At 40.8% G+C, this 72,089-nt stretch overlaps 2 protein-coding genes across 2 annotated transcripts; both read left to right on the forward strand.

The window, feature by feature from the left end:
- The first annotated feature begins 25,988 nt into the window (after positions 1-25,988).
- LOC138899054 (uncharacterized) lies at positions 25,989-26,716 on the forward strand. The gene is made up of 2 exons (XM_070185167.1): positions 25,989-26,186; positions 26,381-26,716. Exons 1-2 carry the CDS (start codon positions 25,989-25,991, stop codon positions 26,714-26,716), a joined length of 534 nt encoding a protein of 177 aa, XP_070041268.1.
- An 8,630-nt stretch (positions 26,717-35,346) lies between these two features.
- LOC138899055 (uncharacterized) lies at positions 35,347-40,718 on the forward strand. Its single transcript, XM_070185168.1, has 2 exons — positions 35,347-35,706; positions 40,644-40,718. The coding sequence occupies exons 1-2, from the start codon at positions 35,347-35,349 to the stop codon at positions 40,716-40,718; spliced, it is 435 nt and encodes a 144-aa protein (XP_070041269.1).
- The last annotated feature ends 31,371 nt before the right edge of the window (positions 40,719-72,089 follow it).

Below are 72,089 nucleotides of genomic sequence, written 5' to 3' on the forward strand. Positions count from 1 at the left end.
TACATCTGCTCGTGCCCGCAGATCCTCGGAGTCCCCTTCTATCCCTCTATGTTAATTTTTCCTTCTTTTTGTAGAAATGATGTATAGAATGGTTAATACTTCTTAGTAGCTTGTGACTTACGGTATTACGGGTTTTGGGAATTGTTTTGTACATTTTCAGAGTTGATAATTGTATATTCCGAGTGGCATTCAGTTGTTTATTAGATATTTGTTACTGTTAGTAGTTAATGTTAGTGTTTTATTTCATCACGACGGTTCACGGAGGAAGAAATTTGGCCGTGACAAGTTGGTTTCAAAGATCTAGGTTTATAGGAGTCGTGAGTCACAAGCCGGTTTATTAGAAACTCGCAAATCTGTACGGAGAAATATGTACTTATCTTTGGGAGGCTATGGAACTGTTAGGAACAAACATACTTCTTTGATTTCCTTGTCGTGCGAGTTATTGGCATCAAATTCTAAAAATTCTCTATTCTATTCTTTCTCACAGATGGTGAGGACCCGTACCGAAGGATCTGATGACCAGGCACCCGCGCCCCCTGTTAGAGCCGCTAGAGGCCAGGGTAGAGTATGGCCACGCGATGCAGCCAGAGCACCCACGCGAGCTGCGACAGAGGAGCCCCCAGCAATTCCAGCTGGAGGGCAGGCAACAGAGGTTCCTATTGCTGCACTAGCCCCCCAGGAGACTCTATCCCAGTTCAGAAGCATGTTCAGCACCTTAGCTTAGGCTGGATTGATTGCGTTAGCTCCCACCACATCTCAGGCTGGGGGAGGGGCACAAATTCCCATAACCCACATTCCTGAGCAGATGGTCCAGGTTGATCAGGCCCCAGAGTTCATTCCTATGCCACCGGTAGCCCCGGTTGGGCATGAGACTAGGACAACCGCTTCTGAGGTGTAGAAGCTCAGACTTGAGAGGTACCAAAAGTACCACCCACCTACCTTCAGCGGCTTGGCTACAGATGATGCTCAGGGTTTTCTGGAGGAGTGTCATCGTATTCTCCGTACTATGGGCATAGTGGAGATGAGCGGGTTTTCTTTTACCACTTTCCAGCTTAGAGGAGTAGCCTATCAGTGGTGGCATGCTTGTGAGTTGAGTATTCCGGATGAGGCAGCTTCACTTACATGGACTCAGTTCTCAGACATGTTTATGAGAGAGTACGTCCCTTAGAGCCTCAGGGACTCATGGCGCATGCAGTTTGAGCAGTTGCGCCAGGGCGCTATGACTGTGCCAGAGTATGCAGTCCGCTTTAGTGATTTGGTCCGACATGCACCGACCTTGGTTGCCACAGTTCGAGAGAGGGTTTGACGATTTATTGAGGGACTTCACCCCAGTATCAGGATTAGTATGGTCAGGGAGGTGGAGATGGATATTCCTTACCAGCAGGTAGTGAGTATTGCTAGGAGATTAGAGGGCATGCTTGCCCGGGACCGAGAGGATAGAGAGGCCAAGAGGTCTCGAGAGACTGGTTCTTATTCTGGAGCTCGTGCCCCAGCAGCTCGCCATGGTAGGGGTTATATGGTTCGCCCTGTTCATTCAGCTCTTCCAGCTGCCAGTGGTGTTCCAGCCCCTTTTAGGCCCCAGGAGCCTTATTATGCACCGCCAGTATCTAGTGTGCCTCCTGCTCGAGGTACTTTTAGCGGCCAGTCCAGCAGATCTGGCCCGAGTCAGTCACAGCATCCACGCTCTCTGAGGGGTTGTTTTTAGTATGGAGACACCCGCCATATGGTTAGGGATTTCCCAAACTTAGGAGGGTTACACCTCCACAGACTTCTTAACCACCACGTTCTCCACTGGGTCCTCAGGCCATGATTCCAGCACCAGCTACCGCCCCACCTGCTCAACCAGCTCGAGATTGAGGTCGGGGAGGTCGAGGTCGCCATAGAGTGGGAGGTCAGGCCAAGTATTATGCTCTTCCGGCTCGTATAGAGGGAGTTTCTTCCGACTCTGTCATTACATGTATTGTTCTTGTATGTCATAGAGATGTGTCGGTATTATTTGACACAGGCTCTATGAATTCATATGTGTCCTCTTATTTTGCCCCATATTTGGGCGTATCTCGGGATTCTTTGAGTTCCCTTATTTATGTGTCTATTCCCATGGGAGATTCTCTTATTGTGGACCGCGTGTATCAGTCGTGTTTGATTGCTCTTAGTGGTTTTGAGACCAGAGCCGACTTATTATTACTCAGCATGGTAGATTTTGATGTTATATTGGGCATGGACTGGTTGTCCCCCCATTATGTTATTCTTGATTGTCATGCTAAAACCGTGATGCTGGCTATACCAGGCTTACCGCGATTAGAGTGGAGAGGTACCTTAGAGTATACTCCCAGCCGAGTTATCTTATTTCTTAAAATTCAACGAATGGTTGAGAAGGGGTGTGACGTGTATCTAGCTTATGTGAGAGATGTCAGTGTTGATACCCCTATAGTTGAGTCGGTTCCAGTAGTGAGGGACTATCCAGATGTGTTCCTAGCTGATCTTCCAGGCATGCCGCCCGACAGAGATATTGATTTCGGCATTGATTTGTTGCCGGGCACTCAGCCCATCTCTATTCCTCCATACTATATGGCTCCTCCTGAGTTGAAGGAGTTAAAAGAGCAGTTGAAGGAGTTTCTTGATAAGGGCTTCATTCGGCCTAGTGTGTCACCTTGGGGTGCTCCTGTCTTGGTTGTGAAGCAAAAGGATGGTTCTATGCGTATGTGTATTGATTATCGCCAGTTGAACAAAGTCACAGTGAAGAACATGTATCCTTTGCCTCGTATTGATGACCTATTCAATCAGCTACAGTGTGCCAAAGTATTTTCCAAGATTTATTTGCGTTCAGGTTATCATCAGTTGAAGATTCGGGAGCCAGATATTCGGAAGACTGCTTTCAGGACTCGGTATGACCACTACGAGTTCCTTGTGATGTTATTTGGGCTGACCAATGCCCAGCATCCTTTATGCACTTGATGCACAGTGTGTTCCGGCCCTATAATGATTCTTTCGTCATCGTATTCATTGATGACATTCTAGTGTATTCCCGGACTCGGAAGGATCATGAGCAGCACCTGAGGATAGTGCTTTAGAGATTAAGAGAAAAGAAGTTGTATGCAAAATTCTCAAAATGTGAGTTCTGGTTAGATTCTTTGGCATTCATGGGTCATATTGTGTTGAGTGAGGGGATCAAGGTGGATCCGAATAAGGTGGAAGCAGTGCAGAGTTGGCCCAGACCTTCCTTAGCTACAGAGATACAGAGTTTTCTTAGGTTGGCGGGGTATTACCATCGGTTTGTTGAGGGATTTTATTCTATTGTAGCACCTATGACCAGACTGACCCAGAAGGGTGCTCCATTCAGGTGGACAGAGGAGTGTGAGGAGAGCTTTAAAAAGCTCAAGACAGCTTTGACTACAACCCAGTATTTGTATTGCCTTCAGGTTCGGGGTCTTATACAGTTTATTGTGATGTGTTGCGAGTTGGCCTCTGTGCGGTGTTGATGCAGGGCCGTAAGGTGATTGCCTACGTGTCCAGACAGTTGAAGGTGCATGAAAAGAACTATCTTGTCCACGACCATGAGCTAGCAGCTATTGTTCATGCCTTGAAGATTTGGAGGAATTATTTATATGGTGTTCCTTGTGAGATTTACATTGATCACCAGAGTTTGCAGTATATGTTCAAGTAGAAAGACCTTAATTTGTGTCAGAGGATGTAGTTAGAGCTGCTTAAGGATTATGACATTATCATTTTGTACCATTCTAGGAAGGCCAATGTGGTGGCCGATGATTTGAGTCGTCGGGCCGAGAGTTTGGGGAGTTTAGCTTATCTACCAGCAGCAGAGAGGCCTATGGCATTTGATGTTCAGGCCTTAGCCAACCAGTTTGTGAGATTGGATATTTCTGAGTCGAGTCGAGTATTGGCTCGTGTGGTCTCTCGGTCTTCTCTTTATAATCGTATCAGAGAGCGTCAGTATGATGACCCTCATCTGCTTGTCCTTAAGGACACGGTCAAGCACGGTGATGCTAAGGGGGTCACTGTAGGGGAGGATGGTGCATTGAGGATCCAAGATAGGTTATGTGTGCCTAATATGGACGGGTTGCGTGAGTTGACTCTCCAGGAGGCTCATAGCTCGTGGTACTCCATTCATCCGGGTGCCGCGAAGATGTATCAGGACCCGAGGCAGCATTATTGGTGGAGGAGGATGAAGAATGACATAGTAGAGTATGTGGCTAGATGTCTAAATTGCCAGGAGGTGAAGTATGAGCATCAGCGACCGGGTGGGTTGCTTCAGAAGATATAGATTTCGGAGTGGAAATGGGAGCGGATCACTATGGATTTCGCTGTTAGACTCCCACGGACTCAGCTAAAGTTTGATGCCGTTTGGGTGATTATGGACCGGCTGACCAAGTCAGCTCATTTCATTCTTGTGATGACTACCTATTCTTTCGAGCAGCTGGCTCGAATTTACATTCGTGAGATTGTCAGACTTCATGGCGTACCGGTATCTATCATCTCTGACCGGGGCATGCAGTTTACATCGCGTTTGTGGAGAACCGTACAGCAGGAGTTGGGTACTCGGGTGGAGCTGAGCACAGCTTTTCACCCTCAAACGGATGGGCAGTCCGAGCGCACCATTCAGATTCCTGAGGATATGCTCCATGCGTGTGTGGAGTTTGGAGGTTTTTGGGATCAGTTCTTGCCACTTGCACAATTTTCCTGCAATAACAGTTATCAGTCCAGCATTCAGATGGCACCATACGAGGCACTGTATGGTAGGCGGTACCGGTCCCCAGTGGGTTGGTTCGAGCTAGGCGAGGCTAGATTAATGGGTACGTACTTGGTTCGGGATGCCTTGGCGAAGGTGAAGGTGATTCAGGACAGACTTTACACCGCCCAGTCCAGACAGAAGAGCTATACGGACCGGAAAGTTTGTGATTTTGCATTCATGGTTAGAGAGCGAGTCCTACATCGGGTTTTTCCTATGAAGGGCGTTATGAGGTTCGGAAAGAGGGGCAAGCTGAGCCCAAGGTTTATTGGCCCCTTTGAGGTGTTGTGGCGAGTTGGGGAGGTTGTTTGTGAGCTTGCCTTACCTCCCAGCCTAGAAGAAGTTCATCCGGTATTTCATGTTTCGATGCTCCGGAGGTATCACGACGATCCGTCTCATGTGTTGGATTTCAGCTCAGTCCAGTGGGACAGGAATCTATCCTATGTTGAGGAGCCAGTGGCTATTTTGGACAGGCAGGTTCGGAAGCTGAGGTCAAAGAACATTGCATCAGTAAAGGTTCATTGGCGGGGCCAGCCGGTCAAGGAGGCGACTTGGGAGACCGAGCAGGATATACGCAGTCGTTATCCTCATTTTTTCACTACTTTAGGTATGTCATTATGCTCGTTCGAGGATGAGCAATTATTTTAAGAGGGGGAGGATGTAATGACCCAACCAGTTGTTTTGAGAGTAATAGCCCTGATCCCCTATTTACTGCTTCTCCCATGTCTATTTCTGCTATTTTGACTTGCTGGGAGGTTTCGTTTTGGTTCTTGGAGTCTTTTGGGACACCTAGTCCCTAAATGGAGGTTTAAGCCTTAGGATTTGGACCGTAGTTGTAACTATGTGAAGACGACTCTGTAATGGAAATATTTCGGTTCTGTTAGCACCGTTAGGTGATTTTGGACTTAGGGGCGTGTCCGAATTGTGTTTTGGAGGTCCGTAGCTCATTTAGGCTTGAAATGGCGAAAGTCGAATTTATAGAGTTTTGGGCTGGTAGTGTAATTTTTGATATCTGGGTCGGATTCCGATTCCGGAAGTGGGAGTAGGTCCATAGTGTTTAATATCACTTGTGTGCAAAATTTGAGGTCAATCGGACGTGGTTTGGTTGGTTTCGGCATCGGTTGTCGAATTTTGAAGTTTTAAGTTTCTTTAAATTTGTATTGGAGGGTGATTCGTGATTTTAGCGTTGTTGGATGTGATTTGAGGGCTCGAATAAGTTCATATGGTGTTTTCGGATTGTTTGGTATGTTTGGTTGAGGGCCCGGGGTCCTCAGGTGTGTTTCGAATGCTCAACGGGTTGAAATTTGAACTTATGCAATTGCTAAAGATTTTTGGTTGCTAGTGTTTTCGCATCTGTGGTTGGTGAACCGCAGGTGCGGAATCGCACTTGCGGAGGATCAGGGGCACATGCGGTTTGGAAGGAAGAGGTCAGGGATCGTAGGTGCAAGGTAATATTCCTCATCTGCAATGTCCGCAGATGCGACCCTGGAGCGCATGTGCGAAGAGACACCGCAGAAGCGGACCAGTTTCCACAGGTACGCACGCGCAGGTGCGGCCACTTTCTCGCAGAAGCGGTCCCAAGTCCCTTACGTCATTTTCGCACCTGCGATGGAATTTCCGCAGGAGCGATGAATAGGTCATAGGAGCGAATTTGCTGGGCAGAAAAGGGAAAACAATTCGAGGGTTTGATTCATTTCTCCATTGTTGGACTTGGGAGCTCGGAAATTGGCGATTTCTTTGAGGGATTATCAGAGGGAGTCATTGGGTAATGATTACTAACACTTTTATTATTATAACCCACTAATCTCTCATTTAATTTCAGATTTGGGGTGAAAACAATTGGGAAAATTTGAGAAAAGTTCTTACACCAAATTTTGGGGTTTTGATCAAGATTTGGTATCGGATTTGAGTGAATTTGGTATGGTTAGACTCGTGAGTGAATGGGTGTTCGTATTTTGCGACTTTTACCCGATTTCGAGATGTGGGCCCGGGGAGGCTTTTTGGGCGTTTTTCTAATTTCTTGCCTTAGCTATGATTTCGTTAGATAGATTAGTTTCTTGTAGCTATATTTATGTTATATAATTGGTTTTGGCTAGATTTGAGCCATTTAGAGTTGGATATTCATGGAAAGAGCATTGTGACGGATTGATTTGAGCTTGGTTCGAGGTAAGTAGCTTGCCTAACCTTGTGTGGGGAACTCCCCTTAGAATTTGGGACTATTGGATATGTGGGCGCCGTGTACATGAGGTGACGAGTACGTACACGGGATATTTGTTGTGAAACTCTATTTTTCACTAAGTCATAACTTGTTTTTCTCATTATTTGAAATACACTGGCATATGTAACTATCTTTTTTAGACTAGAATAGCATGCCTACATTGTTTAACTGCCTATTTGAACTATGTGCAGCATGTTTAGTGAAATTTCCTGCTTTCCTTGACTTGAACTTAGTCTAAACTGTAGAATTTCTTGCTGTGATTGTTACTTCGGTTGGTTGCACTGCATATTTACTTTGGGACTATAGAACGGTATTCTGGGAGATCCCCCTGTATAGCATATTTATTTGGGACTACGGAACGGTATTCAGGGAGATCCCCCTGTTTTGCATATTTATTTTGAGACTACGGAATGGTATTCCGGGAGATCCCCCTGCACATTTACGTCTGGAACTACGAGACAGTATCTCGGGAGATCCCCTGTTGTTATCATTGTGTTCTGAGCTGTTGTCTTTCATTGATTCTATTCATGTTTAGATTTCCATATTTATTTTACTACGATATTTCATTCTGTCTTATTAGATTATATTTATACCAGTAGGGCCCTGATCTGATCTCGTCACTACTCGACCGAGGTTAGGCTTGGCACTTATTGGATACCGTTGTGGTATACTCACGCCCTTTCCTGCACATGTTTTTCGTGTGCAGATCCAGGTTGATCTTATCAGCCTCATCACTAGTTGCAGTCGCTGCTGCTTATTAGAGATTTCAAGGTACATCTTCTCATGCCCGCAAATCCTCAGAGTCCCCCACTATCCCTCTATGTTCATTTTTCCTTCTTTTTGTAGAAATGATGTATAAAACGGTTAAGACTTCTTAGTAGCTTGTGACTTACGGTATTCCGGGTTTTGGGAATTGTTTTGTACATTTTCAGAGATGATAATTGTATATGCCAAGTGGCATTCAGTTGTTTATTAGATATTTGTTACTGTTAGTAGTTAATGTTCGTGTTTTTGTTTCATTTCCGCAAAGTGTTAGGTTTACCTAGTCGTAGAGACTAGGTGCTGTCACGACGGTTCACGGTGGGAGAAATTGGGTCGTGACAACAAGAATCACAAAAATACAATGAAACGGAAGAACGAGCTCACAATGAAATACATATCAAGTAATAGTGGCTTCAAATAAGAATATATCAACAATGGAAGAGATAACATGTAATAAAGGGTAGAACATGAACCAATCACCTTCAAATAAGGCGTGTAAGGGTAAATTTAGCAATGAAGGATATAACATGATAAGGTAACTTCAGTTTAATGTGAATGAGAAACCTAAGAGTCTAAAACCGCCAAATTTCATATATAAGACGTGTACACACTCGTCACCTGTAGTACACGTCTTCCACATAGTTCAAATAGCGCAAACAAATCAATCCTTACGGGGTAGTTCCCCCACACAAAGTTAGACAAGATACTTAGCTCAAAAGCCCTCAATCAATACTCTGAAATAACTTTTCCTTTAAAATTTACCTCTGCTCGGCTCAAATCTAATCAAAATTGACTTAATAACATCAAATAATGCGAGAGAAGTTAATTTCGATAAATAAAACTATGATCTTTGCAAAATTCCTCAAAAGTCAATAAAAAAGGTCAAACCCTGGGTCCAAGGATACATTTCGACTACCCATTACCCACGAGTCTATGTTTTGTTTCAAAATCCGAGTCCACATCGAATCTCAAAACTCAAATTCTCATTTTTCAAAACATAGATAAAGTTTCTTAAAATTTCATGTTGATTCTTATAATTTGATGTTAAAATTCACATATAATCATGTAAAATAGTTGAAAATTGATCAAAATCGCTTACCCAATAATTGTAGATAAAAATCCCTCTTTTAATTCGCATCTTAGCGAGTCAAGGGTTAATAAATATGAAAATGAGACCAAACTTCCATCCCTCAAATTCTATGTACAGTCACAACTGTTGCAATTACGACATGGGATTCGCAAATGCGAGGAAACAATCGCAAAAGCGAAGCCCTCACACTGCTTTAGTCATCGCAAATGCAATGAGCAGTTCACAATTGTGAACAGTGGATCATCGCAAAAGCGATCAGGATGATCGCAAATACGATCACTGGTAAGCCCCGACCCCCTTTGCAAATGCGAACACAGGGTTCGTAAGTGAGAACCGATCAGACTCAAGCCATTCTCATAAATGTGACCCCATACCTTGTAAATGCGAGTGCCGCAGATGCGAACAAACTATCGCATTTGCGAGACCTGTAGCAACTGATCAAAACCAGCGAACTCAAACTCTTTCAAATATTCCGAAACGCATCAAGAACTCACCCGAGCCCTTAGGGCCCCAAACCAAATATCCACACAAGTCTAACAACATAACACGAACTCGCTCGCGTGTTCAAATCATCAAAATAACATCCGAAATCATGAATCAGACCTCCAAAATACATAAATCAATATGAAACTAAAGAACTTCTAAATACACAAGCGCGCCCGATTCTTATCAAATCAACTCGGAATGACGCCACAATTTTCGGACAAGTTCCAAGTGAAAAAACGGACCTATTGCAAGTCTCGAAATAAAATCTAAACACGATAGCTATGAAGTCAAACTACGATCAAACTTATCAAAATTGTAAGCCTTTAAATCGCCAACTTTTAGCATAACAACACAAATCAAACTACGGACCTCCGAATTCGATTTTGGGCATACGCCTAAGTCCAAAATCACGATACAAACCTATCAAAGCCATCAAAATACCGTTACGGGGTCATTTCCACAAAAGTCAAATCTCGGTCAATATTTCTAACTTAAGCTTCTAAAGTGAAAACCACTCATCCAAATTCATCCTGAAGCATCGAAAAATAAATTCTGACCACGTACGCAAGCCAAAATATACAATATGAAGTCATTCAAGACCCTGAACCATTGAGCGGATCGCTAAAGCTCAAAACGACAGGTCCAGTCGTTACTTTTTTTAATGTTGAGAACAACTAATTAAGTCGTTGAATTAAATAATTATCTAACAAATCCAATTCAATTATTTAAAAACTTTATCATATAAGAAAAATTATTTGTTAAATTGACAAAACAATTAAAGTACATAAATTTATTTTTGTATGAAGAGTGTCGACGATGAAAGAAATAATAAAATATACAATTATAGTATAAAATTAAAATTAAAATCGGTAAAAATACAAATTTGAAGCAATAAGGCAAAATTTTAGAAGACAACTAGATTATAAATGAATTGTCATTTGTTTGATTCTTGCATTCAGTCCAACAAATGAAAATATCTCGCTATAATTTTTATTCTAAGGTTTTTCTTGTATAATTAGTTCAATATTAGCCATTCATTAAATATTACATTGTCACTGTTCAATTTTTAGAAGGTATAACGCCAACTTTTTAAGCGCAAATTTTTAAAAGACTAAAAGAATTGATTTCTAATTTGTGTTATTTGACAATTCTTTAAAGAATTGTGATAAACAATATTTTTATATTTTATTTTTAGTATTAGGTCACATAAATAATAGCAATTTTCAAAAGTTTCGACATTAAGTCCAGATAAATCATAATAAGTCTTCTAAATAAAATTCCTTCGTTTGTTAAGATAACTAAATGGGAATAATATTTATTATTTAAAAAAATCTTAAATCTTAATCTATAACTCAAAACAATTATCTAAGAATATGTACATAATTTTTAATTTTTTTTAATTCATTGATATAGTTATATGCGTAAAGTGAAGACTCTAAAACTAGTAATTCATAAAGGCTAATCTATCACCAGGTAGTCTGCAATGGTGACTTACAGAAGAAACAAGTCGAAAAAAGAAAAACAATGTTAATAGGCAGAATGGTCTGGGAGGCCCCTGTACTTATCCAGCTTTGTCATGCTGGTGTTCGTACTTACGAATATGCCAACCAAACCACTCTACTGGGCAGTTTAAACTCCGCTTCAGCCTGCTCATGGTGCGTGTTGTTTAAACGCCTCCACGTCGGCTGCCACATCAACAAATAACAATGTGTAGATGCCATGTCACATGGCAGATTAAAAATAATTAAAATTAAAAATTAAAAAATAAAAATAAAATTTAAACATTAATCCCCTAGTCCTCCCTCATTGATTTCTCTCTTTCCCCTCACGTTCATCCTCCTGCCCATCTCGTTTCTCTCTCTTCATGTTCTTCCTCCTCTCCTCTTCCAATTCATCCCTTTTTATATTGTAGAAATAAAATTAAAAGGAATAAAGAAAAGAAATCGAGGTAAAATTGGAGTAATTATTTTTCCAGATCGAAAAGTGGGAGAAGAAGTTCGGTTGTCCATTTGTATAGCTGAAGGCGTTAGGTGGCAGAGAAGAACTTCGGTGGTCCATTTTATGTCTAGCTCGAAAATGGGGGAACAATTCATTATTTTTCTTCTTCTTCTTTTACTGATAGGAAAAAAGTCTTGCCTTGTTTGATTTGTGAAATTTTGGGGTTAAAATTTCTCAAAAAGCTCAAATCTTTTTAATGTATTAATTGGTAAAAGATGTATAATTTTTGCTTCAAAATCCTTTATGGGTTAATTTTGAAGTGTTGTGATTTTTGAGAATTTTTCAGTTGACCTTTCTTTTGTTTGTTTGTATTTTTAGTAGTTTGATGGGTTTTCCTTCTATAAAAAGGGCATATAATTGAATTTAAAAATAGATCTGAATTATTGGCTAGAGGATTCTAAATTCAAGACAAAGTTTCAAATTCGAGGGAAGAAACAAACAAAGAAGATAGGGGAGGGGAGAAGGAATTGGACAGAAAATGTTGAAGAGAGAGAGAAAAGAAAAGAAGAAAAGTTTACTTTTGTTCAACAATGGAGGTTGAACAATCGGGAAGAAGATGACAACCAAAAATGGTTGTTGGTGCTTTTTTAATAGGCCTCACTCCTTAAGCAACTGTATCACATGCACTTCAATAAAAAAATGCCACATAGGATAAACGGGGTTTTAAATGATCAATTTTTAAGGGTAGAGGGGTTTGGTCGGCAAACTTGTAAGTACAAACACCGGCATGCCAAAACTGGACAAGTATCCGCCATGTTAATATTTTACTTTGTTCAGTTTTTTTTTCCTGTTATGCCTGAATTTTTGGTTACCACCGCCACTAACATACGCAACAACTCATCTCGAGTAATGGGTTGGTACAACTACTTTTATTAATTATTCAGCAGCAGAAGAATGTATGAACAAACTTACAATACCTCTATCACTACCTTTCATCGGGAAGAATAGCTTTTCAAAAAGATTCCTCTATCACTACTAAGGCGCCACCAATCAACCAAATTGTTTTCAATTTTCGGTAAAAAGAAACTACATAAAAAAATATAAAAGCACTAGTCAGTAGAATTTAATTCATGTTCTTGTATATAACAAGGCACATACCAAAATAAAAAAAATTCCATTCAGTCTTGTGTACTTTAAATATATTTAAACTGACAACTCTTGAATATAGAACTGTAGTCACCTCTGTATTCGGTCTAAGTCAAGCTCGATTACAACTTGGTAGATTTGGCTTAGAACCTGACGATCACATACTGGAAGTTGACCTCGAGTCTCACCGAGCTAGAACTTGAGGTCGGAAGACATGCCTTCGAGGAACGTTGAGTCCGGTGTCGACCTTAGCCTCGAGTGAGCTCGGAGATAACAAACGAAAGACCTAAATATCCGCGATCGGCCGGATAGTACGACAGGAATATCAGCGCATATTCGCAAGGAACAAGCAATTAGAAAATCTAGAGATTTTTACCTTTTATGGAAATGTACCTAGAGTAGGACTCTTCTACTATATAAAGGGGGTCTGATAATAATTGGACATATTGTAACACACATCCCAAAGCAATATATTGTTATTACTAGTTCTTATTATCTCATCATTCTAGTCCGATATCGATTAAGGCATTTTGACTCGAGGGTGACCAACCTTCAAGACCAAGATTGTTCAACTTGCGTGGTTTGCATTTACTTTTCTATCATTAATTTTAATATTAATCTTATTTTCTCAATTTGTATCAAATTAGATCACGTATCCTTAAAACCGCGTATAAATTCTATTTTTGTTTGATTTTGAGGGTAAACAGTTTGGCGCCCAACGTGGGGCTAAGGATAATAGTGGTTATTTGATACAAATTTCCATAACACACACTATTTTACACTTGTTCTTTGGAGATTCTTTGATTCCAGGATAAAAATGTCAAACTCTCAATCAGCACCCCTACACGTTGGCAATGATTTCTGCAACCACGGTGAAAACTATAACATAGCACCCAGGAACGACGTGCCCCCGGTAAATCCTGATGGAGTCCAGACTGCAAATCCAATCGACGTCAGCTCACATTTGGCCATGAAGGCAAATTTGCCCACCGATCCCGAGGACAACATCCGTAGGGATGTTTGATCGGCCGCTCAAAGAACACATGGCCGCGAAGATGGTGGAATCAACTTGCGGGTGATCTTCGAAATGTTATAGGCTCAACAACCGGTGATAGCCCAACTCTAGAACCATAGTCGCCCACCGAGTAGGATTGAGCCCGAGCTATCCCAAGAAGTTGTTCACAGAGTTAAATCGGCCTCAAGAAGATCCAATGAGGAGGAATCGAGGACCAATCCGGTAATCATGAAGATGCTCGAGGAATTGACATAATGAATTGAGTCGGGAGAGAAGAATATCAAGGAAAATGATAAGAAGGTGGAAACCTACAATTCTAGGCTTGATCAAATCCCAGGAGCGACGCCGATATTGAAAGGCCTGGGCTCCAAAAGGTTCATGCAGAAACCTTTGCCCCCGAGCGCGGCTCCCAAGCTAATCCTTAAGAAGTTCCGCATGCCCGAGATTCCTAACTACAATGGAACGAGCGACCCGAATGAGCACGTTACCTCTTACACATGTTCCATCAAAGGGAATGATTTTGAGGATGACGAGATTGAATCTGTCTTGCTGAAGAAATTCGGAGAGACCATGTCGAAGGGAGCTATGATATGGTATCACAATGTTCCACCAAATTCTATTGACTCATTTTCTCTGCATGCAGACTCTTTCGTGAAGGCACGCGCCGTGGCTATCAAGGTTGAGACCAGGAAGTCAGACCTTTTCAAAGTAAGGTAGAAGGACAATGAAATACTCAGAGAGTTCGTGTCTCGATTCCAAATGGAACGGATGGACCTACCGTCGGTCGCTGATGATTGGGCCATTCAAGCCTTCACCTAATTATTCAATGTTCGAAGCTCGGTGGCTTCACAATAGTTAAAGTAGAATCTGATACAGTAACCAGCTGTTACTTAAGCTGATGTGCATAACCGGTATCAATCAAATATTAGGGTCAAAGACGATCAACTTGGGGCTCCTTCCGGGTACGTTTATCCTGAGACCCATCGACAAAACCAAGAGAGATATTCACCGAGAATCGAGGTCAATTAGAGATCGGTACCAGCTATATAATGGAGATCGTAGAAGCAGTGGGTCTGGGATAAGTTCTATGCCAAGTGAAAGGAGAAGTGATCGAGGTTAGAGCTCTCGGAGACTGATGAGCAACAACGGCTTCGACAGGCCTGTCGTACCTAAAGAAGCACCATGATTATCGGAATCTAATATTAATGTTGATGCAGGTGTCATCGTATCAGCTATCAGACGCATCAAAGATACCAAATGGCCTCGACCTATACAATCTGATCCAGCCCAAAGAGATCCCAACAAGATGTGCAAATATCATGGCACTCATTGCCACAGAACGGAGGATTGCCGACAGTTTAGAGAGGAAGTAGCCCGGTTATTCAATAACGAGCACCTTCGAGAATTTCTGAGCAAACAAACGAAGAATCAATTCAGAAACATGGATTCTAACAAATAGACCGAATAGTAAGAAATTCAACACAATATCAATATGATCATCAGTGGAGTCGATGTCCCTCAAGGACCGATGCTGAAATGCACCAAGTATCCATCACAAGGGAAAAATGGACTCGTGAATACATACCAAAAGGAACCTTGTCTTTCAGCGACGAGGACACAGAGAGGATCGTACAACCTCTCAACGATGCTCTGTCAAAATGAGTACTCATAAATAAAGCTCGAGTTAAGGTGTGTTAATTGATCCAGGTACCTCGTCCAACATCATCCGGTCGAGAGTCGTAGAACAGCTCAGTCTACAAGATGAAATTGTGCCCACAATCTGAGTTCTGAACGGATTCAACATGGAACGTGAAACCACTAAGGGGGAAATAACACTACTAGTCAATGCCGCCAGGACCATCCAGGAGGCCATGTTTTATGTGATCGAAGGTGACCTGAGGTACACTGCCCTGTTTAGGAGGTCATGGATCCACAACATGAGGGTAGTGCCCTCGACTCTTCACCAAGTGTTAAAATTACCTATGCCGAGAGCGATTAAGACGATCTCGGGAGAACAACCAGCCACAAAAGAGATGTTTGCAGTCGATGAAGTGATTCCGATATCAACCCTCGCAACGTCGAAGGAACCATGTTATAGAGCAGAGCGAAAGGCCAAATAGCAATCAACGATACCAGCCACGACCCAACCAGGCAAGCAGGGGACTGACGAAGACTATGATTACGGGGTTCCTCGATCCTTTATAGACCTCGATGACTCCGACGCTACTAAATCAACAGTTGAGGATCTGGAACAGGCCATATTAATTGAACATCTATCCGATCGGAAGGTATACCTGCTCACGGGTTTAACTCATGAGCTTAGGAAAAAACACATTCAATTTCTTATAGCTAACATGGATTGTTTCCCCTGGTCCCATCATGACATGACAGGGATCCCACAGGAGATAACCACCCACAAGCTAAGCCTGTACCCAAAATTCCATACGGTCAAGCAGAAAAGTAGGCCTCAGTCCGAGGTCAAGCATGCTTTCATCAAGGACGAGGTATCTAAACTCCTTAAAATAAGGTCCATTCGAGAGATTAAATACCCGGATTGGTTAGCAAACATAGTGGTAGTCCATAAAAGGGGAACAAACTAAGAAAGTGTGTAGACTATAAGGATTTGAACAAAGCATGTCTGAAGGACTCCTTCCCTCTGCCCAACATAGATCGTATGATCAATGCCACGGCCGGCCACGAGATCCTCAAATTTCTCGATGCCTATTCCAGGTACAACCAAATACGGATGGACCCGGATGACCAGGAGAAAACCTCCTTCATTACTAAGTACGGCAAAGTACTGCTATAACGTGATTCCATTCAAACTAAAAAATGCCGGTGCCACTTATCAACGCCTAGTAAACCGATTGTTTGAGGAACAAATAGGTAAATAGATGGAGGTTTATATTGATAACATGTTGGTTAAGTCCTTACGAGCAATGGACCATTTAAAACATTTGCAGGAAACTTTAAGCATTTTGAAGAAGTACAATATGAAGCAGAAGCCGGAGAAGTGTGCGTTCGGAGTCAGATCAGGTAAATTCCTCGGGTTCATGGTATCTAACTGAGGAATCGAGATCAACCCCGAAAAAATCAAAGCTTTCAAAGATAGATTAACCAGGCGCATATCCACCCTAGGACGATTCATCTCGAGGTCCTCGGATAAGAGTCACCGATTCTTCTCGCCAATCAAAAAGAAGAACTACTTTTGTGGACCCCGGAGTGTCAACGGGCCATGGAGGAACTCAAAAAATATTTATCAAGCCCACCACTGCTTCATACACCGAAATAAGATGAACAACTGTACTTGTACTTGGCAGTATCGAAAATAGTGGTAAGTGGAGTCCTGGTCCGAGAAGAACAAGGTACGAAATGTCCAATTTACTATGTTAGCAGGACCCTAGGTGAGGCCAAGACTAGGTACCCTCGCCTAGAAAAACTGGCGCTCGCTTTGCTAAGCGCCTCTAGGAAACTAAAACCTTATTTTCAGTGCCACCTCATATGTGTTGTGATAACTTACCCGTTGCAGAATATTATGCAAAAACCCAAGCTCTCGGGGTGATTGGCCAAATGGGCCGTGGAAATCAGTTCCCGGACATATATCAAATCTCAAATTTTGGAAGATTTTGTTGCCGACTTTATGCCGGCCTTAATACCCGAGGTAGAACGACAGTTGTTGGTAAACCCGAGAACGTCCACGGGAATATGGACCCTCTTTTACGGATGGTGACTCGAACTCAGCATTGTGTTGAAGCCACCAATAGGAAATATAGTTAGAAAATCTATTAGGACTATACAATTGACTAACAACGAGGCTGAATATGAGGCCATGATTGCAAGTCTCGAACTAGCCAAAAGCTTGGGGGCGGAGGTGATTGAACCTAAGTGGGATGCCCTCCTCATGGTGAACCAAGTTAATGGAACATTCAAGGATAGTGAAGAGCGAATGTGAAGATACCTGGATAAGTTGTAGGTAGCATTACATCAGTTCAAGGAGTGGACCTTACAACACGTACCCCGGGACCAAAACAGTGAGGCTGACGCCCTTGCTATCTTAGGGTCATCGGTCGAAGACAATGAGCTTAATTCGGGGGAAGTAGTGAAACTAATGAGATCGGTGGTGGAGGAAGGTCATGCCGAGTTAAACTCTACAATCCTAAATTGGGATTGGAGAAACAAATACGTAAAATATCTGAAGAATGGAAAACTACCCTCGGATCCAAAAGAATTGAGGGCCCTGCGTACAAAAGCAACCCAGTTTTGTTTGTCCGAGGATGGAACCTTGTTCAGGAGAATGTTAGATGACCCACTAGAAATATGTCTAGGACCAGGAGACACCGAGTACGTTTTGAGGGAAATTCACTAGGGCACCTATGGAAATCATTCGGGTGCCGAGTCACTGGTTCGAAAGGTGATTAGAGTAGGCTATTACTGGATCGAAATGGAAAAGGATGCGAAGGAGTTCGTACAAAATGGTGATAGGTGCCAACGACATGCTCCGATGATACACCTACCAGAGGAGCTATTACAATCAGTTTTATCACCATGGTCGTGCATGAAGTGGGGAATGGACATCGTCGGCCCCCTTCCATGGGCATCCGGTAAGGCCCAATTTATTTTGTTTATGACTGACTATTTTTTTAAGTAGGTAGAAGCCCAGGTGTACGAGAAAGTCAGGGAAAAGGAGGTCATCGATTTCATTTGGGACAACATCATATGTCGAGATTGTGTGCCACAACGGAAAGTAGTCCATCAGTAGCAAAGTAACCAAATTTCTCGAAGATCGCAAGATCAAAAGGATCCTATAAACGCCTTACCACCCTAGCGGGAACGGAGAAGCCGAATCGACCAACAAAACCATACTCCAGAACCTTAAAAAGAGGTTGACCAACGCCAAAGGAAAATTGAAGGAAATCCTACCCGAAGTCCTTTGGGCATATCGTATGACCTCAAAGTCCAGTACCGGGGCCACACCATTCTCATTGGTTTACAGCGTTGAAGCTCTAATGCCGGTCGAAGTCGGAGAACCAAGTATCAGATTTGGATATGCAACAAAGAAATCAAATGACGAGGCCATGAATACGATCCTAGAGCTATTAGATGAAAGGCGTGAAGCAGCCCTTGTTCGGCTGGCGGCCTAGAAGCAAAAAATCGAGAGATATTACAACAGAAGGGCCAAGCTTTGATACTTCAATGTCGAGGACTTAGTACTAAGGAAGGCCACGTTGAACACCCGAAACCTGAACGAGGGAAAGTTGAGGCCCAACTGGGAGGGGCCGTATCATATCATCGAAATCACCAGAAAAGGATCCTACAAGCTTGGAACGATGAACAACGAACAACTACCGAGCAATTGGAATGTAACTCACCTAAAACGATATTACCGCTAAGCTATGGTCCCATTCATTTCCTTTTACTTATATTTCAGACTAACACTTGCTGGTAACCGGCAAGGAGCAGTACAAAGTTTTAAGGTTTGAAAGCACGCGTTGCACTCTTTTTCCCTTGAACCAGTTTTTTCCCTTGAATCGAAGACCGGTGAACAATCGGTGTCGAAGATCACATTAACTGTATCCGAGACTTCTCTACAATCAACCTCGAATACTGGGGGACATTACCCTTGGATATCGACGTTAACAAGGGAAGAAACTTCATAACCGAAGGGTCTCGATCGATAAGATTTATTATAAGGGACAAACAATCAAATGAACCATGCCCACATAGATTGATCGAGCCCCGACACAATGCTTTTACACATATGTAATTATGACACACAAGAATGAAAAGTAGTCTCTTCCTTGCGGATAAGTATCATTGTCTTTTTATGTATTTTGAATTTCCTAAGAAATTCCCTACTTCCGATCTCCTAAAGGTATCGAGTCCAAGGTCCACCTTAGTCCGAGTTCATGCGATCACTCCCACTCGGGGACTGCTATCTGAAACCAAACTCGGACGGTTCGATTTATCAGAGCTCGGGGGCATAAGTCCAATTAGGCTAAGCCCGAATTTTAAACGCTAAGACAACCCCTACACGGGGACAGTTACCTTAGGCAAGCCCGAATAACTTGTGAAAGCAAGCCCACTGAGCGACACCCGAATTAAAGGCTACAACCATATTAACACGGCTCGGAGACGTCCGAGACCCATAACAAAAACAAGGCCTAAAAAAAGAAAATATTTCATAATCGGCTATAAAGGCTACCCTCGACAAACTATAATATAAATTACTCACTTTGAGAGAGAGTTTCCGGTAACACCAAACTCCCAAGCTGCCTTCAAACCAAAAAATTTGAAGGCAAGGTTTGTTTGAACTTTCGAACATAACCTTATTATTTCATGCTAAGGCATTTTGATCTTTGTGAATACAAATAATAAAGCAAAGGGAAAATTTTGAAAGTTGTGAAAGGAAAAGAAAGCCTTATATATTTATTCAAAATTCTTTTTATAAGGGGCAAATGGCCCGATACAAAATTCTACAATGGCCAAAATGGCTTCAAAAAACAAATGACAAAAATGTCTAACTTATGCTGGACCACCATCTCATCAGCCTCGGCCTTGACCAGAACAATCTCCGACTTGGCTGCCTCAAGTTCCTTGGCCAGAAACTGCTGAGCTCAGCTGAGACTGGATCTCTTCAATCTTTTTGGCATTTACCAAGGCTCTTTCCTTTGCAGCCCGGAGCTGGACCTCAGTCAAAGACACTTGTGCCCGGGCAGTCTTCTTTTACGAGGACAAGAAGTCCATGCTCCCTTCCATTCTTCGGCCTCAGCTATCATCGTATCCACCGCCTCTTGCAGCTGCTTGATCTGGTCAAGTTTGTTTTTAACTTGCGTGTTCGGGTCGCTTGCCACTATGTCTAAATGATCGTCATTAACTTCAAATACTCATCTTACCTGCTCGACCAGTTCAGCATGCTCCTTTCGAGCAGCTTCTAGCTCAGCCTGGAGTTTCTCACTAAGAAGCTTGTAAACGTCCCTCTTCTTAGTAAGCTCATGAGTCTTGGCCTTGTGTTGGTTTAACTTTTCCTGATATCAGAGAAAAGTTTGGTGATGAAGCACCGAGGCTTGAAAACACGAAGAGAAAGGTTACGATTGTTTGCAACTTAAATCTAAGTACATAATAAAGAGGCATTCGAAGTTACTTGATTTAACCCATGTTGAGCTTCGTTGAACAGGTAGGGCGCTTACACCTCGTCTATCTTGGCCTAGTCCACTTCGGTCACCAAGCATCGAAGATAGCGGGCAACCCCCACTGGGCGAAGAGAACCCGGGCATACTCTGGGATACACATAATGATTGGCCGCCTCAGATCAGGATCTGTACTTGGAGCTAGGAACCGGTCCACTAATCTCGGACTTGAAGAAGATCCACTGGCTCCTGAAGACGGTACATTCTTTGGTACCAATAAGTCACCCAGTTCGGTGACATCCTCCGAGGTGGTAGAATCTAAGCCATCGAAGAAGTTATTGAAAAAATTTGTCGCCCCTTTAGGTCCCTCGTTTGAGTGGGCCTCGTTGATCATGAAGTCGGTAAATAGAGGCGACCCGGAGAGATCTATCACCCCAAGTGTATCCTTCGGGGAACTTTCCTCTACTCGAGGAGTACCGGCAATGGTCTCCTTGTCAACCTCCCCAGCTCGGGACAAAATGGCCCCGTCCCTCCCTGGTTCGGAGGCTTCGACCACTGCCTTTTCGTCGACCACCCTGGTTTGAGGCAGTTCGATACCACTTCTTATGCGGGACATCAGCTCGGAAACTTCTTCTTCTTCGTCTTCGTACTCATCCCTCGATCGATTCAATGAGCCCGATAGGACGTCCCGGGCATTGGTACTTTGCTTGGATTTGCTCACCAACCTCCTTTTTCGTTTTTTCTTCTCGGAGCCCTACTTCTTTTCTTCTCTTTATCCTTCCTCGGAGCAGATGGTTCGTGGAGGATGTCTTCATCACCAGACAGAGGCCTCATTTCAACATATTTGGGAAGACCAGCAAAGGAAGAAAAAGTGAGAAGCTGCACGACAAGAAAACTAAGTGTTATTCATTCATCAGAGGAACCTCCCACCGGCCCTTCAAAAGTTTGCGCCACGCGCACTCGAAATAGGGCTTCTGTGACATGATGCTCTAGACCCACTCCTTGAGTCGAGGAACTGTATCTGGCATCCGAGCAACAGCTGCACCACGAAACATCGATAAGAAGGGAGAAAAAGGAAAAGCAATAAACGAAATATTAAAGGCAAGGTTATACTTACGTTTCATGCTCCATTTCTCCGGAAATGGCATGTCCTCTGTTGGGATTATATATCAGAGGTCTTCACTTGAATGAATCGGCCCAACCAACCTCGGTCCCGATCCTCATCTATGCTCTAGAATGGGGCCTTACTGGCCCGACGGGAAAGTTTTATTAATCCCTCTTTATAGAGTCAGGGACTGTATAGATGCATGAGGAGATCGATGGTGAAGGGACACTACTCAATTTTTCTTATGAAGAAGAGGAGGAGAATTACTATCCTCCATAAAGAGGGATGAATTTTACCAAGGGTCACCTCGTACCTTACAAAAGACTATAATGATCGGGTCCAAGAGGCCTAACGTGAAGGGATAAGCGTAAACACTTAAAAAATCCTCATTGGGTAGTAATCGCTTCCTCAAGCGTAGGAACCACCACATGCTTATCAACACAGTTGCAATCCTCCTTGACCTTGGAGAGGAGACTGTCGGTGATCGAGCATATATATATCGATACCGGCTCCTACTGACCCGGTACCAAAGTGAGTTTCTCGACCTTAAAATCCGCACCGGTTGGGCACCACGCAGGAATGAACATCTTCAAGGAGGGCTCAAGTGTCATTTCCTCAGTAGCAGCAGACGAAACATTTTTCTCTTTAGCCGGTCGCGAGGCAGATGGAGTTTCATTTTGAAGAACTGACTTTGAGGTCTTCGCCATTTCTTTTTCGAAAGTTAAGGGAAAAGAGGAAGTTAAAAAGATATACTTGATAATTTGGGATAAAGAACAGAAGTTCTTATAAAGTGATTTTAGAGTAATCAGAAAATTGATGTTTTGGAGTATAGAAATTTCTAAGGTACGAGGGCAAAAGTTTTGGAAGTAAAGATTGAATGCGATAATGAGGGGTATTTGTAGTTTCTCGGCGATTGTTCATATCTGGGAGTGGCCGACAGGCAACTGACAGGCATTTAATGCCATTAAGACTTGAATGATGAGATGTTTTGACTATTTTGTCATTTCTGTCGCAAAAAATCGAGATCGGGATCGGAAGTTCATGTCTTTTCTCGTCGTCTACTCTCCTAAAAATGAGGGGACTATCTATATACGGTCGAAGTAGAGCTCGATTACAACTTGGTAGATTTGTCTTAGAACGTGGCGATCACGGACTGGAGGTTGACCTCGAGTCTCACCAAGCTAGAACTTTAGGTCGAAAGACCTGCCTTCGAGGAACGTTGAGTCCGGTATCTACCTTAGCGTCGAGTGAGCTCATAGATAACAAACGGAAGACTGAAATATCCGCGACCGGCCGGATATTGCTGTAGGAATCTCGGTGCATATCACCAAGGAACCGACAATTAGCAAATCTAGAAATTTTTACCTTTTATGGAAATATACCTAGAGTAGGACTCCTTTACTATATAAATGGGGGTCTGATAATTCACTGGACATATTTATAACACGCATCCCAAAGCAATATATTCTTTCTAGTTCCCATAACTAGAAATGCTACTTAGATGTTTAAAAGTCTTGAAATATTGACGTTGGAACAGAACAAATCCCTATAGTTTCAAGGGTAAGAACTATGAACTCAACAGTTAACAAAACTAAATTAACAGGCCAAGCCACCAAGAACTATTCATGCTTATCAACTATCATGGTTATTGGTATAATACAACAGTACTTCTGCTTCACCAGAAATTACAGGTCAAGACAGACCACACTACCGGTTGGCTTGAAGCTAGAACGATAGAGGTACAAAGCTAGAAGACTTTCAAGCAACAACAGATCCAGGATTTGAAGTTAGATGGATAAATTGTGTAGTAAAATTTACAATAATCTCAACCCAATATTACGTGAATAATCATCGAAATATATTATATGAACACGTGTGTACGTGTGTTTGTATATATATATATATCCAATATTACGTTAAAACATCAAAATATATTATATCAACACATGTGTACGTGTGTGTATATATATATATATATACCCAATATTACGTGAAAAATCATCGAAATATATTATATGAACACGTGTGTACGTGTGTATGTATGTATGTATATATATATATATATATATATATATATATATATGTATGTACTATACACACATATGTATACGTACTGTCACGACCAAAAACCCAACGAGTCGTGATGGCACCTAACATACCTGGAAGGCAAGCCTGACATAACAATAATAAAACATAACAGCAGAAAAGAAAAATATAACATGAGTCTGAAAACCTTAATAAAGCACAATACAACAAATATATGATAATTCCCCGAGAAATTGGTGAATACAAGGTCATGAGCTCTACAACAGAATACAAGTCTAAAAGCTAAATAACAATACTGTATGAACTAAAAATAACAGTACATACTCTGCTCATCAAGCAATTCTACTATTGCTGACTGGTCCCAATACCTGGATCTGCACAACTAATTGTAGAGTGTAGCATGAGTACACCCGGCCCAATATACTCACCAAGTTTTATAACTAATCCCGGGAAGGTAAAGAAGCACGAATTATTAATGATACTTTCTATAACCTGTGGATGATGTATAAACAGAATACTCTCTCTCTCTCTCTCTCTCTCTCTCTCTCTCTCTCTCTCTCTCTCTCTCTCTCTCTCTCTCTCTCTCTATCTCTCTTCATAAAAAGACTAACACCGTCTACCATCGCCATCACTACCGTCTTCGACCATCACCGCAAGCAGCATAGATGAGGCCTATAACCTCCATCTCTCCTCTCTTCTTCCCTTCATCTCCGGCCTTCTCTTTTTCTTTCTCTCTTTCTATTCTTCCCCCTTCTTCTAATCTTCTTCTTCCATTCTCTCTCCGGCAACTGGTCGGAGTGCATAATGCACTTCTCTATCTCTCTCTCTCTCTCTCTCTATATCTCTCTCTCTCTCTCTCTCTATCTCTCTCTCGCTCTCTCTCTATTCCCCTCCCCTCGCATCCTACGTGTGTGTAGGGATATAACGGCGAACCCCGTCGAAATCAGCCAACCTTCCGATGAAGATCCAGCCACGCGCCAGTGCTATTGCCGTCGTCTAGCTAGTTTTCCGATGTGTTCTTCTCCCTCCAAGAAACGAGGCTCAAGAACAACCAACATATTTGCATTACTTCTAACAAACAGAACTTCAGGCACTGCGATCCAGGTTTTACCGTTCCTCCTTTATCTTGATATTTGCTATTTTAGCACTAACAGTATCTGTTGACTGCTTATTGGATCTTGTCCATATCCACTCTTACTAATTACATCAGCAAGAGCATCAATAACTGTTTCGATTTTGTCCTTTATCTTACTGCCTCGATTTTGTCTTGAATCTTTGCTTGCTTGTTTTTGTCACTACTAGTTGTAGGATTTATTCCCTTTAGTTAGCGTAGTTTAATCCGTTGCCTATTTTAGTTCATTTAGTTGAAGATTATATTTCGATAATTTCTTTTATTTGTAAATTTGTCGCTTGTTTTAGGGTAGTGCATGTGTAGTGTCCCTTATATTATAGTGGCTTTGGTGAATGATGACAGGGTAAGTTCTTGTCCATGAGAGACGAGGGGAAGGGTCATTGCGAGGGATTGGGTGCGGGGTGTAGGGGGTAGGATGAGGGTAAGAGTGTGATAGGGGGTAGGGGGTAAGAGGGTGAAGGGAGCAACTAGGTTAAGAGTTGGGTCTTGGAACATAGGAACTTTGACTGGGAAGTCTATAGAGTTAGCGAAGTTTCCATGGAAGAGGAAGATTAAGATAGCTTGTGTATAGAAGACTAAATGGGTAGGAGATAGGGCACGAGATGCGGACAGGTTTAAACTATGGTTTTCTAGGAGCAAGGGGGGCAGGAACGGGGTTGGTATTTTGGTTGATAAGGACCTCAGGGATTTAGTGGTAGAGGTTAGGAGAGTGAGCGGCAAGCTAATGATATTAAGCTAGTTGTTGGTGGATTTACTTTGAACATAATCAGTGGGTACGCACTCCAGACAGGCTTGTATGAGGAAGTCAAGAGGTATTTCTAGGAGGATTTGGATGAGATGGTGCGCGGTATGCCGCACACAGAGAAGCTTTTTATTAGATGATATTTGAACGGCCACATTGGAGCGACGTCTAGGGGCTATGATGATGTACATGGTGGTTTTGATTTTGAAGATAGAAGTGGAGGGAGAATTTCGCTGGTGGATTATGCTAGAGTATTTGATTTGGTGATAGCAAACTTTGATTTTCCGAAGAGGGTGGAACACTTGGTCACTTTCTGGAGCTCGGTGGCCAAGACCCAGATTTACTATATACCCTGCAGGAGGTTCAATAAAGGTCTTTGCACGGATTTCAAGGTTATCCCGAGTGAGAAGCTCACGACCCGTCATAAACTCCTAGTGATGGATCTCGAGATCACGAGGAAAAAAAGGATGAGGGTGTTGTATGGCCAACCTATGATCAAGTGGGAAGCCTTGACTAAAGACAAAGCATGGGAGTTGGGGGTTAAGTTGTTGACGATGGGAGCTTGGAGGAGTAGTGGAGATGCGAGCCTGATGTGGACCATGATGGCGCAGTGCATTAAGGAAGCTGCCAGAGAGGTATTAGGGGTCTCGAAGGGTTACTATGGTGGTCGCAACTGAGACTTCTGGTGGAATAGGGAGGTCCAAGGAAATGTGAACACCAAGAAAGCACCGTATCTGAAGTTAGTAGAAAGAATTGACGAGGAGGAGAAGATGTTGAATATGGAGCGGTAGTCATTTATACTGCAACATTTAGTCATTTATATGAAGAGCTTGAGGGTAAAGGCTGGGATAAGATGATGTATAGGCTAGCCAAGTTGAGAGATAGAAAGGCCTGTGACTTGGACCAAGTGAAGTTCATCAAGGACGAAGAAGGTAGTGTTTTGTTGGATGAGGCTCATATCTATCGGAGATGGCAAACTTACTTCCATAGTCTCTTGAACGAGGAGGGGGACAGAGACACTGTTCTGGTTGATTTGGGATCCACCAAGAGTCGTTGCGACTTTGGCTATTGCAGGCAGATTAGAGTTGAGGAAGTTATGGAGGCTATGCATAAGATGAGCTGGAGTAGAGCGATCGGGCCAGATAAAATCCCAATGGAGTTTTAGAAGAGTGTGGGCAGAGCGGGCTTGGAGTGGCTCACTAGGTTATTTAATGTCATTTTTAGGATGAAAAAGATGCTCGAAGAGTAGAGATGGGGCGCAATGGTTCCTTTGTACAAGAATAAAGGTGATATCCAAAATTGCAATAACTATCGAGGAATTAAGTTGCTTAGTCATACTATGAAGGTGTGTGATAGGGTTGTGGAGCTAAGAGTGAGGAGAGGTGTGTCTATTTATGATAACCAGTTAGGGTTTATGCCGGGATATTTGACTACGAAAGCCATTCACCTTGTTAGGAGATTGATGGAACAGTATAGAGAGAGGACAGGGGCTTGCATATGGTGTTCATCGACTTAGAAAAGACTTACGATAAAGTCTTGAGGAACATGTTGCCTATATTAGGGTTATTAAAGACATGTATGATGGAGCAAAGATCTATGTGAGGACAGTGGGAGAGGTCCCAAACCATTTCCCAGTCATGACGAGGTTGCATCAAGGGTTGGCACTCAGCCCATTTTTGTTTTCACTAGCGATGGACGTACTAACTCGCCACATCTAAGGGGAGGTTCCATGGTGTGTTTTATTTGCAGACGGCATTGTTTTTATTGACGAGATGCGATAGGGTGTTAACGCGAGGTTAGAGGTATGGAAAAAGACCCTGGAGTCTAAAAGTTGTAAGCTGAGCAGAACCAAGATAGAATACTTGGAGTGAAAGTTTAGTGGTGCTACTTAGGGAGTGGAAGGAGAGGTTAGGCTAGATTCACAAGTCATCACTAGGAGGGGAAGTACCTTGGATCTATTATACAGGGGGTGGGGAGATTGATGAATATGTCACACATTGTATTGGGGCGGTATGAATTAAATGGAGACTTGCTTCCGGTGTTTTGTGTGAAAGGAAGGACCACCAAAATATAAAGGTATATTTTATAGAGCAGTGGTTAGACCGGCTATGTTGTATGGGGATGAGTGTTGGCCAGTCAAGAGCTCCCACGTCTAGAAGAAGAAGGTAACAGAAATGAGGATGTTGAGATGGATGTGCGGGCACTCCAGGTTAGATAGGACTAGGAATGAAGTTATTCGGGACAAGGTGAGTATTGCCCCTATTGAGGACATGATACGGGAAGCAATATGTGAGAATGAGAAGCACAAACGCCCTGGAAAGGAGGCGTGAGAGGTTTTCATTGGAGGGCCTTAGGAGAGTTAGAGGTAGGCCGAAGAAGAGTTGGGGTGAGGTGATTAGGCAAGCCATATCGGAGCTACAACTGACCGAGGACATGACCCTAGATAGGAAGGTGTAGAGGTCAAGGATTAGGATAGTAGGTTAGGTAGTCTGGATTATTCATACCGGTAGTGTTAGTACGTATTATCGCATTTTGTTGGTATTAGGTTTCATTGAATATCTGTCATTTGTTTTTGCATTTTGATCATCTTACTATCTTATAATGTATGCTTCTTTTACATGGTTTCTTGGTGTTGTCCGGTATTGTTTTCTTGTTATTATTGCGGTACCTATGCTTTCCTGAGTTGAGGGTCTATTAGAAACACCTTCTCTACCTCCACAAGGTAGGGCTAAGGTCTGCGTACACACTACCCTCCCCAGACCCCACTATGTGGAATTATACTAGGTATGTTATTGTTGTTGTTACTTGCTATAACCTATATAATTTAATCAATTTAACGAGTACATAATAATAATGTGATCAAGTCATAAAGCACATAAAGAATGTGTGTGTGTTCAATTACTCAAGTTCTTTGTTAAGTCAATGATACAACATATAAAGATGATATGAAAATAAATCAGAATATTAGCCTTGAAAATTGAAAGTAAAGATGAAATGCAAAATTCAAAACAAACACTGACCATATTTTCCACAATAATTCCACAGTCGTACCAAATGGCTAATCAATTTTCCTCAAATTTGTGTGTACACCATCAAGAGAGAAACATGAGAGGGTGACCCTAGGTTGATGGATCCATATCCACACACTACACGGATAACTCACGTGCTAGTAATATCAATACCTGGATCTGCACGGACAACTCACGTACCAATAATATCAACCGCACAGCCAACTCATGTGCTAATAATCACAATCCGCCCGGCGTGGTCACAGGTTACTAGTCATGCTCATAACACACAAAAAGCAAATATATGATATTTCATACTCTTAGACTGATATAAATAACATGCTATAGTGTAGCCATATGCAATTTGTGCTATCATAGCTCAAATCGGCAATTTCATCACATGAATAGCAATTGTCAAGTTCATTCAGAGAATTAGCCTCTATGTAACCGCAAACATGGCTCAAATAGTTCGCAATAAGGTTACAAATATGAGAAACATTATAGCTTAAATCTTAACAGTCAATTCTAGACATATCATAGCCTAAACACTACCCCGAGCATGAATGAATACCCTGATGCTCGCATATGGGCTCAAACCCCACACATATGTGCACCTGTAGCATGTAGCTATTACAAATAATTCAAACAACTAGTGCCTCAACCAAGTTTAGGTAGAATATTTACCTCAAGCAAGCCAAATCACTCTTCTAACAAGCGCTTCCCGCGTGAATCCAACTTTGCATGGCTCGAATCTAGCCAAAATAACATAATACCATCAACAATAGCCATAAGAAACAATTTCAAAAGATAAAGCTAAAGTCTTGAATCACATATGTAAAGTCAACCCAAACTCGCACCCCAAAAGCCGACAAAATTCACAAATTCCGAACACTCATTCAATTACAAGTCCAACCATACTAATTTCATCCAATTACATCCCCAAATCGACCCTCAAATCACCAAATCTCACTCTCCAATGCCATGGTAAAAAATCCCCAAATTTAACTTCAAATTCACCTAAACTAGGTGTAATAATCAAAGGGTAATCAATATTTATTAATAAAAGTGACTAAAAGTCACTTAATGTTGGCGACAACTTTTGACCCTCCTTTTAAAAATTAATTTATTTGTACTTAATAATTTGAAATAAATGTGGTGAAAATATTTTCTAATCAATTAAACCTATTTTCATATAGATATAACAGGAAATTAGTACTATTGTCACGACCCAATTTCTACTATAGACTGTGATGGCGCCCAATGTCACCGCTAGGCAAGCCAACAATGAACTACCCATCTAGTTTCTCATTTTAAAATTTTTAAAGTCTTTGTTTTTTTTAATATGGAAAACAAATATTAAATTAGTGTGTTAATTGTAATGTAAAGCATAAACTAAAAGGCGAAGTTAGGTAGTAAGTTAAATAATCAAAACCGATGAATGTCTACTAGAATTCCCAAAACCCGATGTCACAAGTGCACGAGTATCTAGTAGAATCTATAAAACTCCCTAATAACTTTTGTCCGAAACAAAATAGACAGGAATTATAAAACCATGACAAGAGAAGGCCCCGGGTGCTGTAGAACGGAGCATGGAAAGTAGCTCACCACTAAGCCTCCGAATAACCTGCACAATATGTGGAGTAGTGTAGCGTGACTGCATAAACAACATGTACCCAATAAGTATCTAGTCTAACCTCGAAGAAGTAGTGATGAGGGGTCGACTTCGACACTTACTAATGGGCAATATACATAATGTACAAGATCATTTAATAGGCATGAAATACACTGGCAATAATGGAAAAAGAGACAATAAATAAATGACCATCTATCAAATAACAATTAAAAGTCCTCAAATATCACATATTAATCTCAACAAGCAAGGGCTTCACACGCACGAGTTATGCCGAAGTCGTACGACCCAATACATAATATTCGTGTACATACACTACTAAGGTCGTACAGTCCAGTCCATGGATGCATCCCATATATATATATATATATATATATATATATATATATATATATATATATATATATTTTTACAACTCCGAGATAAGCCCATGAAAGTATATAATATCCATCAGGGGTCGTAGGTGCGAGGGGATTTCCGTGGGGGGTTGTGATATGGTCCGTCCCATGAGACTGTAAAGTCAGATAGCCTATTGTTAATTACCTGTTCTCTTTGTGTTATAGAAATTTAACTGCAAATCATGTTAGAAATCATGCTTAGGCTATGTGATGGTACTGTTGGGACCCGTAGAGGCCGCGTACTTGTTGAAGTATTTGCTAATTGCTATATTGTACTCAATCATGGTTGTACTTGCGTATCATATCTCAGTATCTTATTGATTCTTGTTGATACACTATGTTATTTTTGTTTGGGCTGATCATTATGATTTCTGAGAGCCCGAGAGACTAGAGATGTTGGTGACTGAGTTAGGGCCTGCGTGTCGAGCTATGAGCTATATGTGTATATATGGATCGGGTTGCACACCGCAACGCGACTTAGTGCTGTATATATGGATCGGGTTGCACACCGCAATGAGCCTTATGACTATTTATACTAGATCAGGCTACATGCCACAGTGATATAGTGCTTGGGCTGAAGAAGCCCCTCCGGAGTCTGTACACCCCCAGTGAGCTCAGGTACCTATTTAGTGTGAGTACTGAGGGCTGAGAGCCACGTGATTGAGCTGTTATGATGAGTTGAGCGACTGTTGCCCTGAGAGGCTGTACTTGTATTTCATTTGTAGATGCACTTAGTTGCTATCTATCATTGTCGTAAAATTTCGGAAAGATTCTATATCCGGACTACCTGCACTGTAACTGTATAAACCGATTTGACTTGAACTGCCGGATTTGAAAGCATGTCTATTCTTTGATGGAATTATTGAAAATGAACTGTATTTGTATAGCTTGTCACTACCTTCTAAGTTCCTTATTTATTTCGGTTACTTGCTAAGTTGGTTGTACTCATGCTACACCCCACACTTCATGTGCAAATCCAGGTGTGTTTGATCATGGAGGTCATTGAGTTCGTGCGCGATCGAGTACCGGAGACTACGAGGTAGCTGCCGGCGTCCGCAGACCTTGTCTCTCCTTCTATGTTTTCTTTCTTTTCTATATTGATACTTAGACACAGTTTGTATTAGACTGGATATATAGATGCTCATAACTCAGTGACACCCCGATGTAGGGCTATTTTTCCGAACTTATGCTTTGGGTTTTACCCCGTTTTTATAAAAGACTCCGGTTATTTGAAATATATTAATTCATTTCTGTAAAATGTTGGAAGTATTTTGGAGATGTCGGCTGGCCTAGTATCACGATAGTCGCCATCATGACGGGTTAGGTTTTGGGTCGTGACAAGTTGGTATCAGAGCCCAGGTTACATAGGTCTCACGAGTCATGAGCAATGTTAGTGGAGTCTTGTGGATTAGTACGAAGACGTCTATACTTATCTTTGAGAGGATGCAGAACCCTTGGGAAACAAATTTCACATTCTTGAATTCTTGTCATGCGAATCTGTTGATTCTGGTAACTAAATATCTGTTGTTTGATTCTCTCACAGATGGTGAGGACTCGTACTATGGGGCAGGATGGACAACAACCAGTACCTCTAGCCAGAGCCGCTAGAGGACGAGATCGTGTTAGAGGCTGCGATAGGGGCTAAGGTGCAGCCCGCATAGCTGCTGGGGCAGTACCTGCATACCCACAAGTTGCCCCAGTCCAGGAGCAGGCACCAGTTATGGATGAGCCCTCAGGAGGCCTTAGCTCAGATACTGACTTCGTGTACCAGTCTTGCTCAGGCAGTCTCTGTTCCATCCTAGCAGCAACTTCTCAGGCCAGGGGAGGTGCTCAGATTCCCACCGCCCGCACACTAGAGCAGGTGGTACAGGGATCCCAGACACCGGGGGCACCACCGGCCTAGTCGATTGCCGCAGCTCAGGATTATATGGTTCTTGCTATGCCTGAGGATGAGAAGCGTAGATTGGAGAGGTTTGGGAGGCTCCAGCATCTATCTTTCAGTGGTGCAGAGGGAGAGGATGCACAGGGTTTCTTGGACAAGTGTTAGAGGATACTCCGTACGACAGGTATTCTGGAGACCAGTGGAATCTCGTTTACTACTTTACAGTTCTCTGGGGCTTCCTTCAGTTGGTGGGAGGCTTACGAGAGGCATAGGCTAGTCGGCACAGCACGCCTTACATGGCAGCAGTTCTCTGTTCTTTTCCTAGAGATGTTCGTGCCTCAGTGCCGCAGAGAGGAGGTGCGCAGGCAGTTTGAGCAGCTTCATCAAGGTGATATGTCCGTGAAGCAATATGAGATGAGATTTTATGAGTTGGACCGTCATGTTATTTGGTTGGTTCCCACAGATAGAGAAAGGATCAGGAGGTTCATAGATGGCCTCACTTTTCAGCTGCGATTACTTATGACTACAGAGAGAGTGGCCGGTGCTACTTTTGATGAGGTTGTCTACATTGCTCATTAGATTGAGATGGTTCGCAGCTAGGAGAGGGTCGAGAGAGTGGCCAAGAGGCCTCATGGACAGGGTGGATTTAGCGATGTTCTTTTTAGGGGGTAGTTCCTCCGCGGTAGGGGTCGTCCTTTCAGATATGCTTAGACAGCTCGGCCAGTTCACCGTGGTGCATCATCTGGCCATGCTTCACACAGTTAGCAGTAGGGCCATTCATCAATCAATGCCCTCCCAGCTCAAAGTTCATCTCGTGCTCTATCGGGTCAGGGCTCGTCTATGCTAGGTCCTTCTAATAATTATCCGGTGCTCGGGGCTCCCTTCAGTCCCTAGCACCAGCACCGGCGAGTTTCTATGAGTGTTAAGAGTTCGGCCACATCAGGAGACATTGTCCCCGCCTTACGGGAGGTCCAGCTCAGCAAAGGAGCCAGTCTATGACATCAGCACCAATTTCTTCACCACCCGCTCAGCCAGTTTAGGGTGGCGCTCAGTCAGCTAGGGGTCGCCTGAGAGGGGGAGTCCGATCAGGGGGCGGCCAGGCCCGTTTCTATGCTCTTCCTGCCAAACCAGATGCCATTGCTTCAGATGCTGTGATTACAGGTATTGTGTCATTTTTCCATAGAGATGCCTCTGTATTATTTGACCCTGGTTCCACTTATTCATAGTTATGGCCCGTGAGTCTCTAGTTGCATATGTTTGAGTATCCACTCCAGTGGGCGATACTATCATTGTGGACCGTGTATATCGGTCATATGTGGTGACTATTAGGAGTATAGAGACTAGAGTGGATCTCTTGTTGCTTTGCATGGTCGATTTTGACGTGATTTTGGTTATGGATTGGTTGTCTCCATGTCATGCTGTTCTAGATTATCATGCAAGATCGTGACGTTGGCGATGTCGGGGTTGCCGAGGGTTGAGTGGAGCGGCTCTATAGATTGTGTTCCCAGTAGAGTGATTTCATACTTGAAAGCTCAACGGATGGTTGAGAAGGGTTGTCTATCTTATCTGGCGTTTGTGAGGGATGTTAGTGCAAAGGCCCCTTGTATTGATTCTTTTCCAGTGGTGCGAGATTTCCCGGATGTGTTTCCTGCAGACCTGTCAGGCATGCCGCCCGACAGGGATATTGATTTCGATATTGATTTGGTGCCAGTCACTCAGCCCATTTCTATTCCACCGTACCGTATGACACTGGCTAAGTTGAAGGAGTAGCTTCAGGAACTCCTTGATAAGGGGTTTATTCGGCCTAGTGTGTCACCTTGGGGTGCACCAGTTCTATTTGTGAAGAAGAAGGATGGTACTATTAGAATGTGCATTGATTACAAACAGTTGAACAAGGTCACAATCAAGAACAAGTATCCTTTGTCGCAATATTGATGATTTGTTCGATCAGCTTCAGGGGGCGATGGTGTTCTCCAAGATTGACTTGAGGTCAGGGTATCACCAGCTGAAGATTCAGGACTCAAATATTCTTAAGACAACTTTGAGGACCCGATATGGCCATTATGAGTTCCTTGTGATGTCTTTTGGGCTGACCAACGCCCCAGCAGCATTCATGCATATGATGAACAATATGTTTCAGCCTTATCTTGACTCGTTCGCTATTGTATTCATTGATGACATCCTGGTGTACTCTCATAGTCAGGAGGAGCATGCCCAGCATTTGAGGATTGTGTTATAGTTGTTGAGGGAGGAGAAGCTTTATGCAAAGTTCTCCAAGTGTGAGTTTTGGCTCAGTTCAGTGGTGTCCTTGGGGCACGTGGTGTCTAGTGAGGGTATTCAGGTAGACCCAAAGAAGATAGAGGCGGTTCAGAGTTAGCCCAAACCGTCCTCAGCCATAGAGATTCGGAGTTTTCTTGGTTTGGCTGGTTATTACTGTCGTTTTGTGGAGGGCTTCTCATCCATTTGCATTGCCCTTGACTAAATTGACCCAAAAAGGGTGTTCCTTTCAGGTGGTCGGAGGAGTGTGAGAATAGCTTTCAGAAGCTCAAAACTGCTTTGACCACGGCTCTAGTTCTAATTCTACTATCAACTTCTGGTTCTTACATAATGTATTGTGATGCCTCGTGGATCAACATTGGGTGTGTTTTGATGCGGGAGGGTAGAGCGATTGCTTATGCTTCGCGCCAGTTGAAGCCACATAAGAAGAACTATCTTGTCCATGACCTTGAGTTAGAAGCTATTATTCACGCCTTGAAGATTTGGCGGCACTATTTGTACGGGGTGCATTGTGAGATTTACACTGAACAACGGAGTTTGCAGCATCTGTTCAATCAGAAGGATCTTAACTTGCGTCAGCGGAGGTGGTTGGAGCTTCTTATGGACTATGATATCACTATTTTGTACCATCCCGGGAAGGCCAATGTGGTAGTCCATGCATTGAGTCGCTGGGCGGAGAGTTTGGGTAGCTTAGCATATCTTCCAGTAGCAAAGAGGCCATTGGCATTGTATGTTCAAGCCTTAGCTAGCCAGTTTGTTAGATTGGATATTTCTGAGCCGAGTCGAGTATTGGCTTCTGTGATCTCTCGGTTTTCCCTTTATGATCGTATCAGGGAGCGTCAGTATTATGACCCCCATCTACTTGTCCTTAAGGTCACAGTCCAGCATGGTGATGCTAAGGAGGTCACTACTGGGAATGATGGTGCAATGAGGATGCAGGGTAGGCTATGTGTGCCCAATGTAGATGGTTTGCGTGAGTTGATTTACCAGGAGGCTCACAACTCGCGGTATTCTATTCATCCGGGTGCCGCAAAGATGTATCAGGACATGAGATAGCATTACTGGTGGAGGAGAAGGAAGAAGGACATAGTGGAGTATGTTGCTCGGTGCCAAAATTGCCAGCAGGTGAAGTATGAGCATCAGCGACAAGGTGGGTTGCTTCAGAAGTTAGAGATTCAGGAGTGGAAATGGGAGCAGATCACTATGGATTTCGTTGTTGGGCTTTCACGGACTCAGCGGAAGTTTGATGCTGTTTGGGTGATTGTGGACCGGCCGACCAAGTCAGCTTATTTCATTCCTTTGATGACTACCTATTATTCCGAGTAGCTGGCTCGAGTGTATATCCGCGAGATCGTCAGGCTTCATGGCATACCGATATCTATCATTTCTGACCGGGGTACGCAGTGTACATCACGGTTCTGGAGGGTCGTACAGCATGAGTTGGGTACTCGAGTGGAGTTTAGCACAACATTTTACCCTCAGACGGATGGATAGTTCGAGCGCACTATTCAGATATTAGAGGATATGCTCCATGCATGTGTGATGGAGTTTGGGGGTTCATGGGATCAGTTCTTGCCACTAGCGGAGTTTTCCTACAACAGCAGTTATCAGTCGAGCATTAAGATGGCACCGTATGAGGCTCTATATGGTAGGTGGTGTAGGTCTCCAGTGGGTTGTTTCGAGCTGGGTGAGGCTAGATTATTGGGTACAGACTTGGTTAAGGATGGTCTAGAGAAGGTTAGGGTGATATAGGATAGAATACGCACAACCCAGTCCAGACAGAAGAGTTATGCGGATCGGAAGGTTCGGGATGTTGCATTCATGGTTGAAGAGCGGATCTTGCTCCGGGTGTCACCCATGAAGGGTGTTATGAGGTTCAGAAAGAAGGACAAGCTGAGCCCGAGGTTTATCGGTTCATTTGAGGTATTGCGACGTGTTGGGAAGGTTGCTTATGAGCTTGCCTTGCCTCCCAGTCTACTAGGAGTTAATCCAGTATTCCCTTTTTCTATGTTCCGAAAGTATCACGGCGATCCGTCTCACGTATTGGATTTCAGCTCAGTCCAGTTAGACAATGATTTATTTTATGTTGAGGAGCCGGTGGCGATCTTAGATAGGCAAGTTTGAAAGTTGAGGTCGAAGAATATTGCTTCTGTGAAGGTTCAGTGGAGGGGTCAGGCGGTCGAGGAGGCGCCTTGGGAGACCAAGCATGATATGCGCAGCCTTTATCCTCATCGTTTCACCACTTCAGGTATGTCTCTATGCTCGTTCGAGGATGAACAGTTGCTTTAAGAGGGGGAGGATGTAACAACCCGGCCGGTCGTTTTGAGTGTATTAGCCCCGATCCCATATTTATTGTTTTCCCCGTATCTGTTTCTGCTTATGTAACTTACCGGGAGGTCTTGTTTTTGGTTTTGGAGTGATTTGGGACACTTAGTCCCTAAAATGGAAGCTTAAGTGTTAGGATTTTGACCGTAGTCGGAATAGTGTGAAGCCGACTCTGGAATGCAGTTCTATCGGTTCTGTTATCTCCGTTAGGTGATTTTGGACTTAGAAGCATGTCCGGACTGTGAATTTGACGTCTGTAGATAATTTAGGCTTGGGATGGTGAAAGTCGGATTTTTGGGAAGTTTAACCGGGGGTTGACTTTTTGATATCGGGGTCGGATTCCGATACCGGAAGTTGGAGTAGGTCCGTAATGTTGAATATGACTTGTGTGAAAAATTTGAGGTCAATCGGGCGTGGTTTGTTAGGTTTCGACGTCGTTTGTGGAATTTGAGAGTTTATAAGTTCATTAGGCTTGAATCCGGGTGTAATTCGAGTTTTTGTTGTTGTTTGACGTGTTTTGAGGGCTCGACTAAGTTTTTATGGTGTTTTAGGACTTGTTGGTATATTTGGCTGAGGTCCCAGGGGCCTCGGGTGTGTTTTAGATGCTTAATGGATCGAAATTTGGACTTGTGTAATTGCTAAGTTTCTGGTGTTCTAGTGTTTTGCACCTGCGAGTGGGGAACCGCAAGTGCGGACATGCACGTACGTTAGGCCAAGCGCAAAAGCGGGGGTTGAGAAGATGTTCAGTGGTCGCAGGTGCGAGGGGATTTCCGCATCTGTGAATCCTCATATGCGCTTGAAGTTCCGCAGATGTGAAGAGTGAGCTGGAGGGGTGAACGCAGAAGCGTACCATTGTCTGCAGGCGTGCACACGTAGGTGCGGCTCCTTCATTGCAGATGCAGACCCATCCCTTTAAGTCATTTCTGCACCTGCGAGGGAAATTCCACAGGTGCGGCGTCGCAAGTGCGAGAGTGTGTCCACAGATGCGGAATTACTGGCAGAAAATGGGATTTCTAGGGTTTGATTTCCATTTCGATTTTGGAACTTTGAGAGCCTGATGTGAGGCAATATTTCAAGGTTTCTTGAAGAATATTGTTGGCGTAAGTGATTCTAATGCGGATTGGACTATATTTCATGAATCTATTTCTATTTTTATCATCTAATTAGGGATTTGAGTTATAAATTTTGTGGAAAATGGTAGAAACTTCATAGGCTAAAATTTTTAGTTTTGGAAGGTGATTTGCGGTTGGATTCGAGTAATTCTTGTATGGTTAGACTCGTGAGTGGATGGGTGTTCATATTTTGTGACTTTTGTCGGATTTTGAGACGTGGGCCCGGGGGGTCGGTTTGAGTCTATTTCGGATTTTGGCTTATAGTTTCGTGTTTTTCTTGTGGAATTGATTCTTTTAGCCTATATTAATTATATTGTACTACTTGTGGCTAGATTCGAGGGGCAAAGGCATTGCGGAGTAGGATTGAGGTAGGTAACAGTTTTAAATCTGGTCTTGAGGGTATGAAACCCTGAATATTTTGTATGATGTGACTATTTTGGAGGTGACGCACATGCTAGGTGATGGGAGTGTGGGCGTGCACCGTGGGGGATTGTGATTTGGTCCGTCCCGTGAGACTATAAAGTCGAATAGCCTATTGTTAATTACCTGTTCTCTCTGTGTTATCAAAATTTGACTGCAAATCATATTATAAATCATGCTTAGGCTATAAAATGGTATTGTCGGGACTCGTAGAGGTTGTGTACTTGATAGAGTATTTGCTAATTGCTGTCTTGTACTCAGTCATGGTTTTACTTGCGTATTATATCTCAGTCTCTTCTTGATTCTTGTCGATAGACTGTGTTATTTTTGTTTGGGTTGATCTTTATGATTTCTGAGAGCCCGAGAGACTAGAGAGGTTGGTGACTGAGTTAGGGCCTGAGTGCCGAGCTATGAGCTATATATATGTATATGGATCGGGTTGCACGCCGCAATGAGCCTTAGGGCTGTATATATGGATCGGTTTGCATGCCGCAACGAGCCTTAGGGCTATATATATATATATATATATATATATATATATATATATATATATATATGGATCGGGTTTCACGCCGCAATGAGCCTTATGACTATTCATATGGGATCAGGCTGCATGCCGCAGCGATATAACGCTTGGGCTGAAAGAGCCCCCCGGAGTCTGCACACCTCCAGTGAGCGCAGGTATTTATTGAGTGTGAGTACTGAGGGCTGAGAGCCGAGTGATTGAGCTGTTGTGACGAGTTAAGTGTTTGTTGCCCTGAGAGGCTGTACATGTTTTTCATTTGTTGATGCACTTAGTTGCTATCTATCATTGTCGTGAAATTTCGAACGGATTACCTGCACTGTAACTGTATAAACTGATTTGACTTGAACTGTCGGATTTGTAAGCATATCTATTCTTTGCTGGAATTATTGAAAATGAACTATATTTGTATAGCTCGTCACTACCTTCTCAGTTCCTTATTTATTTCTTTTACTTGCTGAGTTGGTTGTACTCATGCTACACCCTGCACTTCATGTGTAGATCCAGGTGTGTTTGATCATGGAGGTCATTGAGTTCGTGCGCGATCGAGTACCGTCGACTACGAGGTAGTTGCCGGCGTCCGCAGACCTTGTCTCTCTTTTTATGTTTTCTTTCTTTTCTGTATTGATACTTAGACATAGTTTGTATTAGACTGGATATCTAGATGCTCATGACTCAGTGACACCCCGATGTCGGGCTATTTTTATGCACTTATGCTTTGGATTTTACCCCGTTTTATGAAAGACTCCGGTTATTTTAAATATATTAATTCATTTCTGTTAAATGTTGGAATTGTTTTGCAGATGTCAGGTTGCCTAGTAACACGATAGGCGCCATCACGACGGGTTAGGTTTTGGGTCTTGACAAGCACAAACTATCATCTCCTGCTGCCCAATTACTATCTTAAAGTTATTTACCTAAAGCGTTCTAGTTCAATTCTAAACCGCGTCCTATGCGTGCTTTACCAGTCTCATAACTATGGTCCAAGAGGCTTTGGACCTACTACTTTGGTAGTTCTAAACATCACATAGGATGTTTAAAATGACAAAATTAGGCGCACAATTAAAGCAATTAGGACTGCACATAGATAACAATTAAACGCTCAAATAGACCTACACACATAGGCACAGATGCACACAAACAGTCATGAACGTATGCTAACGGTGTTACAAATTATGAAGTGAATAGTTGCAGGTAGGTAGATCATAAATCGGATCAGTATTGAATGTCGCAAGACTTATATGCATGATTTCTATGTGGTTGATTGATATAAGAGTTGACATAAGATCCTACTAACTGCTGATTCTAACAGATGGTTCGTTATAACCCTATAGGCATGATCTCTAAGTGAACTATGAATAGACTATGGGGTCATTGAAAGTAATAATTATTCATCTTGGAGCCAATAGGCATCATTTCTAAATGAACAGCCAAACCTATAGGCATGATATCTAGACAGTAATATCCAGGTATGAAAGTAACTGGCAATGGACGTTTGTTTTATTTCATTCCTATAGGCATATTATCTAGGTAGCAGTATGATGAAGACAGCAATAGCAGCAACCTTAATTAAACATATTGAAGTCCTATAGACATGGTTTCTAGATGAACGGATTTGGGCAATGAAGTTGTTTTAAATGCATGTTTGTTTCATTAGTCCTATAGCCATGCTTTCTAGGTGAGCCACATAATTGCGAGAGGTATCAATGTAAACAGTTCTTGATTACTCAAACGAGATCCTATAGAAATGTTGTCTAACAACACATAGAAATAGAGCATGTTGAGCAAGTAGAGAATGAAGCATTTAGATCCTATAGGCATGTTTTCTACCCTTTCATACGAGAATTAAAGTATCCCAGCCCCCCATTTTCACTAATTCACCATTATTCATCACTAAAGATTATCACATGCCCGATAAGAATAATACAAACTCATATAAATCACCACAGGCCCAGCTAGGACTACTATAGACCCTACATAGATACAAATTAAATCGAGGATTCTTCTGGGCTTTCGACCAAACTTGGGGCCTCATGTCGATGAACAGGCCTATACCACGAGTAGATATAGATATGCTTCAAATCCCAACACCAACTTGGCCAGACAATAAAGCCCAAACTAATGCCTTGCTTACCTGTCAAATTAACCATTCAAGTGACAAGCTATATGCTAAGTCAATTACGCACTTAGATCTTAGGGTTGTAGCTAACAGAGAAACAGAAGCTTTCCAGGCCAAAGGCACACATGCAAGATTACACAAGGTCTCAGTAGGCATAGCATACACATGATAAATACAAGTTATATTTTTCGGAAAATGGGTAAAGAGAAAGCAAGCCAAAGTTAAGCTGAAGTTCCAAGTAAGCATGGTTCAGAATGAACGTAAAGGGGACTTTAGACCTAAGAGTCTTAACAAGGATATTTAGGAACACAAGTAAAGAGCAGTTATATAGAAATGCCTTAAACATGAGAGCCTAAGGAAGACATGATTACATCTAGCTTGCAACCAAGTAAGTAAAAGATAGACTAGTAGACATGGGGAAGCTGACGAGTGCATAACACGCACTAAAATATGCTCGCTAGACGAATATATTATAATGTAATATCGTATCCATATGGATTGTAGTTAAATAGTATTTTCGTAGTTTATAGCTTGATTGCTATTCAAGATGATCAACGGTTGAGATTTTATATGATTAAAACTAACATTAACTAAGAGTCTAAACTATTGACTAGTGACAATCAATGAAAGTATTAAGCAAAGAAAATTATCAATTGGGAGAAGATGGGGTTGATAGGATAGGTGCAAGATAAATGTTTGGGATTTAACTCTAGATAATTCATTTCTAATGTTCAAGTGAGTCTCTCGAATTCACATGGTTATTAGTTCAATTGATTAGTAGAAACTCCTCTCTCGATTAAGTCTCAACCTCACGAGATGAACCAATTTTAAGCACGTGAAGATATGCAAGAATTCGTATTGGATTAATCTTTAAAAGAACCTCTCTCGATTATCCTCCTAACTAAGTTTAATCAACAATTCAACTAGTCTCTTCCGATTACTAAGAAAAATTAATGAATTCAACCAACAAAGTATAATGCAACAATATCACAAGTTATGCCTCTCTAGATTACATTAACAAATGTATATAGATGCAACAGTTAAAGCATCCAAAATAGTTTCAATACATAAAACTAGAGTTAAGTATCCACAAACAAGTATCAATACACCAAATCCATCAAACATTAAAGAGAACTACTCCATGGATATGGAGTATTTCATCATAACAATGTTTAAGTTAAAGGAAAACATAAAACAATCCAAACTCTTGTCTTGAGTGAGGACTGAATGATGAACTTTGAGCTTTTACTTCTCCACCTCCTCCTTGGCTTACTCAGGTCTAATATGTGTCAAAAGTCCATAAAATAATGTTTTTACATGTATTTATACTAAGTAGGGTCAGGCCCAAACGAAAATACCTTCTCCCATGCGAAATAGGAAAATAACTCTGTAAACATTGCACAGGCGTGCAACATGGCCGACGCCCCATGCGGGGAATTAGTGGAGAAGTTCAGAGAGTTCATTCTGACATACTGGAGGAAAACTGGCCTACCGCGGTGCCCCACGCGCCGCGACTGTGGGACTTTCTATGAGTACAGAGTTTTCTTGCTATCCCAATGTGGTTCTCAAACCCCGAACGCGATCCCGGCTTATTCCCTTGGGATTTTACTCAGACTTCAAAGCTCCAAATCACTTGAATTCATTCCATAATATCTACGTAGCTTGGAAGCACTCCTACAAGGCTTAAAATACACAATTAGTGCAAACACTAGCAATTAAAGCTCAAACTCAATTAAAGTGCAGTAAATATGAATGTAATAATTGACTAAAATATGAGATTATAACCTACCATCAACACCTAACACTTAAACCATTGCTCATCCTCGAGCAATCAAACCACACTTTATATAGACACAACCTTACTAAGCAACTCTCCTAACTCAGCATACCAAGAGTAATTAAAATAGACTAAGCACAATAGTGTAACCGCTTCACCTCAAGATTTGACTCAAAAGTACCATGCATTATTCACAATCTGCTCACTTACTCTAACATAGAGTTCAATGACATTACCTTTCCTTCATGAATCGAGAGCCCTCACAAAATAATAGAGAGTAGTTCTCCGCATAATAAAAGTTAAGAACAATTGGGAACTCAAGATAGAAAGAATTCGCTCACTCTCAGAATAACATTCATATGCCACAAAAGATGCACCATAGGCTTGTCCGTAGTGTACTACTCGACTTATTGAGCTCATTCATTCAACGATCAAGTAGGACTTTTCTGGTTGTAATATAGGCTGCGGGATGGGTAGGATACATTTAGATATAAGAGTGACTACACCTCCATAAGCACTTTAATACATAATTACCCATTCAAAACCCCACACTTATGTCAAACCATAACCCCACCTTCATATTAATATACATTAAATCCCTACTTCCTTATGCACAATTGCATCAAGAGTTTCTACTATCAAGGAATATTTGCACAACAATAAAACTATTTTTTTCTTTTTCTTTTCTTATTCAATTCAAGTGGCTCTTATTTCATTCAAAGCATTGCACCTTTCTCCTTGTTTTAATAGTTCCACTCAAAAGCCAAACCAACCACCCCACACTTCATCTTTTACAAAGTTCATATCAAATTCAAGCGCTCAAGAGAGGTACAACGTTCAAATATATGGTCAATTCAAATAAATGGGTAAGGCTTGTAATGTGATTGTCAAAGAAATAGGATTGCAAGCTCAACGGGGGTAAACTACGATATATCAAAATTAGGTGGGTAAAAGTATATAAATCTGGCTCAACAAAGAAACGCCTATATCACTTCCAATACTAAACAAAACTACTATTTCCCTTTGCAAACACACGGGGCAAGTTCTGGACATCAAATGCAATGCACGGAATAACAAAAAAACTCACACACACATGTCACCTAAATTACTCAGGGTTGGACTATCAAGACACTCTAGTCAAAGCAGTTAAGCAAAGTTAAGATCATACAATTTAAGGTACTTATACAAGATTCAAAAACTAAGCCTAAGCGTCACAACTAAAGCACACATTATTCTCAAGACATGATAATGTCAAGAGATATTACTTTCAATTCAAATCATTGCACAAGGTTCCCTATACTACTAACAAAAATAAAAACTATCTACACCCGGTTCAAACAAAACCCTTGGAAAAGAACCGCGGCACACAGAAAAATAAATGGGGGGATTGTTACACTACCTACAAAAGAAAATATTTTTGTCTTTTTCTTAAGACTTAAATCCCTCAAGAAAACTATCGATATGATATCCATCATCGGGAAAAATCAAAAAGTTTAAAAACTTTTATGGTTTTTTTTCAATATTTTTCTATCTCTACTACAATAACTAACACAAGAAGAAATCTAAAACATAAATACATACAAATACCCCCCACCCCACACTTTAAGTGGTGGCATGTCCCCATGACACATAATTAAAAAGCATAAGGTAAAGGAAACTTCCCTGAATTTTATTCTTTTCCGAGAACTTATGAACTCCACCCCTAATTCTGAACTCCTTCCTCGTTTTCGCTCCTTGGGATTCTTTATGGAGCTCATTAAGCCCAATTCTTCTGATGATACCTGTAAGACCCGCTCTTTTCTTTCTTTCTTGTCCTCATCTTGAGCGGTGAATTGCTCGTTCATGATGATCCTTAACTTGTTCCGGCATTCTTGTGCATGATCAATCCATAGATATTCCTATAAATCCCCAAAAATAAAATCCACATGATCAACATTAGAATAAGAAAACAAAGAAAAAAGGTCAAGTGAATATTCCTCTAGTATGTCAAATACCATTTGTTTCTCATTCTCTTCTACTACATGTTGCAGGTGTGGAAAGGTGGATGAGGGTTTGAACTCTTCTTCCGTTGCTTCATACTTAACCCCAACCTTATTTTCAATCATCTTAGTTGAATCAGAGTCCTCTTGTATCGTGGAAATCTCCCTCTTTAGATGCTCATCCTCTTGAGTAGGTTCATTCTCGTAGGGTTTCTCCTCCATATATTCATCATCACAACGCAATGAGCTTTCTGAAAGTGTACTTATTATTTGACTTACTTGCATTGTTAGGTTGTTAATAGCTTCATCATCTTGTGTAAATCTCTCTTCCACTTTATTTATGAACTTATACACAAGCTCTTTTAAACTATCATTCTCCCCTTGAGGTGGTTGTCTCCCTTCGCTTCCATTCCAGTTATAACAAGGGTATTCATCCCAACTAGAGTAAAGATTGTGTCCATATGAATTCTTATACTTGTACGGACTTGAAACAGAGTGAGACTGTTCAAAATACGAACCATAGGAAGAATACATACTTGCTTGATAGTCAACCCATAGATGATTTCCACTGCATTTAAAACACATATGAGACCACTGATAATATTCAGCTGCTAACTCTTCGACCGTTTTGTTAGGCTAGTTGTACTCCATTTTCACAGCATATAGAGTTCAATATCTACAGTATCTTCTCTAACTTGTTAGGAACTACAAAACAAATCTTGAAAAGAAGTTAACTAATAAAGAAAATAAAATAAGAAATAAAAAGAAACACAAAAAAACTGTATTAAATAAAAAAATAAAACAAATAAAAAACAATTCCAAAATTAGCACTACAAACTATTTCAACCACTATTGATTGCCAATCCCCAGCAACGTCTTCAAAATTTGACGAGCGCCTAACGCACACTAAAATATGCTTGCTAGTAGAATATAGTATAATATAATATCGTATCCACAATGATTGGAGTTAAATAGTATTTTTGAAGTTTATAGCTTGATTGCTATCCAAAATGATCAACAGCTGAATGTTTATATGATTAAAACTAAGATTAATTAAGAGTCTAAACTATTTACTAGTGACGGTAATTGCAAGTATTAAGCAATTATTGGGAGATAGGGTTGGGAGAAGATAGGGTTGATAGTATAGGTGCAAGATAAATGATTAGGATTTAACTCAAGATAATTCACTTCTAATGTTCAAGTGAGTCTCTCGAATTCACTTGGTTATTAGTTCAATTGATTAGTAGAAATTGCTCTCCCGATTAAGTCTCAACCTCACGAGATGAATGAATTTTAAGCACGTGAAGATATATAAGAATTCGTATTGGATTGATCTTTAGGAGAACCTCTCTCGATTATCCTCCTGACTAAGTTTAATAAATAATTCAACTAGCCTCTTCCGGTTACTAAGAAAAATTAATGACTTCAACCAACAAAGTATAATGCAACAATATCACAAGTTATGCCTCTCTCGATTACATTAACAAGTGTATATAGATGCAAAAGTTAAAATATCCAATACGGTTTCAATACATAAAACTAGAGTTAATTATCCACAAACAAGTATCAATACACCAAATCCATCAAACTCTAAAGAGAACTACTCTATGGATGTAACGACCCGACCGATAATTTTGAGCCCTAGCGTGTCGTTCGGCAATTTGAGGCCTTGAGTAGCTTCACTTTAGATATTATGACTTGTGCGTGTGGTCGGAATTCAATTTCGGGAAAATCCGGAGTTGATTAAGAAAGACATTTCTCATTTCCTAAACTTTAAGTTGTAAGAATTTACTAAGATGTGATTTTTGAGTAAACGAGCTCGGAATCAGGATTCGAAGGTTCCAACAGGTTTGTATGATGATTTTGGACTTGGGCATATATCCGTATTGGGTTTCGGATGAACCGGGGGCGTTTCAATGCCTATTGTGGAAAGATGGAATTTTGGAAGGATTTCATAAATTTGGGTTGAAGAGCATTTCAATGTCATCGATGTCTGATTGGGATGTCGAGCCTGTGAATAGCTCTGTATGGTGATTCTGGACTTAGGGGCGCGTCCGGAAGTGGATTTGGAGGTCCGTAGGTCCTTTCGGGGTCTTTTGACAAAAAATAGAAATTTGAAGGTTTTTGGAAAGTTTGACCGGGAGTGGACTTTTTGATATCGGTGTCGGATTCCGATTCTGGAAGTAGGAGTAGGTCCGTAATGTCAATCATGACTTGTGTGCAAAATTTGAGGTCAATCAGACATGATTTGATAGGTTTCAGCATCGATTGTAGAAGTTGAAGTTTCAAACTTCGTTAAGTTTGAGTTGGACGGTGATTCGTGTTTTAAACGTTGTTTAGTGTGATTTAAAGGCCCGACTGAGTTCGTATGATGTCTTAGGACTTGTTGGTATATTTGGTTGGGGCCTCGGGTGGATTCCGGACGGTTAACAGATCAAGTTGTGTTTGGGGGAAATGCTGAGGCTGTTGTCTTCTGGTGTAACCGCACCTGCGAGGTTAGGGCCGCAGGTGCGGATCCACATAAGAGGCCATGAGGGTCGCAGAAGCGGAGGCTGGCCAAAAGGTCTGGGCCGCAGAAGCGGGCATAAACGCACAGGTGTGCGAGCGCTAAAGCGCTTGGTGACCGCAGGTGCGGGGACTGTTGGGCCCAGCTGTAGCAGCACTTGTAATGAAATTTCCGCAGGTGCGGAGCCGCAGGTGCGGAGCCGCAGAAGCGGCTATTTGACCGCAGGTGCAAAGCTCGGGCTGGGCAGTGTGTTTCTTTAAAATGAGGGTTTGGCTCAATTTTACTTCATTTCATCCATGGGAGCCAATTTTGGAGCGCTTTCGGAGTGCCATCTTCATCAACTATAGTGGGGTAACTGATTTCTTCACATTGTGAGTTAAATACATCATTTTTATATGGATTCAAGCATGAAAATTTGTAGAAATTTAGGATTTTAAAGAAAAACCTAGAAATTGGTATTTTTGGATTTTGACCACGAATTTGGGCATGGAATTGAGAATGAATCATTTCTTTGACTTCGTAATGTTATGGTTAATGTTTATCTTCGAAAATTTTTGGAATCCGAGCACGTGGGCCCGAGGGGTGCTTTATCAATTTTTTGAGCAGAGTTGGAAATTATTATAAATTGATTAATTATGAATATTAGAGTATATTTTGATTGGGTTGCATCTTATTTGGCTAGCTTAGATCATTTGGCGCCGAGTTGAGGGTTTAAAGCACAATTTTGGACCGGAAAGTAAGCTTTGAGACGAGGTAAGTCTCCTGCCTAACTCTGTGAGGGGGAAAACTACCCCTAGGTGATGGATTTAATGTGTGCAACTTGTTGCGGGCACTACGTACGCACGAGGTAACGAGAGTTCGTATATAGTTAGATTCATGTTATTGTCCGGGTAGACTTAGGTTCACATCATGCTATAGCTGTACTATTTGAGCACTCTCTTGCTAATTTAATTCCTCTGTTTTACATTACTACTTGAGACTAGAATTGCTTTTGTAGAGACTTCAAGAGTTCATGATTAGTCACCGAATAATGTTTCTCCTCTTACGGCATATTTTTGGGATATATACATATGTGTTTCATTAAAAGGTTTTTGTTAATGAAATTACAACTTACACATTTATTTGTGAGTGTGGTGAAGGACCCGTCAAAGCCTTTTTTTCTTATGGGATCGGGCCATTCACCTCGGCAGGATTATGTATTTCACTCTTATGGGATCGGGCCGTTCGCCTCGGCAGGATTTATGTACCACACTCTCATGGGAGCGGGCCATTCGCTTCAGCAGTTTAATAGATGCATCTACGGTTCGTGTCGTTCGACCCTCGACAGTGCATAGTTTAAATATTTATGTTGGATCGGTCCGTATGCCTCGGTATTTCCTATATCATATCCTCATGGAATCGTGCGTAATATTTGGCATAAAACCAGGGTATCTGTAAATTTCCCCCTGATTCGAATTATAACAACCTGCTTGGTGAGATCTAGTATACACATATATATGCTCCGGTTAAGGAGGAATTTGCTAATTAAGAGCTTGAGTTTATTGTAAGAAGGATAATTGTACCACATATTTACACTTGTTTGTTTCATTTATTTACTTTGCCTCGTATTTGCTCACCTCCTTACTGTACTTGATATTATTGGACCACTAGTGAGTGTCGATGTCAACCCCTCGTCACTACTTCTCAGGGGTTATGCTAGATACTTACTGGGTACACGTGGATTTACATACTCATACTACACTTGCTGCACATTTTTGTGCAGGTACATATGTGACTAGTCATGTATGCATGCGGGGACTTACGTGAGCTGCATTCCAAATTTTTATTCCGGACAGATGTTGTATTTTATTTTACATTCATAGGTGATGCTCATGCACTTGTGACACTGAGTTTTGGGGTGATTGGGTTGTTAAAAATATTATTATTTACTCTGTAAATTTCATCTTTTATTATTGAATCGAAGGAAATATGATTTCAAAAATATTTAAATGAGAACCATATTAAATAATTATTTTTGGCTTGCCTGACGGCGGTATCCGGTGCCATCATGGCCTTTAATGGATTTTTGGTCGTGACAATGGTTATGGAGTAATTCATCATAACAATGTTTAAGTTAAAAGAAAACATAAAACAATCCAAACCCATGTCTTGACTGAGGATTGAATAATTAAATCCTTGAGCTTTTACTTCTCCACCCCCTCCTTGACTTACATAGGTATAAGATGTGTCAAAACTCCATAAAATAACGTTTTTACATGTATTTATACTAAGTAGGGTCGGGCCCAGACAAAAATACCTTCTCTCACGCGAAATAGGAAAATAACTCTATAAAAATTGCTCAGGCATGCCGCATGGGGCGACGCGCCATGCGGGGCATTAGTGGGGAAGTACAGAGAGTTGATTCTGACAGACTATAGGAAAATTGGCCTACAGCGGTGCCCCATGCGTTGTGGCTGTGGGACTTTCTCTAAGTATGGATTTTTCTTGCTTTGTAGCTATCCCGACATGGTTCTCAACTCCCGAACGCGATCCCGGATTATTCCCTTAGGCTTTTACTCAGACTTCAAAGCTCCAAATCACTTGAATTCTTTCCATATCATCTACATATCTTGGAATCACTCCTGCAAAGCATAAAATACACAATTAGTGCAAAACACTAGCAATTAAAGCTCAAATTCAATTAAAGTACGGTAAATTGGAATGTAATAATCGACTAAAACATAAGATTATTGCCTACCATCAGAAGCAATCACTTAGTTTGAATATGAGAAACTTAACATATTTAGTGTTAGGAAGATATCAGTCATATCACAAAGGTTCAAAGTCTTAGAGAAAGTATAAGGACTCATGGTAGGTGAAACATATCGACTTCGGACTAACACGTCAAACAAGCATCAGGACATATTCTAGTTGACCATATAGGAAGCATAGGCTAGATATATTGCAATTCATCCCAGCAGGAACATAATGATATCATAACATTAGAGTTTACAAATAGTAGAGATACCTAATTGGGATAGTATTGGCATGTAGATTCCTCATGAATTGACTTAAGAAAGTAGCATGTTATACATGAAGGACTCAACAGGAAGTAACTCATTTGAACAAATTCTCGGCATGAATTAGTTTCTCATAAGAATCTAAGGCATGGGATCATAACAAGCAACAGATACAAATACTCAACTATACATAAAAATAATGGTCAGAAGTCATTTAAGTTGAACACATACAATAGGCATACATTACAGTTTAGCAATGCAAGGGAGATTATTAGGCTAAGCATCTAGATAGTATTGTCACATGTGATGGTCAAGGGTCAATTTTCAAAAAAATAGCAAATTATGCATAAAGGGATTCAGCAAGAAAAGACTCGCTAAAGCAATTTTGAGCAGGAACATAGTTTCCTAAGGGGTTTCGGTACAAAAAGTTCAAGGTATGGCATGAGAAAGGATTCAATACTAAATGGAAAATATAAAAATTCATGCATATCATGATAGTCTCAAACAAGCATAACAGCAAGAAATCTTCCAAATTGACTACACTGAAATAAACTATGTAAACTTATACAAGTTCTGATGAAGGATTGTAGAAGAAATTCAAAGCAAGGTCGACAAAGTGTCATATTAGTTTAAAAGAGTTATAACACAGATGTTCAAAAGCATGAAAACTAACAGGGGACAAACGTAATTACGAGCGACAGAGTTCACAGGAGCTTCAAACGAGCAGCGAGCAGCGCTCATACTAGAAAAGTCAATAGAGCGGATTCTGGTGGCCTTGGCTTTTAGCCGGCCACAATTAAGAGTTTTAGAAAAATATAGAATGAGTGAGAGTGAGAGAATAATCATAGTTAGGTCTGTTTAGAGGAATTGGGGAAGGGGTTTATATAGTGACATATTAGGATAAACAAACATGGAAAATAATCAAATAAACATAAATAAGGAAGAAAAATATCACATGCAATAGGAAACAGAGCCGGTAAAAGAGATGAAATAAATTTCAAACCCTAGTTGGGTCCAACGGCCATGAATCCGACCAACCATGCAAGAATCATTCATTATAGAGTGTATATAGGAGAAACATCGCCCAAATCTTCAAAAAACCAAAGTCAATCAGGCTTGATTTTGAAAGGTAGTACTTGCCAAAATTGGGGAAGTACTAAGTAATACCATGAACGCGTGAGTAGTAGTGGAATAAGGCAAGAAAGTCGTGAAGGAATCCATAGTATAGCAGGATTCATAGAGGATTTGGGGGATAAGGCGGCTAGTGTTTTGTTAAAAAAGAAGGAAAATAGAGAGACTGCAAAGGCGGCTGGTTAAGGACAGTATCTTTAGGGTTTAGTGGGGAGGAATATAAGGAGAGTGGGGGGGTTATTATGGGCCGTTGATCATTTGAGATCAATGGCCGAGATTAAGGGGTGCTAGGGTCGGGTATAGCGGGTGGAAGATGGGTGTAGGTTATTGGGTTGCTTGCTTTTGGGCTTTCGATGGGTCAACTGGGGTGGGCTTTAGCATTTTGGACCTCTTTTGGTTCGATTTTGGGCTGAATTAAAAATAAAACAAAAATTAACAAAATAAAATATAAAAACGGGTATAAAATAATATAAAATATTGGTTTTGAAATTAATACTTTGAAAATAAATGAATATAATTGTAAAAATATAAAAAGTCATTCTAACCTAAAATTAGCATAATAAAGACAATTATTGAATATATTGGCCGTTATTGCAAACGATATGAAAATGATATAAAGAATGCAAATATTATATAAAAAAATGAAAATATTATGAAATATTGATGTGGGTACAATTAATAAATTTGAATGATTAAGTCACCCCAAAACAATTTGAAGGGATAATTAATATATATTTGAATATTTAAAATGCAAGAAAAATCAATTTTAAAGTTTTATCAATTATAGAAAATACTTTAACAACCCCGGTAAATTGGATAATAGTGCAAAATAATATTTTGGAAGTATATGGAATACTTTATAAAATATGAGGACAAAATTGGGTATCAACAGTTGCCCCTCTTTACCTGAGAATGATGAAAGAGTAGTCGGGTAATGAAAATGATGACCAATTTTATCCGAATGAGGTGTTTTGAAAGAATAGGGGTAGAACCAAGTTCCTAAGTTACCTGCATATCCCTGGTATTACGGGAATCAGGTCGTGTGTAGTTCTGGATCCAACAGTGAACAGAGCCGATGGAGGTATTATAAAAAAAGAGTTATACTCTACGAGGAATGATCTTCTCAGGATAGGATAGTGTCATAAGTAACGGATAATTTCAGGTAGAGTTATGAATGCGATTTGAATGTTATGGCTGTACAAGATATATTTTTGAGCAGTTACTGGATAGAAATGATCATTGATGGTTATCGGTTACTTTTGAGGTAATCAAAAGGTGTGAATATCTTGAACGGAAACTTGCATGAGAATTGCTCCTGTTTGTAGAACGATTACCTCCCGAGTTGTCTACAAAACATAAAACATGACGTCCTAGGCCATGAAGCGTATTATAAGAGATTCGCAGGCCATGAAATGGTTTCCTCGGGACATAAGGATGGTGCCTTTGTACTATGACGCCTTTGAATAATGATATGCAATTTTGAGAGATCCTCAGGCCATGGCATGATGTGTTCGGGATATGAGTATGATGCTGTCAAACTATGACGCCTTCGGACAACGTGGTGATGTTTCAGCTTATAAAATGCACGGATGCATTGATATTGATTGCTTGATAGAGTGAACAAGTTGTGTTTAGTTATATGCAAGAATGAGACAAGGCAGCGCTTAGCCTTGTATGAGATGAAGGTAGTGCTTAGCCCTATGCAGTGTAATAGAGACAGTGCTTAGTCTCATGCAAAATAATGAGGGCAATGCTTAGCCCCTATGCAGAGAAAGGCAACGTTTAGCCTAATGCAATAATGGAGGCAGGTCTTAGCCTCATGCAATTTAGTGGAGACAATGCTTAATCTCATGCAATGAAAGGCACTGTTTAGCATTATGCAATAACGGAGGTAGTGCTTAGCCTCATGCAATGTAATGGAGACAGTGCCTAGTCTCGTGCAAAGAAAGGCTACGTTTAGCCTTATGCAATAGTGGAGAAAGTTCTTAGCCTTATGCAAAGTAATGGAGACAGTGCTTAGTCTCATGCAAAGAAAGGCAACATTTAACCTTATGCAATAATGGATGTTGTGCATATCCTCATGCAATGTAAAGGAGAGGTGCTTAGTCTCATGCAAAGAAAGGCAGCGTTTAGCCTTATGCAATAATGGAGGCGATGCTTAGCCTCATGCAAAGTAATGGAGAGAGTGCTTAGTCTGATGCAAAGAAAGGCATAGTTTAACATTATGAAATAATGGAAGTAGTGCTTAGCCTCATGCAATGTAATGGAGACAATGCTTAGTCTCATGCAAAGAAATTCAGCCTTTAGCCTAATACAATAATGGAGGCGGTGCTTAGCCTCATGCAATGTAATGGAGATAGTGTTTAGTCTCATGCAAAGAAAGGCAGTGTTTAGCCTCATGCAATAGTGGAGGTAGTGCTTAGCCTCATTCAATGTAATGGAGACAGTGCCTAGTCTCATGAAAAGAAAGGCAGCATTTATGTAGCACCCCAGAAATGTTTGAAATGCTTAAGCGCTATTAAGAAAGTTGATGTGTGCTAGATACATTATTTTGTGTGCAGACGAGGACTATTAGTATGTTGGATATAATAACAAGTGTGTGGGGTGTATTTGAAGTAATATGGGGTCCAAGGAGAGCCCTTAGAACAAGTCAAGTTGGAAATTACATGATAGACTAAAGTACCAAATGAGTGCGCACAACACCTATCTTTGGACGATCATATCTAAGATATATATATATATATATATATATATATATATAACGAGTTATGTTGTGGAAAACCTATCAAATTAAAGATCTTTGAGTCTAGTTTCTAACTCTTCAAATCGTTTGTCATTTGGACATTTCTACAAGAAGTTATAATCAAATTACCAAAGGCCGGTAGTGAAGTACTGCCATAGCATCCAGGTCCGCATCCGAGCTTGGAGGAGAAGTGAATTGGGGACGCGATGCATCCAGGTTAGCATCCGAAACCCTAAGATTTGGTCCTATAAGTGCAAAGTGGAGGAGAGAGATTATTTTGAGCTTTTGGGTTTAGGGTTCTTGAGATCAAGAGGCGATTTTAAGCTCAAATCAAGTCTAACCACCTAAGGTAAGTTGTTAATGATATTTTGTCTTGATTCTTACTCAATATACATTAGTTCTAATATTATTCTTACATCCAAATACTAGATTTCATCGTCAAATCTTCAAGAACACAAAATCGCTAAAGTTGTGATTTTTTAAGATTGATCTACTAGATGAAATTCCAATGCTTCAAAGTCGTTTATTATGAGTAGTTAGAATTATTTGAAGCATTTGTTACAAGTTTTAATGGTTGAAAGATTGGATTATGAAACTCTAGTTCATGGCATGAATACTACTTTTGAGAAAATAAGAGAGAAGATGAATAGTAATCTTTACGATCAAATTGATGAATACAATGAACCTATGGAATTATTTGTTGGCAAAAGTTGGCAGTGATCAACTAAGTAATCACCCGAATTGTATATTTTTCAAGTGTTGGTTAATGAAGACGATGAATAGTAATTTGGCGGTATTGGAGAACTAATGTAGTATCATTGATGACTGCAAATGAGTATTAATTGATACGAATGGAGTTGAATATGCTAGAAAGTGAACCTATTCGGCGATTTGAGTTGTTGGAGGCTTGTAGTCAACTTATGAGCCATAAATGAATATTGATCAATATTTTAGGTCATATTTTGATGTAATTAGGATATCTAATTGTAGATATCGACTTGTTGATGATGTTTGAGTATTTTAATCAACATTGGAATGATGGAAGAGGATTAAATGCTTGTGAATGTTAATAAAGCGAAAGCGAGGTAAGTTGATTAAAACTTACTCTTCTTGAGGGATTTCTTTTCTGAAAGCATGTTTCTAGTTAATGCTTAAGTTGCTTGCAAATGTAATTTCGTGCTTGTGAGGACAAACAAGTACGGATGTCTCCATGTACTAAAATATTATATTGCATATGTAGTGTCATGATGTCTTATAAAATTTTATTTAAATTTTGTTGGCAAAATGACATTTAAGGTAAATTTTATAAGTTTTTATCAAAACTTACATATTGATAAGAGTATACGTATTTGAGTGCTAAAGATAAGTTTTTGTAGAAAGTATTTCTTTTGAAAATTGATAAATAGAATAGTACTTGTGGTATCTTTTTAAAGATTGATGTTAAATTGGTAAATGCTTTAACATGTAAAATGTTGCTTATTTAATTATGGTTCAAATAGTTTAGGTTTTCCTATAAATGCTATGAATTGACAAAAATTAGATCCTCTGATGCTAATATGCTATGAATCTATATTGTGAGTATCAAATGTTTTGGGAGTTACATGTGTTCACGAAGATTAGCTTTGGATATATTGTGTTTTTTGTCATGAAACTACATGTGCCAGTGTAGGCGTAAATGGCCACTTTGTGGTATAGACTACGGCAGAGTGCTCTCCCTCGAGAGGGTACTATTTTGTGTTATAATTAGCATGGCTAAGTGGATTTGTACCGTACTATGATGAGACGACCTAAGCAAGTAGGGTATATGATACTTGCTTCTACATACATAACCTAGTTGACCTTCTTGTATTGGTGATGGTATAGTACTCCCAGTGAAAGGTAAAGATGATTTTTTTATGTTTAGGCCTAAGGAGCCGAAAGTAATTTCAATGACTTTAAGCAAATGGAATGATTTTATATGATTTTACTCAAAATCTTGGATTGATATAAATGTTTTAAAAGTTTATATTGTGGGTTTTATATCACTTGTCTTTTATTTAAAATGATACATATAAAATATTGGTGCATTATTTTTATAATGTCTGACCCAAGAACTTAAGTTAGAGAGAGTCTATGAAATGTATTGAGTACCGTTGTGGTGTACTCAATCCTTAGGGGCTCCCCTCCAGGGCCCCGCTTACTTTACATGTTTCAGAATCAGGTATGATACGTGGCATGTTTTCAGTACTAGGATGACTCTCTTCCTGAGGTATATGGTGAGGCACCCCTCCTATTTCGTGGTAGCTATCATGTTGTTTTCTTTATTTATGCTAGTCGAGTATTAGCCCACGTGTTTAATTCTATCCTTTGATATAGAGGCTCCATAGATAGTTGTGAAAAGTTATAGTAATGGGGTTGTACACGACATACATGAAAACATATTTATTTTACTTAGTATCATTGTTATTATCATGAAAGGCGTCATGTGAGATTTTTAATTGGAAAATATTTTATTCGTTAACATGAAAACGTATATGATTTTCAAGGATCTTCCGCAGTTAAGTTGGTTTTCATGCATATGATTTGGGTGCATCACATAGTTTGGTTCGCTCGGGTCAGGTAGTATGCCGGGTGCCGGTCACGTGATTTTGGGTCGTAACAGTCTAGGCCTATGCAATAATAGAGGCAATGCTCAGCTTCATGCAATGTAATGGCGACAGTGCTCAGTCTCATGCAAAGAAAGGCTGCATTTAGCCTTATGCAATAATAGAGAGAGTGCTTAGTGTCACAGGCTCACTTTCTTACGCTCGTCAGCGGCACCGAATTGCCTGTGCGGCGCCTGCAGTTCTCCTTGCTGCAGGCCAGCCTATCTCCTTTCCCAGGTATTCCAAGCATCATCCTGTGCCTGTGGTGAAGCCTACCTAGAAGGCGTGCTCCAATTGTGCCGCACGTAAGATGTCTAGGCGCTTGGACTCGACATGTTATGGTTCTTCTCGTCTTAGGATCATAATCCATGCACGCCCTGGGGTTGGCTAAGGACATGTCTTGTCCTTCACCTAAGACTGAGCATCACTCTCATGTGCATAACCTAATCCTCAAGCTTGACACTCACCTCGTGCATAGCTTGTGCCTTGCCCGAGTAAGGCAACCTTTAGTCATTGGCCATTGTCATGTGGATCTTTCGTGCCATGCCCATACATAGCCCTAGCGACACACTTCCATCCACTCTAGTGCAGTGTCGCCCCACAACTGCACGTTTAGGCTAACAGACCCTTGCTAGCATAGCTGAACCCAAGCCATGCTTACAAGTCGACACACGATGCCCTTAAGATAGGCGCATCAAGTATCCAATATGCACGGAGGTCATTGTTCAACATTTCGGCAGCCCGCGGGGCATAGCCGTCCCACATATCGAGCCTCCGGCACCCATTTAGTGCTTAATGCTAGCCCGAAGGCGTCGCGCCATCCATAGAGTTCCCTAACTCGTATGGATACCTAGGACACTCCTTTGAGTCATCATCTAGGTCGCTCATTTGATACGGCTTGGTGGCAGCACGTATGGGGGAGGCAGAACCTATACCCCCCCCCCTATATATGCTTAAAATTAAAAATCTCAACTTTCCTGAGTAGACAGGGCTACGTCAAAGAATTAAAAAAGACTTTTCTCACCTGATCTGCACGAAGTCACAACCCCAAAATGCGGGTTATGACATTAGTCTCATGCAAAGAAAAGCAACATTTAGCCTTATGCAATAAGGGAGGCAATGCTTAGGCTCATACAACGTAATTGAGGCAGTGCTAATCTCATGTAAAGAAAGGCATCGTTTAGCCTTATGCAATGATGAGGGTAATGCTTAGCCCTATGCAAAGAAAAGCGATGATTGAATATGAAGATTCAAAGTGTTTCTTAGCTTGACATGTTTGTTCTTTGTGACTTTTGTCGGTACGAAGATAGCGGTCTTTTTGTATAAATTTGTGGACGTGTTTGTTACATCCATTATGCCTGCATCCAAAGAAAATAGTGAGTTTTGGGGAAGGTCATTCGTGCTCTTGATTCCTCATGGCACCTTTGCTCCAGTCTTGACGCCTTGTTCGAGTCACCCTAGCTAACATCTTGCTATTACAGAAATGCGATTTTCGAAAATATACATTTGTGGTAAATCATTTGTAAATAATACGATTGATTTAAAAGATATTGCAAAAAAGTAAATAATTTGGCCGAATCATAGGTCGTGACATGCTTTGAGACATTGCAACCTTCTTAACTAGGAATCTTTAGGACCTCCTCAAAATTCTGCCCCAGTTTAATGCATACTTATGGCGATACTATTCTTGGTAATACTTGATGTAATGAGGTTGACGATAACTCGAAATCTTGCCCTGGATTCTGATAGTAGAGTGTGTAATGACCCGACCGGTTGTTTTGAGAATTTGCACTTCTCTTGGTAGTTTGAGGGCATGAGTAGATCTGTATGATTTATTATGACTTGTGTGAAGCGTCGGTTTTGGTTTTCATATTATTCGAAATCGATTTGGAAAACTGAATTTCAAGATTTAAGTTTTAAGTTGGAAGAGTTGACCAAGTTTGACATTTTAGTATTTGACCTCGGATTGGAGTTTTGAAGGTTCTATTAGGTCTAGATGGTGATTTTGGACTTTGGCGTATTCCAGGATTTGCATTTGGATATTTCTAGAAGGATTTGGCACCAATTGGCGAAAGTTGGAAATTTGAAGGTTTGGAAAGTTAATAAGTTTGACTGGGAGTTGACTTTGATGATATCATATATGAATTGTTGTTCCATGAATTGGAATAGTTTCGTTATTTCATTTGGGACTTGTGTGCAAAATTTGAGTTCATTCCGGATTGATTTGATATGTTTCGGCGCGAGTTTAAGTTTTTGATTCGTCGTTTTGATGTTGTTATGCATGATTTGAGGCCTCAAATAGGTCTGAATTATATTATAGGACTTGTTGGTATATTTGGACGGGGTCCCGAGTGGCTCGGGTGAGTTACGGATGTTGTTCAGATCATTTTTCCTCTTGTTGCATTGTGGACGATTTGCTGGTACTGGTGTGCGGCATCTGCAGAGTCTCGGTCGCGGAAGAGACTTTGCAAATGCAGGTTGTCCATCATAGAAGCGAGAAGAGGCTGGGTGAGGAATATCGCAGAAGCGGAGAATTTCGCACAGGTGCGGATGTGCTGGTGCGATGAATTTGAGAGCAAGGCCGAAGGTTTTCGTAGAAGCGGAGTATTGCAACCGCAGGTGCGAGGGGTGATGGGCAAACTGTTTTCGCAGAAGCGAAGAACTTTACCGTAGAAGCAGGGGTCGCATATGCGGAATTGCTGGGCAGGAGCTATAAAATTGAGGTTTTTGGTTATTTTATCATATCTTGAGATTTGGGGCTCGGAGTGAAGCGACTTTGAAGGCAAATTTCACCACAAGGATTGGGGTATATGTTCTATACTAGATTTTGATTATATTTCGTGAATCTATCTTTGTTTTTGGTAATTGGATTATGAGTTTTAAAGAGAAAATTGGGGGTATTGTCTAAAGTTTCATAGAGCAAAATTTGGAGGTTTGAACAACGATTTGGAGTCGGATTTGAGTGAAACTAGTATGGTTGGACTCGTAACTGAATGGCTTGTCGTATTTTACAAGTTTTGTCGGGTCCCGAGGCACAGGCTCGGGTTTGACCTTTTGGTCGAATTTGCGCTTTTGATTGAAGATTCGACCTTTATCATTTGGAATTGTCCCTTAGGCACTATTTGATGTTCTTGAGTTGTTTTTTGCTAGTTTCAAGCCTTTCGGAGCTCGGTACGTGCGAGATGGCATTTCTGAAGCATCGCTTGGCTTGCTCGGTATTGGATTTGGCTTGTTCAGGTAAGTAACATTTCTAAACTTGATGCTGAGGGTATGAAACCCTGAATTACGTGTTATGTGATTCTTGTTGAGGTGTCTCGCATGCTAGGTGACGGGTGTGTGCGCGTACACCGTAGAAATGGTTATTTTGTCGATTTCATTGAACTATGTAGTTATCTTATCTGAATACTTGTATTATACTCGATGTGTTAGAGCACTTGAGCTGTGATGTATGCTATAAAACATGTTTAGGCTATATATTGGTACTATTTAGACCGAAAGTGGTCGTTCTTTGTTCTTGAGTTATTTTCTTAATTGTAGTTATGTACTCAGTCGCATTCATCATTACATATCATATCTTAGTCTATGCTATTGTATATTTTCACATCTCATATCATTGATTTAGGTTGCTTAGCAGGAGTGTTGTGAGCTCAAGAGACTGGAAGGATTGATGATTGAGTGAGGCCGAGGGCTTGTTGTAAGTGATATTTATGGGATCGGGCTGCACGCCGCAGTAGGCTTTATTGATTCATGCCAGGACTTGGCTTATTATAGCGCTTGGGTTGGATCGGCCCCTCCAAAATCTACATATCCACAGTGGGCCCAACTGCTAGTAATTATTTACATTTGGGCTTGATTTGCCCTGCTTTATTTGCATTTGGGTTGGATCTGCCCTAGATTTATTATGTTTGGGCTGGATCTGCCCTGTACAATACCGAGTGAGTGAGTGTGCTGAGTATCGAGCAGGGTGAGTGAGAATACGGGACAGGGAGATTGAGTACTCTGAGAGTGTGAGTACATGTGTTCATCATTGAGATGCATTATATTTGACATGCGTACTTGAGATACAACCATAGAGATGTATTCCCTCACGCCACCCAGTTTTTGTGATATTTATGATTTCACCTGCATATTGACATGTAGGCATAGAGACGTACTTTCCTCATGCTATCTGAAAAATGAAATATCTTATTTATTGTTGAAAGGATTTCGGGAAAATCACAGTTTTCAAACTTACTCATATGTTTTTTTTGGTGTTTTTGGTGAAAGATTTGGGACTTACTGTCATACTTGAAAAGCATGCCTATTTTCTGTAACTGTGAACGAGCTGAGTTATTTCGTGTACCATCTTTAATATATTGTTATGAACTGTTGCTGGTTACTGGAGTTGGAATCTGACCCAGCTCATCACTAATTTCAACCTAAGGTTAGGTTTGTTACTTATTGAGTACATGGGGTCGGTTGTACTCATACTACACTTCTACACCTTGCGTGCAGATGTTGGATGTTGATATTGCTACATACGGCAGAAGCTGGATCTGAAAGTGTACCTGCATTCTAGTTATGGCTATCACTTGCCCTTGGTAGCATTAGATTTGAATTCTGTTCAGTTACATTTCAAACAGATGATGTAATTATTTCAACTCAGTCTTATAAAAACCTAAATCTTAAAAGCTCGTAATTTGTACTACCAATCCTTGGGAAGTTGTATAAAATTCAGTTATCCTATTTTTGACTCATATCAGTATCCTTATATTGTATTTTATTGTTAATTGGATTACCTAGCGGGTTGGGTTAGGTGCCATCACAATGGTTTGGATTTTGGGTCGAGACAAGTTGGTATCAGTGCTCTAGGTTCATAGGTTCTACGAGTCATTAACAAATGTCTAGTAGAGTCTTGTGGATCGGTATGATGACGTCCATACCTATCTTCGAGAGGCCACATGGCATTTAGGATAAACTTCCCATCTTTCTTTCCGTATCGTGCGACACTGATTATGCTTGAAGCGTTACTCTTAGAATTCCTTCCACACATTCGTATGCACGTGTAAGTACTCGGTATCAGCTGTACATCGACAGCTTGTAATTTCATGAATGATGTGCAAGATATGATATCTATGTGCTGATGATGGGCCAGTATGGAGGACTTGAGGACGGGTTTTGACTATATCTTGAGCACGGGGATTTCGGTTTTGTAAGCACGAGCTTTTGGACTTATAAGTCTGGTAGTGTCCCTATAAGTGGATTTTATTGCTCGATGAGTGATTGGATGGCTATATGATGAGTATGATGTGATGAAGAAATGTGTTCAAGTGGTTTGAATGTGATGAGAAGAGGTTGCTTGAGATGTAGAAAAGACTATTGGGTGCTTAATTTCTGTCTTGATATGACGTATAGTCTCGAGTTATGATCGTAATGCAGAATTTTTCATGTTGATTAATTGTGGAACGAATTACATTCTCATGTCTTATTGATGAGTTCAGACTCATGAAGATTATGTAATGGCGTAGTAGTTTTGGCTGCTAAAGGGTATAAAGAGATTTTCGTTTGAGGCTAAGCAGGTGGGTTATAACCTGCGCGGTAATCTAGGGATTTGTGATCCTTATGATGTTGTGTGGAAATTGCCTATTTTACTAGTGGGTTATATTTGTGTGATCAGAGTTTGGATCGATTGTAATAGTTGACCTGACCACCACGAAGATGAATGTGAGATTTGCAGATGATTTGGGGTATTAGATGGTTTGTGTTACATGAGCTTATAAAAGATTGATTTGAATCTCACTGCGGTATTATGGAAGTAATGGAGTATGGTTATTGTAAGTTATCAGATATTTTATTCTATGGCTTTGAGCCAAGTGGGGGAGTCGGCTATCGACGTATTGATTGCACGATTACGTGTCGTATTGGGTTCGATTTGAGGTGTACTTATTAATCGGTTATGAGTTGCAGAGATTAAGATCGAGGATGACTCAAGTAAAGAAATTTCTGAATACAGGTTATGTTACACTTTATGGGTATATGGAAATCATGGAATGAGTTGAGTTGTTATTCATTACAGATGTAGTGCGCATGGTGTATGAATTTGCTCGGTTGCCTTAAGGTAGGACTAATTCTTTGGGTGTTGCCCCGACAATGGGGCACAAATCATTTGGCCAGTTTGATCAGTGCAATTGAGATTTGAGCAGAGTGGATGAATCTCGGGAAGGTTCTAATGGAATCAAGATTTATATGTAGCCATTGAAAATTTTGCGGATTGGTATTTGGCTGGAATCTGAGATTTACATTGGCTGATATCGAGACTCGTGGTCTTTTTATATCATTATGGATTCTACATTTCAGTATTATGAGGGTGAACGAAACGACTTTAGATTTACAAAAGGTCTTTTCAGAGTGGGTGTCTCGGTTGTGGTACTTTTGGGGTGATTAAGAGGGAATCCGCGGCTTATAGGCTTTAGGGTGTGTAGTTTTATGCTAGGATCTCTTGTGGTGAGTTTGGGTAAGGATCGTGGTGTTCTTGCAAGGAGAAGTGTCACCTTGAGGGTAATTCAGAAGGAACTCATAGAAATAAGACAGCTTAGTTGTAGGTTGGATCAGTACGACAATGAATATGATCGGTTCTTTGGGTACTTATGATGTGGTGAGTCTCTATAGGTGTTTTGTGGAAATACTCATGGATTTAGCGACCCGCGTGGCTTGGTTGAGTTAGAGATATTCAGTTCTGATGGCTTGGATATGTGAAAATGGGTTTCGAAGAGTTCTCGATGGTTACTACCCCCGTTTGAGATGGATATTTCCTACCGGCATGAGGAGAATGTTACGTGTAATGATTTTCTCCTAGATGGGATCAAATGGAAGGTTCCTAGCTAATTGAGTATGTAATTTGATTCTGCCTCAGAGTTGATTATGAGATTCTTATACTTTTCCTATGATGGCATGATAGGTGTGGCGTGTTGTGTGGGATTGAAATTTGCATGTGCAAGGTCACAGGTCAGTTTTGAAGGAAAGATCATAAATATTTAGACAGCATGGACGATTTTTGATGTTTAGATGAATGATATAACTACTTGGTATTTCCTGAGAAGGGTGCGTATCTCAAGAAGTGCACTGATGTTTGACTTACGGACGCTTCATTGGTATTGCGGTACTTGCCTGGTTGATCGACAGCTGATATTCAGATTTTGCTATGTGGCACGGAAGAATTATATAAGTTTCCTCATGGGATGATCGTGTATGAGAGATGTGATAAATATTCGGGCAGTGGAGTTGGAAACAAATATGGTGATTCGTATGTTCTAAGGATTCAGAGACCGGGAGTTCTCAGCAGTAGATTGTTTTGTGGTTATGTACTGTGAAGATGTGGCCAAAGCTAGCCAAACAATAGTTTGTGTTATGTTTCAATCATAGTGGACTTTCAGAGGGTTATTTATCTATTTATGGATGACCAGGGTTGATCTGGGGCCCATTGGTAGGCCTAATGAGGATGTGCATCCTATACTAGATCGAATTCATGTTTAGATATGTTCTATGAGTTACTCTTCTATGCTACGAGGAGTTGTGATTCGTTTGTTACATGCATACATGGTGCGGTTCTATTTGGGCCTTATAGCGGAATTTGAGCGAGATGGATATTAGGGTGTTTAATGACCGATTGCGCATTGGTTATATTCTTTCCGAACTGTGGTATTGTGTTATTTGTTACACCGTGGTTATGGTCATGTACCTTGGGTACTTGATGTCGAATTGCACATGATGGTTGACTTTGGGCATTGTGGCTTGAGGTATTTCATATAGACCAGTGTTTGGGTGGGGTCACGCATTGCCGCAGGGCTATGTTGAGATATGATACATTGTGTTAGATTTGTGTGTCTTGGTTCTACTATGTATGATAGACTCATGGCATTGCAGTTGTGGTGGTACTTGTTAAACTTGCGGGACGGTTCTCTCATTTGATTCATTTTCTATATTTTAGTACACTTGAATTGTTGCATATTGGTGCACCGATTGCACGGTTTATGGCTTAAGGTTGTATTGGTATGGCATGTCAGTAGAGCGGTTGTATTTGATAAGATGAGGTCGTCGAACCTAGAATGGGTGCTATCAGATCTGATTGCGATTTATTTGAAAGGATAATGTCATCGATAGGCTTAGAAATTGGCTATAGTTCTTGTCGAAGGAGATGAAGCTCCATGATTTGTTGATCTGATAAGTTGTTATGAGTTTCTGCGTGTTTCTTTCATCATCGGCAGTGTACGAAGGTTTTAGAGCAATGTTTTATTTGATATGAGGTTTGTTACCGGTATTGGGTTGGTTATCGAGCAGCTACGGTGATTAGAAATTATTGCTATAAGTATTCGAGTAATGTGGTATAACTTGTGATTGTGTCTTGAGTGATGGTTATGGATTGATGCAGCATGTACAGACTTATACAGTGTGTAGATGCGAGATTCGGGTCTTAAAAGAAATTATGGGTGGGAAAAATTTTGATTTCAAGGTTTATGGGCTCAAGTTGAATTAAGGATCATCAGCTAGGTTGTGTCGTCAAGCTTATATAGATTAGGGTGACGCGGGATCACCCCAGGGTATGTACATGGTAAGTTTACACGATGGTTTGATGTCTTTGGAACGACTCTTGGCACGTTCGAGGACTAACGTATGTTTAAGTGGGGAAGAAAATAACTACCTGACCGGTCGTTTTGAGCATTTTCACTTTGCTTGTAGTTTAAGGGCATAAGTAGCTCCGTATGATGTATTAATACTTGTCTGAATTGTTAGTTTTGGTTTTTAGCTTATATGGAATCGATTTGGATGAATGAATTTCATGATTTAAGCTTTAAGTTGGATGAGTGGACCAAGTTTGACTTTTTATTATTTAACCTCGGATTGGAGTTTTTATGGTTCCATTAGGTCCGGATGGTGATTTTGGACTCGGTCGTATGCCCGGATTTGCATTTGGATATTTCTAGAAGGATTCAGCACAAATTGGCGAAAGTTAAAATATCGAAGGTTTGAAAAGTTCATAAGTTTAACCGAGAGTTGACTTTGATGATATCAGATTCGCATTGTAGTTTCGGAAATTGTAATAGCTTGGTAATGACATTTAGGACTTGTGTGCAAAATTTGAGTTCATTCCGGGTTGATTTGATATGTTTCGGCGCGAGTATTGGAAGTTGAAAGTTCAAAGTTCTTTAAGTTTGAATTGATGTGCGATTCGTCGTTTTGATGTTGATATGCGTGATTTAAGGCTTTGAATAGGTCTGTATTTTGTTATAGGACTTGTTGGTATATTTGGACGTGGTCCCGAGTGGCTCGGGTGAGTTACTGACGTGGTTCGGTTCATTTTTCCACTTGTTGTATTGCGGAAGAGTTGCGGGTACTGGTGTGCCGCATCTGCGGAGTCTAGCTCCAGAAGCGACTTCGCAGATGTGGAATGTCCATCGCAAAAGCGAGAAGAAGCTGGGTGAGGAAAATTGCAGAAACAGAGAATTTGGCGCATGTGCGGATACGCAGGTACGACGAATTGGAGCGCAGGCACGAAGGTTTTCCCAGAAGCGGAGTTTTGCTATTGCAGGTGCGAGGGGTGCTGGGCCAAACTGTTTTCGCAAGAACCAAAGCAATTTACTATAGAAGCAGGGGTCGCATGCGGAGTTGCTTGGCAGAAATTTAAAATCGAGGTTTTTGGTTCTTTTATTATATTTTGAGATTTGGCGCTCGAAGTGAAGCGATTTTTGTGGCAAATTTCATCACAAGGATTGGGGTAAGTGTTCTATACTCGGTTTTGATTATATTTCGTGAATCTATCTTCGTTTCTTCAAATTGGATTGTGAATTTTATAGAGAAAATTGGGGAGTTTTGTCTAAAGTTTCGTAGAGCAAAATTTGGAGTTCTGAACATCGACTTGGAGTCGAATTTAAGTGAAACTAGTATGGTTGGAAATGTAACTAAATGGGTTGTCGGACTTTACAAGTTTCGTCGGGTTCTGAGGCATGGGACCGAGTTTGACTTTTTTGCCGATTTTGGAGTTTTGAATGAAGATTTGACCTTTATCATTTGGAATTGTTCCTTAGGCATTATGTTATATTCTTGAGTTGTTTTTGGCTAGTTTTGAGTCGTTCGGAGGTCGGTACGCGCGAGATGGCATTTCTGGAGCATCGCTTGGCTTGCTCAGTATTGAATTAGGCTTGTTCGAAGTAACACTTCTAAACATGGTATTGAGGGTATGAAACACAAAATAACGTGTTATATGATTGATGTTTAGGTGACGTGCATATTAGGTGACGGGCGTATGGGCGTGCACCGTAGAAATAGTGATTTGGTCGATTTCATGGAACTGTGTAGCTATCTTATCTAAATACTTTTATTGTACTCTATGTTTTAGAGCACTTGAGCTGTGAATTATGAATGAGGTGCAAGATGTGATTTCTATGTGCTGATGATGGGCCAGTATGGAGGACTTGAGGATGGGTTTTGACTATAGCTTGAGCACGGGGATTTCGATTGTGTGAGCACGTGGGCTTATAAGTCCGGTAATGTCCCTTTGAGTGGATTTTATGGCTTGATGAGTGGTTGGATGGCTATATGATGAGTGTGATGTGATGAAGGAATGTGTTCAAGTGGTTTGAATGTGATGAGAAGAGGTTGCTTGAGATGTAGAAGGGACTATTGGGTGCTTGATTTCTTTCTTGATATGACGTATAGTCTCGAGTTATGACTCCGGAAGATTAAGTGATGGTGTAGTAGTTTTGGCTGCTAAATGGTATAAAGAATTTTCCCTTTGAGGCTAAGCAGGTGGGTTATAACCTGCACGGTAATCTAGGGATTTGTGATCTTTATGATGTTGTGTGGGGGTGTCCTATTCTACCAGTAGGTTATATTTGTGTCATCAGTTTGGATCGTTGTAATAGTTGACCTGACCGTCACGAGGATAAATGTGAGATTTGTAGATGATTAGGGGTATTAGATGGTTTGTGTTACATGAGCTTATAAAAGATTGAGTTGAATCTCACTCCACTATTATGGCAATAATGAGGTATGATTATTTTATGTTATCAGATGTTTTATTCCATGGCTTTGAGCCAAGTGGGGGAGTCTGTTATCGACGAGTTGATTGCACGGTTACATTTTGTATTGGGTTCGGTTTGAGGTGTACTTATGAATCGGTTATGACTTGCAGAGATTAAGATCGAGGATGACTCGAGTAAAGGAATTTCTGAATACAGGTTATGTTACACTTTATGGGTATATGGAAATCAAGGAATGAGTTAAGTTGTTATTCATGAAGGATGTAGTGTGCATGGTGTATCAATTTGCTCGGTTGCGTTAAGGCAAGATTACTTCTTTGGGTGTTGCCATGACAATGGGGCACATATCGTTTGACCCGTTTGATCGGTGCAATTGAGATTTGAGCAGAGTGGATGAATCTCGAGAAGGTTCTTATGGATTCAAGATTTATATGTAGCAATTGAAAATTCTGCGGATTGGTATTTGGCTGAATTCTGAGATTTACATTGGCTGGTATCGAGACTCGCGTTATTCTTATATCATTATAGATTCTATATTTCAGTATCAGGAAAGTGAAGGAAACGACTTTAGATTTACAAAAGGTCTTTTCAGAGTGGGTGTCTCGGTTGTGGTACCTTTGGGTGATTAAGAGGGAATCAACAGCTTATGGGCTTTAGGATGTGTGGTTTTATGCCAGAACCTCTTGTGGTGAGTTTGGGTAAGGATCGTGGTGTTCTGGCAAGGATAAGTGTCACCTTGAGGGTAATTCGGAAGGAACTCAAAGAAATAGGACATCTTGGAGCGCTGGCGTGAAGGTTTTCACAGAAGCAGAGTTTTGCTACTGCAAGTGCGAGGGGTGCTAGGCCAAACTGTTTTCACAAAACCGAAGCATTTTACCGTAGAAACGGGGGTCATAGATGCTACAGTGTGACCGCGTATGCGGAGTTCCTTGGGAGAAACTATAAAATCGAGGTTTTTGGTTTTATTTTTTCATATTTTGAGATTTGGGGCTCGAAGTGAAGCGATTTTGGAGGCAAATTTCATCACAAAGATTGGGGTAAGTGTTCTATATTCGGTTTTGATTATATTTCGTGAATTTTAAAGAGAAAATTGGGGGTTTTGTCTAATGTTTCATAGAGCAAAATTTGGAGTTTTGAACATTGATTTGGGGTCGGATTTAAGTGAAACTATTATGGTTGGAATCGTAACTGAATGGGTTGTCGGACTTTACAAGTTTCTTCGGGTTCCGAGCCGCGGGCCCGGTTATGACTTTTTGGTCAATTTTGGGATTTTGAATGAAGATTCGGCCTTTATCATTTGGAATTGTGCCTTATGCATTATTTTATGTTCTTGAGTTGGTTTTGGCTAGTTTCGAGCCGTTCGAAGGTCGGTACGTGCGAGATGGTATTTCTGGAGCATCGCTTGGCTTGCTCGGTATTGGATTTGGCTTGTTCGAAGTAACACTTCTAAACATGGTGTTGAGGGTATGAAACCCCAAATTACGTGTTATGTGATTGATATTTAGGTGACACGCATGTAGGTGACAGGCGTATGGGCGTGCACCGTAGAAATAGTGATTTAGTCGATTTCATGGAATTATGTAGCTATCTTATCTAAATACTTGTACTGTACTCTATGTGTTAAAGCACTTGACCTGTGATTTATGAATGAGGTGCAAGATGTGATTTCTATGTGCAGATGATGGGCCAGTATGGAGAACTTGAGGACGGGTTTTGACTATAGATTGAGCACGGGGATTTCGGTTGTGTGAGCATGTGCTTTTGGACTTCTAAGTCTGGTAGTGTCCCTATGAGTGGATTTTATGGCTCGATGAGTGGTTGGATGGCTATATTATGAGTGTGATGTGATTAGGGAATGTTTTAAGCAGTTTGAATGTGATGAGAAGAGGTTGCTTGAGATGTAGAAAGGACTATTGGGTGCATGATTTCTTTCTTGATGTGACGTATAGTCTCAAGTTATGATCGTAATGCAGAATTTTCATATTGATTAATTGTGGAACAGATTAGATTCTCATGTCTTATTGATGAGTTCAGGCTCAGTAAGATTAAGTGATGGCGTAGTAGTTTTGGATACTAAATTGAATAAAGAGATTTCCGTTTGAGGCTAAGCAGGTGGGTTATAACAAAACCGAAGGGCTGCGACGGGCACCTGGTACCTTACTCAACCGAGTACCAACGTAACGTATCTTTCTTATTACATCATCGTATACACGTGACATACGGGCCTAATAGGCCAACATCATCATTTATAAACACAAAACATAGGCCGACAAGGCCGTATAATCTTTCACGTACACGACATATGTCTACAAGCCTCTAAGAGTACATAATTGTCATAAAGGTCGGGACAGAACCCCGCCATACCAAACCATACACATCTAAATCATACTGACCAAACAAGCAACTCTGTAGCAAATAAAGTGCACCAATATCTTCTGCTGAGCTGATCGCCTACTAGGAGGACTCTCGACCTATCTATCGAGACCTGCGGGCATGAAACACAGCATCCCCAGACAAAAGGGACGTCAGTACAAATAATGTACCGAGTATTTAAGGAATGAAAATCAGTAAATAACAGACATGACAGAAACATGGAGTAAAAGACTCGACATGTACGTCTGCATAGCTCTGTGAATCATTTTATTTTTATAATGTCATGCATATGCGTATAAATGTCATATCATGCATTGGTATATGCGTTCATAAGATCATCAAGCCTCTGAGGGCATCCAATCATATCATTTCGGCTACTGAGGGCAAATCATCAACGTATACCAGCTGATCAAGTGGTGGTGCGTATGTAATGCCATAACCTTTTCCCTTAACCCATATACATATAATATACGGGTATATAACGTCATCTAGTCATGGGTCAATGTACATGTATAAATGCATGAAATGCATAAGAAATACGTTGATAAGATTTTCTCGGAATGTCATAAAAATAATATGCCTGTCGGATAAATTTTATCAAATGCGTATTTTTCTAAGACCCATGAATAGAAGATATAAAGATAATTCACATGGGGAATCAAGAATATAGACACCCCTAATATTTCTATGAATAGAGTCATTTATGAAAATTGTGCGTTTGCTCGTTTCGTTTGTATCGTATTGATCATGCCAAAAAGAAAGAAGGGATAGCCTTAACATACCTGGAGTAGGAAAAAATCAATATGATGTTCTTGGAAAAGGTTGCACTGTACTCCTTTAGAATCGTAAAATTTTACGTTGCTAATAATTCTCGTTGGATTCCTTTTGATTGCAAGAATTCACGTTTTTATTTTGTGGGAATTTGCAGAAAATAGGTAAGAAGTCACGTTGCTAACATCTCATCTTTTGTGAGTGAGTTTGCTGAATGTTTCTTTGAGCTTTGTATAGATTTACTAGTGCATTAGAGAGGTTTCTTTTTAATATTTGAGTGTGGGCCCCACTTAGCAAGACATGGCTACAAAAATTAATCTAACTTTGCCACCATGCTTTGTGAATAAGGAGTCATTTGCTTGACTGTGTCTTGCTGCCACGTTGGGATTCAAGGCTTATCCAAAAGATTTCAATTAATTATCCCTCAACTTCTTAATTAACTTGGTAATCCCCTATTAGTTCAATAATTAACCAATTACCCACAAAATTAAGAATTATCCCAAATTACATTAAATATTGCTCATTTTTAGCATACCTTATACACCTCATTATCATGGCCATGTGGTACCTTGTATGGTACTAGTCCATAAATACCAGGTATTTTAGCTCAGGCCATATTTTATCCCAAAATATCAAACTTCGACAAAACTCATTTTTTTTATTTGCTTACCCTCTCACCTTCACGAATTTACTTATCCCTTGTTTAAAATAGCATAATGCTTATAACCTCAAAATAATCTCATTCCCGAGCTTATATCAATTTACTTATGGCATACTTTTATGTATGAAAACATGGGGTGTAACATCATTCCACCCTTTGGAACATTCGTCCTCGAATATTGACTGATGCACTTATCATTCTCATAACCCATAGCTCTTGCGAATACTTTAATACTCTTCTTGCCATTTAGGCAACTGTTCTTTGA

Source organism: Nicotiana tomentosiformis, chromosome 9, assembly GCF_000390325.3.
Source record: "Nicotiana tomentosiformis chromosome 9, ASM39032v3, whole genome shotgun sequence".
Classification (NCBI taxonomy): Eukaryota; Viridiplantae; Streptophyta; class Magnoliopsida; order Solanales; family Solanaceae; genus Nicotiana; species Nicotiana tomentosiformis.

Coding starts and splice junctions, on each gene's coding strand:
- LOC138899054 (XM_070185167.1), top strand. CDS start 25,989: ATGGATCTCGAGATCACGAGGAAAAAAAGGATGAGGGTGTTGTATGGC. Junction 26,187..26,380: donor TTAAGGAAGCTGCCAGAGAG/GTATTAGGGGTC, acceptor TTATATGAAGAG/CTTGAGGGTAAAGGCTGGGA.
- LOC138899055 (XM_070185168.1), top strand. CDS start 35,347: ATGGACTATGATATCACTATTTTGTACCATCCCGGGAAGGCCAATGTG. Junction 35,707..40,643: donor GTAGGCTATGTGTGCCCAAT/GTAGATGGTTTG, acceptor TCATTCCTATAG/GCATATTATCTAGGTAGCAG.